Below are 72089 nucleotides of genomic sequence, written 5' to 3'. Positions count from 1 at the left end.
AATTTAAATGAATATTAACTATTGTTTCTTACTTGATTTTAGGTATGATAAGTGTTAGGGTTTGGAGGTGAGGTGTCCCCCAAAAGCTCACATGTGAGACAGTGCATGAAGGTGCAGAGGAGAAATGATTGGGTTGTGAGAGTCTTAACCCAATCAGTGGATTAATCCCTGATGGGATTAATTGAAGTGGTGGGGTGTGGCTGGAGGAGGTGGAATTGGGGTGTCACTTTGGGGTATACATTTTATATCTGGAGAGCAGAGTCTCTCTCCTTCCTGATCACCATGATGTGAGGGGCTTCCTTCTGCCATGCTCTTCCACCATGATGTTCTGCCTCACCTCCAGCCCTGAGTAATGGAGCTGGCCTTCTATGGACTAAGACCTCTGAAACTGTGAGCCCTCAAATAAAGCTTTGCTCCTCCATTATTGTGTTGGTTGGATCATTTAGTCACAACTGTGAAATAACTGACTAAAACAGCTAAGTCATGACCCTTAGATTCTTTTTGGTTGGGGAAGGAATATGTGTATGGTGACACATTGGAATCAGAAAAACCCTTCTTATGTCAATCAAACCTTGTCTGCTTGTGTTGTTAATAGTAGTCATTTGCCAAGAGGTGTGGGAGAAAGATTCTGATGAATACCAAGATTAAATGTTAGTATTTATAGCTATCATATATTGGATATCTTATTCTAGCATGTAGCCTAGCGCCCTACAAAAATTCCTTAATAGATGATTACACATTGAAAGCAATTTTTTTTAACCTTCTTTTCTCTCTGTTGACTGGCTACTTGATTTGATGGATTTTATTCAGTTTTGTTCAGCCAATTAATGTCACACAGGAGAATAAACCACTTAAATTTAGCATCTTCTCTCTTATGGAACCTTCAAAGAATAATGTTCTTCATCAAAAGATCCAGCTATGATGATTTCTGCATGAAAGCCAAACCGCACCGTGCATTAAGATGGAATGAAATAAAGTGTGTTCCACGAGGGAACACTGAACATTGTGTTCTATGAGATTGATGAACATACCGAAATTGGAATTGTGATTTAGATTTATGAATCAACAGTTCCCAGAGGGATGGCCTGTAGGAAAGCCACTTTTCTCAAGAGATACCAACATGTGTTTAGATTACTTTGTCTCAGTAGTCTATTGCTACTAAAAACTCTTCATGGGAGAAGATGACAGTTTACTTTGCCAAGCCTGTTTGTCCTGCGTATCATTTTTTAATGCATGATACCCTGACAGTTCCAGTTTTTCCATGATCACTAGTTCCCCCAACAACTGAGGGGACAAAGAAAATGCTTATGTAATTTGCTTCATATTTTAAATAGAGAATACTTAAGGGGCTCAAAGTCTTAATCGATGAATTTTAGTAATCATTTCAGAGTTATTTTGATCTTGAACTACACCGTTGAAATATTCATTTCACAGGTTGAAAACATAGGTTTCATAGTTTGTCCAAGAGCACCAAGGTAGGTATTATGAGCATTATTATTACCGGAAAGTTACTTTTCACGGTCTTACTTGCAAATGTTTGTCTGAGTAAGAATATTGTTGGTACCTGGAGATGAACCAATAAGTTCAGCTACTTTTTATTGAACAATTGTAATAACTTATAGTCATCAATATAACACAGTTTTGCATTCACATAAAAATTTATAAGAATTGCACAAAAAGTTCTAAAGCTATTGCTAAATGGGAGGAACTGGTCACACTAAATCAGTCTCTGATTCATGACCTCCAGGACTCCATTCACACTTCCCTCTTAAAGCTTTCTTCAGGATGTTGGGCATAGCTTGCTGGTGGAGTGCTCACCTGGCCTGCATTAGCCCCGGTTTCAGTTCCCAGCACTACAGTCACTTACAAAAGCAGAAACCCTCTGCCAGTGGTTGTAGAGTCAACTTTCTTTCTCAAAAATTATCATCAATAGGCTTTTGAAAACTCTCTTTAGTAATCTAACTGCCAATAAAAAGGGAAGAGGGATGGGATAAGGAAAGACGGTGGAGAGGATCTGCCCTAACTTTCCTATGTACCTAGATGAACAGACCATGCAAATCTCACCATCACCTGCATCCATGAGACACTTGTGAAAAGAAAAAAAAGCCCTATAAGTAAATAACAGAAAGATTAGTAGACTAGAGGGAAAGGAATGGGAGAGGAAGCAGGAGAGGAAAAGGGGAAGGAAATTCTGGGAACGTGTCAACTTGATTGCATTAAGAGATGCCAATGATTAAAAGGCTTCTGGGTGTGTCCATGAGGGCGTGTCTAGGAATGATTGGCATGTGGGATAGCCAACTGAAATGGAGCCCCTCCCTAGGCGTGGGCAGCACCGCCCAATAGGATGGAATAAAAGCTGGAAGAACAAGGAAGCAGATGTAGATGCAAGGTCTGTTCTCTTGACTGGGTTCTTGATTGCTGCCTCCATCCTATGAGGATATCCAACTCTGGCCTCTTCACTCTTCCAAAGCAGACTCTGCCAGTGATTCTCCAGGCAGTTTTCAGAAGCCTTGGTCTTGGACTAGGGTAGCACTGCTGATCCCTCTTGTTCTGGGACTTCTGTCTGCCTCTTGGACTGCACGGCTACTGGTTCTTCCAGCTCTCCAGCCTTCAGACAGTCATGGTGGACTATCCAGCTTCTGGTCATGGAAGCCCATCTAATACACCCCTCTTTTATAATCACACTTCCTGTGGGTTCTGCTCCTCTAGAGAACCCTGACTAATACAGGACCGAATTAGAATGAATTGTATTAGGATTATGTCACAATGAATCCTATTATTACACATAACTAAAAAGAACCAGTAAAAATTTTTTAAAAATTGAAATATAAATTTTAACAAAAAAATGTAAATTTTAGTGATAGAATTTGTCATAGAATGGAGAAGTCATGTGCTTGGGGATATTCAATAATTTTGAGAGGGATGTCCACCTTCTCCTGAAGAACGTTTATATACAGGTATATATTATACTCCCTGTCATGGCATGGCACTCAGTCTCTTGAGACATAACCTGTCTGGTTTGTCTTTTTTTTTTTTTTTATGTTTATGTCAGGAAAATCATCCACATATTTACAATGCCAATATTTCATAATCCAGGTTCTCACTGAATGTCCCCACCCTAGACCACATAATGAGATAGTATGAAATGGTAGATGTTTGGAGTCAGTTCAATTATGTAATGGATATTCTTTGTCCTTTGACAGACACTGATTGGAATCTATTAAAATTTTTATGATCATTAAACAATTATCAGTCAATACAAAATAATAAAACATCTGGGCAGGGTGGCACAGACCTGTAATTCTAGCAGCTCAGGAGGCTGAGGCAAGAGGATCGAGAGTTTTAAGCCAGCCTCAGTAACTTAGGGAGGCCCTGAGCAACTTATCAACACCCTGTCTCAAAATAAAAAATAAAAAGAACTGGGGATGTGGCTCAGGGGTTAAGCACTGAAAATAATAAAATACCATTATGTGTCCAGGTCCAAACTGACTTGTGGTAACTGTATTTTATTTCTTTGTCTTGTTTTTAAAGGAAAGTAACAAAATAGCTGCATTTGGATTCTCTTCTGGGTCTTATTACCAGTCATACTTTTCTCCATTTCTAGAAGGAATTCCTCTGATTGCTTTGCTGTGAATCCTTCTGGTCATTTAAACGTATTTCACTAAAAATATTACACATAAGTAAATTTGTAAGGACGGTGCCCCCGCTGGGGTGGGGGCTGTGCTTTCCAGACCTCCTCCTGTGGGGAGCACAGGTGATGTAGCTCTTGGAAACCCACCTACTGCAGCTCTTGGAAACCCACCTGCTGCTCTTGGAAACCCGCTGTGCGATTTGTGTGAAGGCCTCCTCTTCCACGGGTGCTTCCTGCTGGCGAAGGTGTCCTAGGAGGATCCTAAAGCAGACTCGTTCCTGAGAGGCATCTGCCCACCATGCCTCAAAGTCGCCCAGTAGCTCTTTTGACTCTTCCTTAAAGAGCAAGGTCATGCCTGGGTGCTGGTGGCACATGCCTGTCATCCCAGCAGCTGGGGAGGCTGAGGCAGGAGGCTCACGAGTTCAAAGTCAGTCTTGGCAATGGCGAGGTGCTAAACAACTCAGTGAGAGCCTGGCTCTGAATAAAACACAAAATAGGGCTGGGGCGTGGCTCAGAGGTCGAGTGCCCCTGCGCTCGATCCCTGGTACAAAGAGTGAGAACATTTCTGCTCACACTCCTCTTCTGGCCACCCAGTGTCGAAACACCTGTCAGGTCTCGTGATTTTTCCCAGCTTTTCCCAGATCCCTTCCTCTTTTCCTTTAATAAAATCCTGAGTGTCTTATCTACTCTTGGTGATGGCTTCTCACAGGACCAGGACTAACAGAGGGTCTCAAGCTATGAACCCTAACGCTCTCATCAGGTAGCGACAAGTTTTTCTGCCTAGCTATTTTTCTGTAGATCTGGTGCATCTTTTTAACTGACCTACAGGATTCAGCTTGATGACTACCTCACATCTTCTGAATCTACTCTCTTACTGATGAGCATTTATATTATTTTTATTTTTCAGTCATCAGAGAACATATTCCAGTGAACACAATCATATGTGCCATCTTGTACACCTATAATGAAAAGAAATCCAGTTTATAAACCCATAGCTGGAATCCTTGAATTGGAGTGTACATACATTGTCAACTTCCTTAGGTAACAACCATATTTCTTAACAAAAGAAATCTGGACAGAACTCATTGTATTTCCACCTGTGGGACACATTCTGTCCATATTCTTGCCAACACTTAATATTATGAGATTGTTCAGTTTCCTCATGTTCTTATTTAATGCTTTAGGAGACATTTTTATTATTCCAATAAGACGGAACATCCTTTCATCTGCTTATTGAAATCTTCCCACCCCAGGCACCATGCTCACTGTGAAGTTATTTTTAGAATCAGAATTTATGGACTTAATTGGGATCCGGTTCAGTCTCTTCTACAGAATGGGATCCATTTAGCGTAACCCCAGGAGAACCATCAGCCACCACCTATTTAAATACTTTCAATTAAATAATTTTTACTAGCACCCTGTGAATGTCTTTTAATATTGAAGCATTCTAAGCTCTAACAAATAACCCTGTAAATTGTTTCTTTCTATTTAGTAAATCCCCAATGTTCCAGACCCCTGAGCTCATCTTCATAATTACATGCTGCTAAGCTTTTTCACACTATTTGTTTTCTTCTTATAGTTTACATATATTTTCTCAATGTGCTTTCGGTTTGTATGTTTAATATCCCTATTCTAAATTTGAGGCCACCAAAGACTCATGTTGAGGAAGTTTCTATTTGTTCAAAAGCTGTGTTGCTACAGAGATGACCTTTTCTTATTTTTATTATGGCTTAGTTGTTCTTGTTATACCTTCCAAATAACACATTAAAGAAAGAAAGCCTTTTGGTGCTTAATTGCATCCAGATCACTCAATAGTGTATCATGTGGGAACTTTTTATTACAAAACCCACCTGAATTAATGTTAAGAAAAAAGGGGACATATAGTTTTGTGTGCCACATAAATAAAAGATAAGAATGCACCAGACATGGACAAATGTAGTGAAATGAATGATACAAAAGCTGAAAGGACACCCATTCTGTCATTCACATCTGCCCTGTTACTTGATTCTACCTTTGTTTTCTTCCTGGTGTCACATTGACCTCCTCTGTTCTCTGGGACGTCTGTTGGAAATGTAACTTTAAGGCATCCTGAATCTTCATGTTACTGGACCAATTGCTCTTGGCTCTTTTCATCTTTCAGGTCCCAGAGTAGAGATTTCATGAGCTCCTTTTGAGTTACCTGCCCACTCCAAGTCAGTGCCCTGGATTTGAGATGCTCCTGACTTTGACCTGACTACTTCAGATATATTCCCATGGTTTCAAGGGTGCTGGTCACAGACTAGAGGGTAGACTGTTCCCAGATACAAGTTGATACTCAGTGATCATCAGTGATGGATATTTAGTGAGCTGGTGGATGTGGGATTTTATTACACATCTACTTTTGCACTCAGCATTGGGCTTGATCTCTGGGTGGACAGGCTGAATCTTGGAGCTATTTATACTTGAGCACTGGGGTGAAAGTACCGTGTGCTTTCTCTGATGTGCTGTGCAGTATGGCGGGCTCATTGCATGGTGTCTTATTTAATAAGATAAGCCAAGGTCACATTTTTTACCTGGGGACAGCTGTGTTCATGCACTGCTTAGATGACCTTCAGGAGAACGAGCCCTTGCAAGTGTTGGTGATGGGCTGCTTTTAGCTGCCACCCCTTTGAATTCACCCCCATGTTAACACTAGACTCTCCTTTCTGTAGGGTGCTTGCTCCCAGTCACAGATGAAGCCTGGGAGATGCAGTGGAACTGGTCCTTCATGACCTCTCTCGAGTTCTTCCTGTGGACTGGGGCAGCTCAGCGAGGGCCATTGCACCAGAAGACTCTTCCAGGACTGTGCTGAGGCTGACCCTCTCATGTCCTTCCCTTTCTTCCCTTCTACCTCCCTTGCAGGCTCATGTGCTGCCTGCTCTCGCTCTCCCCCCGCCCCCCAGGATTTTCCCCCTCTAAATCCTTTGCACATTGAAACCCCATCTTGGTATCTGATTCATAGAGAACCCAAACTGACCTTTTCCCATTTTAAGGGTTGGAAAAACTATCCACGGACAAGCTAAAGAACTTTTAACTTTGACATACACATTGCTAATAAGCAGGAATTGCCAGAATCAAGCTTAGGTCTTTGTGAATTGGTAAAAAGCCCATTTTCTTTCTGCTCTATCATGAGACTTTCCACGACAGAATCCAAGTTTGGGGAGAGCTTAATAATCAGTGTGTGAGGTATTGGGAAAAAAATAGGTGCCTAAAAAACATGATGTAACTTTTAATTTCCTTCTGAGTTTTGCCATTTGCTCATGCTGTGCAAGAAATCTAGAAAGCAGCTCTACATCCTGATGCAGAAAAGAAATGCCCTTTGTCAAAACCCTTACAATGTGGCACTGCAGATTTTTTCATTAAGAAGTGAAGTCTGTTTGTTACCCTTTGAATCAGCCATCTGTATGGGACTTGCTTTGGTCAATGAGACATTAATAAACATGATGCAAATACAGAAAGCACTTGTATGCTGGGGATGGCCTTCGTATGGCCCTAGAAGCTGTTCATCACCTTATAAACCAGTTCAGGCTCCCCTGCTAGAGGGAGAAAACACTGGAACAGAACAAAGCTGTCTATGACAAGGAGCTCTAGAATAGGACCCCTCCTGGACCACACAGCTCCCAGCTTGCCTAGTAGAATCAGAGCAGATGCATGTGTGAAAATAGTCAAGTCCAGTAGAAAATCTACTCACCCAAGCCCAGGCCAAATAGCTCAATCACAGGATTAGGAGAAAATAAATGATGTTATTTTTAAGCCACTATGAGTGAATTTTTTAAATGCACAAAATTCCTACCTAAGTGTATATGCAGAAAGGAAAATATTTGTATTGCTGACTCTATTTATCTACATAATGGCTCATCATTCCTTTTTCCTGTGATAGTAATTTTCTTCAGGATACTTATAGCTTCATGGTACACTCCCTAGTGCCATCTGGGTAATTGTTCATTTGTGTTCGTCAATCGCAGTAATGTCATCTATTTTGCTAATGACTAGGGAGCAGGTTTAATGCTGTCAAATGAATCAACTGGAAACTCTTCCTGGAGGTACTTTGAGGAAAGTGGTCCTCATTTGTAGAAAAGGTCTCGAGGTGTCTGCCATGACCTATCTTATCTTGTGATGGTGTTGTGTGATAATGTCATCCTTGGAGCTTTGGCAGCTATCTTGAGGGCATGAGGAGACAGTGGAGTGAATCTCAGAAAAGTTGAGATGGATAACTGGTGTTAATAAGCCACAGAATTAACTAATCCTCTACTCAAGACGTTCTATTATGCGAGATAATGAACTTCTGACTATATGAGACTTATGAGTTTAAGTTTTTTTGTGTGTCTGCAGCTAATGGTATCCTTTTTGATACAGTGGTTACATTTAAGCTTCTTAGAAATTCAATACAAACTTTTGAGATGAACACATGAATATTCATGGTAGGAGATGAAGTGTAACCACTAATAAACTTCACCTTTCAGATCTTCCATTCCCTTCTCCAATCCTATGCAGAGATTTATATTAAAAAAAAAAAAAAACTAAGCAAGAAAAGTAGTACTTGGTTTCACACCAAGATAACATTCCCCCATTTTCCCAAGTATTGCCATGTATTTACATTTTAAAAACACAGCTGGTTCCTCTTAAAATAAATTGATTTTAGCTCTGAAGGCTTATGTGCCACAAAATCAAATTACTACAAGTGGACCTCACTTCATATATTTGATCTTTGGGAAGAATATTTGAGAAGACCAGAAAATGTGGACTGAAGTAGTGTTTTCAAAATTGCTCATGGTGTCAGCCATCAAGGTAGGGAAATTGTGTGTGTGTGTATGAAATCTCGATAGAGCAAGGCTCTCTCCTCTAGGATGCACAGTTGCCTAAAGTCTTCAATAAAACCTCTGTTTGCAGTGGGATCATGAACTGTCCCTGCCAAATCATGATGCCTCATTGCACTCTGTCCAAGCAAGCATGTGTGTTGTTGTTGCTGAGTTTCATTCACCACAACCTGGAAAGTGTTTTGCTGTGAGAGAAAAGAATGATGTTGAAAAGCAACTGACACACAGACCATTCTGGTGACTGGCAATCTTCTCACCTGGGGAGGGCACACTGTGGAATCTTCCAGGGCTAAATGATATCCAAGATGGCGCCCATCCATCCACTCAGGCACCCAGAGTGCCCAGGACTCTTCCTCTACCATGGATTTGAAGTGTGGCCATCTGAAGCAATGTTGAAGCAATGTTAGTGGAGTCTGTGCTCTGTCAAACAGGGACTCAGCTGTCTAGAACTCAGGCAGCTTCCTCTTTGGAAATTATTAGGTCAACTGTGGGCTTCTCAGGTCATCTCCCTTGGAAGAGAGGTGGACTCCGTGGGAGAAGATGCTGATGGAGAAGGGAGACCGTGTATGAGTCCACCAATGAGGAATCATTTGGTGCTCACAGTCTGCCAGCAAGGCAGGATCTGAATCTCTATCATCCCTGCCAAAGATAAGTGGGCAAAGTCTTTGATAAGGATCGAGAGGGGCATCTCTTCCATACACTTAGGTACCTCCAGTATCACTGAATACTGAATACCCCCTTTTTTTCTTTACCGTACATGATATTTATTTTCAGATATTTTATTTGCTCTGATTAGTTATACATGACAGTAGAATGCACTTTGATACATCATACATAAATGGAGTATAAGTTCTCATTCTTCTAGTTGTTCATGGTAAAGAGTTATACAGGTGCTGTAGTCCTATATGCACAAAGGATAATAATGTCTGATTCATTATACAATCCTTCCTAACCCCATACCCACTTCACTCCCCTCTACCTAATCTAAAGCAACTCCACTCCTGCCTAGGCATGCACCCTTTTTGTCAATAAGCAACCATATATCAGAGAAAACATTCGGGTTTTGGTTTTTTAGGATTGGCTTATTTCACTTAGCATATTCTACTTAATGTAAAGTGACTCTATTCTTCCCTAGTGACCCCCACCCCCTTATTGTGAATTAGCATCTGCATATCAGAGAAAACATTTGATCTTTGGTTTTTTGGGTTTGGCTTATTTTGCATAGCATGATATTCTCCAACTTCATCCATTTAGCAGCAAATGTTGTAATTCCATTCTTCTTTAAAGTTGAGTAATATTTCATCATATATATATATATGATGGAATATATATATGTTGACTGACACACGTGTGCGTGTGTGTGTGTGTGTGTGTGTGTGTGGTGTGTGTGTGTGTGTGTATAACATTTTCTTTATCCTTTCATCTGTCGAAGGGCACCTAGTTTGGTTCCATAGCTTAGCTATTTTGAGTTGAGCTGTATAAACATTGATGTGCCTGCGTCACTGTAATATGCTGATTTTAAGTCCTTTGGGTATAAACCGAGGAGTGGATAGCTGGGTCAAATGGTGGTTTCATTCCAAGTTTTCTGAGGAATCTCCACACTACTTTCCATAATGGTAGTAGTGGTAATTTCAAGTGTTTGATATCTGTATCAACATGTGTTTTCCCTTTCTGTTATTTTTCCTGTCCTCAGATATTTGCTCCATTGATTATTGCTACACAAATCAGGTGGTGAAGTCTATGCTGGATCTGTATTTCCATTTATGTAATAAGAATGACTTTAATATAACTTTAACAAAGACGGGAGCTTTAAAGTAAGTTCTTCAAACAATGGACCTGTAGAAGCTCTGTTAACATTCTCAAGAAGTCTTAAGTACCACTGACATGTCTAATCACCTTGTTTTTTTTTTTTTTTTTGGTGAGCGGGGGGACTGAGGATTGAACTCAGGGGCACTTCACCACTGAGTCACATCCCCAGCTCTATTTTGTATTTTATTTAGAGACAGGGTCTCACTGAGTTGCTTAGTGCCTCACCATTGCTGAGGCTGGTTTTGAACTTTTGATCCTCCTGCCTCAGTCACCCGAGCTGCTGGGATTACAGGCCTGCACCCACTGCCTGGAGTGTCTTATCATCTTAAACCTTAGATCAAGGCTCAAAAACTTAGGCTGAGGTAAAGCATTAATCTCTAGGATATATGAAGAACTCAAAAAACTTAACACAGAAAACAAGCAATCCAATCCTGTTCAGGCTAAGGAACTGAACAGACACCTCACAGAAGATACAGAATTTATCAACAAATATATGAAAAAATGTTCAACATCTCTAGCAATTAGAAAAATGCAAATCAAAACTACTCTAAGATTTCATCTCACTCCAGTCAGAATGGCGATTATTAAGAATACAAGCAACAATGAATGTTGGAGAGAATGTGGGGAAAAAGGTACACTCATGCATTGCTGGTGGGACTGAAAAATTGGTGCAACCATTAAGGAAAGTAGTATGGAGATTCCTCAGAAAATTTGGAATGGAACCACCATTTGACCCAGCTATCCCACTCCTCAGTTTATACCCAAAGGACTTATAATCAGCATACTACAGTGACACAGCCACATCAATGTTTATAGCAGCTCAATTCACAATAGCTAAACTATGGAACCAACCTAGTTGCCCTTCAAAAGATGAATGGATAAAGAAATATGTGGCATAAATATATGATGGACTATTATTAAGCTTTAAAGAAGAATGAAATTATGGCATTTGCTGGTAAGTGGATGGAGTTAGAGGATATCATGCTAAGTGAAATAAGCCAAACCCAAAAAAACCAAAGGCTGAATGTTTTCTCTGATATGCAGAAGCTAATTCCCAATAAGGGTTGGGTGGAACTAGGGAAGAATAGTTATTCTAGATTAGGTAGAAGGGAAGGGGTGTGGAGTAGAAAGGACAGTAGAGTGAAACAGACATTATTACCTCGTGTACATGTATGACTGCATGACCCATGTGATCCTGCAACATGTACCATCAGAAAAATGAGAGATGACACTCCATTTATGTATGATCTATCAAAATGCAAAAAATTTAAAAAACTGAGGCTGAGTGAATAAAATTGTTAGGACTACAATCTTATTTTAAAACTTTAAAATACCCTTTCTGCCCTCTCTTGAATTATGATGTTGGAGCCTTGTGATCTTTCGCAGGACTGCGTGTCCTCCTGAGGAGCTCATTCAGGTGCTCCTCACTGTTCCACGTGGTCTCAAGCTTCCTTTGACGTCATGCAGTCTATCTGCCCTCTCTCCTGTAACAATCATGCATAGAACTTAATATCAGATTTTATTTTATTTTTTTTTGCAAAATTAGTTTTCTTTCTTACATGATAAAAGGCAAAAATCAAAATTATATTATACCCAGTGAGTCTACCCGGTTTCCACTCTGAACCAAGCATCTTCTGATGGCAAGACGAGTGGGCTAGGGAAAAGATAACGAATCTGAAGATCTGTGGATTTCATAACCTTCATGACTGTGGGATTGTGGTGAGATCACCTCATTTCCTACCAAGGCACATGCTTCCTAGTACTGGAAAAGGTGTCCCTTCAGGAGAACCATCTTCCTATGGATCAGAAGGGTCCCCCAAAGGCTTATGTGTTAAAGACTTTGTCCCAAGAGGTAGCATTACTGGAGGTGCTGGAATCTTTAAGAGATGGGGCTTAGTGGAAGGAAGTCAGGTCATGGAAAAGAACCCCTCCTGGCTCCCTCTTTAATTCTGGTCACCATGAAGGCAGTAGACCCCTCTGTAACGTGCTCCCCAGAATGATGATATACCTCACCACAGGCCCCCAAGTAAAGGACCCAGTCAACTATAGACTCAAACCACTGAAACAGTGAGCTGGAATAAACCTTTCCTCCTTTTAAGTTGTTTATCTTCAGTAGTTTGTCACAGTCATGGAAAGTTGACTGACACATATCTCATAATAGTTCCTCAGGGTCCTCCTGTTCTACACCTCTAGGGTGAGAAGTGGCCACATTTCATTTCTTGGTCTTCAGTTTGCAGCCATAAAATGCGAGTGAGATGGAGCTGGATGGTTTCTGAGGTTTCTTCCATCTTTTTCAAAGGCAGTTTTTGGAGAACCAGTGTTCTGTTCTGGAAGGAGGAGACAGTCTCACACATACCTTGGTGGTTTACCCACTGACATGTGCATAGAGGAATCTATTCCCTTCCCTGAAATATTGGTTCTCCTCTCCCAATCTTCTCTTCACTTCCTCCCCATCCTCCTTTCTTCCTTCCTTCCTTTTTTTTTTTTTTTTTGATTTTCTTTTTTGTTATTATTTTTTGATTCATCGTACACATACAAAGTACAACTTTTCATTTCTCTGGTTGTACACGAAATAGAGTCCTTCCTTCTTAGTAAAAGTCAGTTTCATTTAAAACCAAATGCATTCTTTTCTCTTTTGCTTCTACCGTAGAAGGAATTGTCACTCTCCTGGTTTCTTGTAGCCTGCTGCACACAGCCTGGATTTTGGTTAAAACTGCACGCGTGCTCACCAAACATGAACGGGCACTAAAGTTCTTTGAGGGAAAGTAAGAGGGCATCAGTGAATGGTTTTTGGAAATGCAAGAAGCAGCTCTACCTTTCTCTGTATCATAAGGGAGTTCTCAAGAGAACAGGAGGGATTTGGAAGTCTGCTCATGCCCTGGGCAGTGGAATGATATGTCCTTGTCCAGGTTCATCCATTATGTCTTGGAGTAGGCAGCAACATCCACTGTGTATTTTGTATGTTCTTCAGAATATGAACCATGTTTCCAAACCTCTCATTTTTCTTTAGATTCTGTGAGCGAGTTCCTTGAAGCCAAAATGATGAGATGAGGACTTTTTATATATATATATTTTGAAACAATGAAGTATAAAGAAGAAAAGAAAAATACAATTTAAAAAAATGGATAAATGAAGCTAGTTGGAAAGGACATAAAAGTACGGCTGTATACGTTACAAAAAAAAGAAGAAGGTAGGAAGAACTTTATTTGGAAGCTGAAATCAGCAAAATGGACTCAAAGTGTGGACATTAAGGAAATCAAAAAAGGCTAATAATATGGGTCAAGACAGTTTGGTACAGAGTGAGGGTAATACGAAACAGGTGCTAAGGAAGGTCAAGTTTTCATACGTCTTTGCTCTGACAGTCTTCAATTCCAACATTCTCTGTACCTCTTCTTCTTGGAAAATAATTGAATAAAAATGTTTTTTTTTTTCCCTTTGCCACATCCTTTGTGTTAGCCTTTTCTCGTTAAAATCCATGCTTTTATTTATGAGAGATACTTGAAATGTTATTGCTAGAGTGGATACAGTTTCTCCTCTTTAGTAATTTGCACGTAACAAATCCCTTAACAGTATTTTTATGGAAAGGTCGGCAAGGCCACGAGACACACTTAACTAACAACACTGGCAACTTTCTCCTTTGAAAACAGGTTAAAAGTCCGTCCATTGCAGGTTCGTTTGGAATTATCTCTTGTGAGCTGTCTATGCCAAATCTTGTCCCCAAGGTCATAATAAGAACCCACTAAGGCTTCCTTACCCTCAACCAAACTTTGTTTGTTTTTTAATTTCAAGTACTAAGAGAATTATTTTAGAAGATTTTAGTATAAAAAAATGAAAAAGGTCCTAATTTAGAGGTTTTGCTTTCTTAAAAGTGTATTTCTATAATATTTGTACATCTTTTTGGGGTTCATTATGATAATTTAACATATGTCTATAATAGGTTTTAATCAAACCAGGTAATGAATACTTCCATCTCTTCAGACATTAATAATTTCTATGTACTGTGAATTTCATACTCTTGTAGTCATTCTGAGATAATTGAAGAAGATTTAACCAATATTTGCCCTGCCATGCTAGAGAAAGAACATAATCAACTTCTTCTTTAAAATTGCATTTCCGTGACCCGGATGTTCTTTCTTTCCATTCCCCTTCTGCTCTGTGCCCCTGGTCTCTAGTGACCACTAGCACATTTCATTCTTCTACAAGATCAGCATTTTTCAGTTTCCTCAAATGAGTGTGATCATACAGTATTTGTCTTCCTGTGTCTCGCTTATTTTGTTTTTAACCTCTAGATCTGTGCATGTTGCGGCAAGTGATAAAATGTCATTCTTTTTCATGGCCAAATTATATTCCATGGTGTATATAATGACCACATATCCTTTCTACATGTATCCACAAATGGGCATGTAGAATAATCTCATGCCTTAACTTTTGTGAAGTGTTAAAATAAATATGGGGCTTTAACATAATGGAATATTACTTAGCTTTAAAGAAGAATGTATTTCTGGCATTTTCTAGTAAATGGAGCATGCTAGTGAAATAAGACAAACTCAAAAAAACCACAGGCTTATTGTCTTCTCTGATATATGGATGCTAATTCACAATAAGCGGGGGATAGGGAAGAATAGAGTTACTTTATATTAGGTAGAGGGGAGTGAAGTGAGGGGAAGGGGTATGGGGTAGGAAGGAGAGTAGTGTGAAACAGACATCATGACCTCATGTACATTATGACTGCATGACCCATGTGATCCTGCAACATGTACAATCAGAAAAGTGAGAGGTTATACTCCATTTATGTATGATCTATCAAAATGTATAAATGTATTCTACTGTCACATACAACTAATTAGAACAAATACAATTAAACAATTAAAAAATACGAGGGTATAAGTATATCTTGGTAAAATGATTTCACCTCCTTTGGCCACATGCCCTGAAATGGAATTGCTGGGTCATATGTAGTAGTTCTGTTTTTAGTTTTTTGGAGAACTCTCTGTAGTATTTTTCATAACGGCTCTACTAATTTACATTTCCAGCAATAATGTGTTAAGAGTTCCCTTTTCTCTGTATCCTTATAAGCATTTGTTCTTTTTGGATTTGATTTATGGCCTAACCCATGATCTAACTTGGAAAATGTTCCATTTGCTGGTAAGAATGTGTATCCTTTTGTTGTTTGATGATTTGTTCTGTCAATATATGTCTGTGAGTCCATTTGTTCTGATGTGCTTCATGTCATGTTTCTATGTTCATTTTCTATCTGGATGATTTGTCCATTATGGAAAGTGAAGAGCTGACATCTTCAACTATTATTGTGCTGGAGTCTACATCTAATAATATTCGCTTTATATATTTGGTGGTCCCATGTTGAGTGTGTATATAATGAAAATTGTTACATTTTCATGTAGAGTTGATCCTTTTTTCTGTATGTAATGGCTTTCTTTGTCTCCTTGTACGGTATTGACATGCGCTCTGCTTTATCTGAAATGAATATAGCTACTTCTGTGCACTGTTACGTTTCCATTTGTGTGATATATCATTTGACAACACTTTACTTTCAGTCTACCTGTATTTTACCAGTGAAATCGTTTGTTACAGGCAAGATACATTTAGATCTTATTTTTTTTGTTTGTTTATGGAGTAACTTTTATTTTATAAATCACATTTCTATGCCATTTATTTCAGAGCTATGAAAAATATCCATGTTGACATGAACATCTGTATCAGCTCTTTTCAAATATGTATATGATGTATAATATATAATAGATATCATATTTTATTTTTTATTTGATTTTTATTTTTACAGGCTGCATTTTAATTCATTGTACACAAATGTGGTACAGCTTTTTGTTTCTATAGTTGTGCATGATGTAGATTAATGCCATTTATGTAATCATACATGTACATAGGTAATGATGTCTGTCTCATTACACCATCTTTCATACCCCCGTCCCCTCCTTACTTGGTTGGTAGAGTTGCAAGTTGGTGCAGCCACTCTGGAAAGCATTGTGGAGATTCCTCAGAAAACTTGGAATGGACCCACCATTTGACCCAGCTATGCCACTCCTCGGTTTATACCCAAAGGAGTTAAAATCAGTATACTACAGTGAAGCAGTCACATCGGTGTTTATAGCAGCTCAATTCACAATAGCTAGATTGTGGAACCAACCTAGATGCCCTTCAACAGATGAATGGATAGATCTTATTTTTTAAATCTATTCAGATAATCTATGTCTTTTGATTGGCACATTTAAGCCATTTACGTTTAAATGTTATTGACAGGTATAAACTTCCTCCTGTCCTTTTGCTATTGGTATTCTGTTTGTTTTCTATATTTTTCATTCTTTCCAACTTTTCTGTGTATTGTTTTGTTTTGTTTTTGGTGTGTGTGTGTGTGTGTGTGTGTGTGTGTGATAGAGAGTGAGAGAGAGTGGTGGAAGGAAATTTGGTAGTTTTCTATAATGCTAAGCTTGATTCTCTTCATCTCTTGTCTTTCTGTTCTAGTGAGCTTATATATTGATGTGTTTTCATGATGTTTATTACTCTTTTTTTTTCTAGTGTAGGACTCTCTTAAGTATTTCTTGTAGTACTGGTTTGCTGGAGATGGAATCTCTGTTTCTGCTTCTCTTAGAAAACATTGATTTCCCCTTCATTTCTTACTAATAGTCTTGCTGGGTATAGAATTCTTGCTTGGTAGCTAATTTTCCCTTAGTACTCTGAATACCTCATCTTATTCTCTTCAGGCCTGTGAGTTTTCTGCTGAGAAATCTGCTGTACATATTATAGAAATTCCTTTTTCTTGGCATGATGCTTTTCATTTGCTCTTTTTGGAATTCATTGTTTGCTTGTACATTTGGTGTTTGGGTTACAATATGCCTTGGTAGAGGACTTCTCGGTTGTCTCTCTGGGATCCTTTGAGCTTCTTGTAATAAGATGTCTATAGCTCTGATGATTTGGGAAGTTTTCAGCAATTACTTTGTGAAGTACATTTTCAATGCCTCCTATTTAAATATATATATTAGTTACAGGTGAACACAATACCTTTATATTATTTTTATGTGCTGCTGAGGATCGAACCCAGGGTCTCCCAAGTGCTAGGTGAATGCTCTACCACCGAGCCACAACTCCAGCCCATTGCCTCCTGTTTCATTCATGTTTCTTGTGTCCCTATGCACATGTCTGCACATCTGGTATAATAGTTGCCTTATTCAAGTTTGTGTATTAGTTTTTATAGGAATCTTTGTTGCTGTTCAGATGGGATCTAGTTATCAGTTGGGTAGGTGCTTTGACTTTGGGTACGGGTGAAGTCAAATGTACTCTCGGATTTCTTTGGCTTTGATTTCTATCAGCAGTGTCTGTGAGTGCCTCAGTTTCTGAACTTCAGAGTCCATAAAGGTAGTTGTTTAGCTTTGTGGTGGATATAGGCCTCCAACTTGCCTGTTCCCAGGAGTCTCAGAGTTGTTTACTCATGCACTAAGGTTCATGCTGGCAGCTGCTACAGTCTTACTGATGCAGAATGTGGAGTGGACTGTCCCCGTGTCCTCAGGGAAAGCACTAGTGACACCAGAGCTTGTGGCACAAGTACTCATGATCCCTGAGCCCCAGAATACCAAGGAGACCTTCCTCCAGCTTCTCAGGATGAATGTGGGAGATGCCTGGGTCTGTGGGAAAAGTATCCATGGTCCTGGAGACATGGCAGGTGATGAGACTTTCCCCTAGTCCAGTAGGTTAAACCCAAGTAATACTGGATTCTGGGGCACCATTAATGTTGGACTCCAAGTTTTGAGCCACAAAGGGGACCTTCCCGAGGTCCCATGGGACAATTGAAGATGGTTCTGGGGTTTGTAGAATAGAACTGCTTTCTGGATTGTGGGAGCTGTGGACTCAGATGATATCTTCTCCAGATCTTGAGGGGCAAGTGCAAGTGATGTCAAGTCTTTTGGGTTAGCAACTATAGTCCCAAATTCATAGTCTGCTTAAAATGCCTTTCCGAGGTCCCCCAGAGCATGTGATGTTAACGTTTAGTCGTGTGACACTGGTTATCAATGCTACAAGAGATTTAGGACATGGAGCAAACCTTCCTTAAGTCCCATGTCTCAAGCATGGATAGTGTCAGGACTTGCAAATCTCCCAAGGTCATTTGGGGCAAGTGCTGGTGGAATCAAGACTTGTGTCATTGTTGCCCATGATCCCAGACATGCAGGATATGTCTAGTGACAAGCTTAGATGATGCCAAGGCATTTCGTACTCAAAACTGACATCTCAAGGTTATGGGCTAGAAATGAGACCTTCTCTAGTTCTTTTTGGTGAGCAGAATTGGTGCAGACATTGGGGACACTGATATCTACATTCCCGGAGGTAAAGGCTGAGGATGGAACTTTCCACTGGTCCCACGAGAAAGGCATGGGTGAAATCAGGAGTTTTGCACTAGCCGCTGTCGGCTGAAGGCTGAGGTCTGGGGAGGAGACCTTCACTACTTACCATGGAATGAGCACAGATGGTGTCAGGTTTCTGTGTTGCTGATGGCTGTGTTTACAGAGCTGTGGAAAGCAGGGGGGACCTTCCTGAGGTCCTGAGCGACAGGCACCAAGTAATGCTAGCCTTCTGGCACCAGCATCCATACTCCCAGCACTGTGGGATGGGAAGGAGACGTTTTCCACTTCCCACCTGGTGAGTGCTGGTAGTGCCAGGTTTGAAGGCTGCTGATAGCCACATTTCTGGCTTGAAGACATGACTTTTACATCTTCCAATTAGTAGACATGGTTGAATCTAGGACTTGGCACCAGCAGACAGTGGCCCAATGCTGTTGGCTGGGAAGAAGACCTTCCCTAGTCTCTGCTGGGCAAGGGTGGTTGGGACTTAGGCCTGTGGCTATGGCAGCTGCTGGTCCTGAGGCTGCAGGATGCTGAGGGGCTGTTTTCCATTCTGTAAGGCACACAGGTCCAAGGCTTCAGGCAATATAATGGGGCTGGCTGCCGGGCCCTGAGGCAAGAGGGTCTCTAGCTGTGGGTTCTGGGGGTAAGGAAGGCCTCTATGAGTTCTTTCTTTGCAGCAGATCAGTCCATCTTAGTTCAGCCAGTTCTCCAAACTGGGTTTAAAAGCTCAGTAGACCATGTGAAATTCTGCAGTTGGCACTGCCCGTCTGCGGCCATGAGCAGGCTGTTGGCACTTTCTCTCCCACCTTCCCCAGACCGTGTGCATTTCCTCCTGGCCAGCTTGCTGGGGTTGAAATTGTAATTGTGTTTGTTTTTTTCTCTTGGTGGCTTTTCTGAATCTCCACTCTATTTAGGGCTCTTGTCACCTCTTTGCTGGTTTCCTGAGTTCTTTCTCAAACACTCTCCTGGAAATACAGCTTTTTCTTTGTGTCCTGGCTTCTCCCTGTGACAGAGTTGCTCACAGGGCAACCTCCATGGAGTCTCCTTGACTGAAAAAACTCTTGAGGTTTTGCTTTACTGCAAATCTAAAGGTCTTACTGCAAGAAGACTCTGCTTTTGCAGGGAGGTGCTTTAAGTTGCTTTGAAACAAATAATCCATCAAGAGCAACTAGCAACTAGCAGCCCCCTATCATGGCACCGTGTGGAGGTCTGGACCAACAGTCTACGCTGATGACTGATGCACAAGCACACAGGAGCCAGGTGTACAGATTCTTTTCCCAGTGGTGCTCCATACAGTCCAAAGCAGTTGCCTGCAGAGTGTATTCAAATTACATGTGCTATATATTGGAATACACGTGTGGGTGCATATTGATATTTACACACCCATATGCACAGATTCCCTTCTCTGGCTTCAAACTTCGGTGCTCTACTGCAGGGCAGGGGACACGGAGAAAGCAGGTTTCCGCTCACGCACTTCCTTTGCTTCTGCCGCCCCCGGCCAGCTGTCTTTGCACGGTGTCTCCTCTAGAGGCAAAGCCCTGCCATAGCTTTGGCTCCTGCATAGCGACCTGGAGTTCTCTGACCAGCCTCAGAAGTGATTTCTGTCTTCCAGGATGGCCTTGAGTGACCCCTCCCTGCATCCTAGTATGGACACATCCACCCTCTGTCATATGTGCATGTATATCCAACAGTATTAATTACCGTTTTGTTTTGCTATTACTGTTACAATGACAGGAAACGCAGAGTGCTTCCTCTGTGCAAGGCTCAGTGCTAAGTTGTGATTAAATGATCGTCACAGCTTCATAAAGTAAGTTCTAGAATTATCGTTTTCTTTATAGAGAGAAGGAAAACAGAGACCCGGAGACCTGGGAGCTTGTGACTGTCCTGTGATCACACAGCTGAGAAGTGCAATTTGAACTGGTAGCCTGGCTCCAGAGTCTGTGCTCTCAATCACTGCACACGGTGCCTGCCATGCAAGTACACACTCACACACACACACACACACACACAGCCACGCTCCTTCACGTAAAGGTAGGCGCAACTTTAGAACTCTGGGCCCTGTCCTTACTCAAGGAACCAGCAGCGGGCCATGTGTGCCTACCATCAGAAAAATCTCAGCAATTTATAATCTAATTTGGGAACTGTGGCTTTCATGGACGGCTGCTACAGTTCGTATCTAACTGTGAGGCAAAATTGGGAAAATCTTCACAGAGGGGATTTTCTAAATCCATCCACTTTCTTTTTCCCTGTTTTAGCCAGAGGCCAGCCTGATGTGGTATTATTTTTAATGCCCAAATTCTTTCTCTCCTGCTTTAGTTTCTAGAGTGCTTTCATCATGGAAAATGAACCCCTGCATCTTACAATCTCCTTCATCTATCTAACTACACCCACCCCCATAGTCAGGATGGGCAACTTTTTTTCCTGTTTAAAACACTCTAATTTTTCTAAAGAAAACTCTGGCTTAATTCAGGATTAATGGGTTAATTCCAGAATTTCAAGGCTGGCCCTTGGTCACCTGGGTTTGCTGAGGGCATGACAAATTCGAGACCCAGACATCTGCTATTTCTGTCACCTAACTAACGAGGAAAAAGCTCAAGAAAACAAAATGATTCTCAGTGTCTTCATGGGACAGGGATTGTTCTGGAAACTGAGGGAGAACAATGGGAGGAAACGTAGGTAAGCTTTTTATTTCACCTGCTTAGGCAAGATGCTTATGGGTGACAAAAAGGAAAAAGGACGTAAAACACCCTGAATTTTTTTTTTTTTTTTTTTTTTTTTTTTTTTTATGAGACCGAAAGACACGCTTCTGGCTTTGCCACATGTATGGACCCCAGGAAGGCTGAGGTACGACGTGGAGGATGTGTGATCTGGAGTCTGTTACAATGACAGGGAGCCTCTCGTTCTGATAAGGAAATGACACCCAAGTCAAGTCGCGTTGCAGTGGGGCCTTAAAGTCTCTCTTTTCACTTCCCTCTGCAGTCCCTCGGTTTTCTCAACTCTAAACTGGGGTGATGATCACACCACCTTCGTTGGTTGTGAGAAGCGATAAACCAGTTCACAGCTGTGTGATCCTGAGGGGTGCCAGCCACTGGAATGCCAGTCGGCGTGAGCTCTTAGAGCCGGTATCAGAACTGGTGTTAAGAAACCTACCTGCTGACTCACGGGAGCCTTCAAAGAGTTGAGGATTGACTTGTCTATCAACTATGCAAAGCTTAAGAACGGTAGAACACTTCGAGATCTGCTTTTTGGTTTTGAAACTGGAAATCATATTGTTTTCGCTATGGTACAACTGGATAAATAGGTGCCATTAATACTATTTTTGTATTTGAGAAATTGAACTTGCTGGAAGCTTGCTGGAAGGCACTTAGTTACCAAAAGCATAGTCCGCACTCAGACTCAGTCCTTCTGATAAAAAGCTATCCAGTAAAGCCAACGCTGGTAAATCCTACCAGAAGGGAACCTGGCTTCTATGTGGTTCAGATGAAGAAAGGGAGACATCTTACTAGAGCTGAGTCAGGGAAAGAGGTGTCAGATTCCCTCATCTGCTTCAGTTCTGTCTGGATGTTTCCACAGATTCCACTGGATTCATCAGCCTTCCCACTCTGAGGTCCTAAAGGGCCAGGGAAGTTGGCAGTAGAGCTCTTTCTTCCTAATTCAGTTACAACTGACCTTGCCCTTTCACTTACATGGGAGATCAGCACCTGGCCTTGAACTCTGCTTAGAAGGAGGGTGGACATGAGTTCTGATTCAGAAGACCATCTGCACCACATGTGGGCCATCCAAATGTGAGCGGCTCCAGATGTGGCTGCCAAACTCATTATGGATGTACTTAAGCTCATAACTTGTGGGGTTTAAATTCAACATTGGCCAAATGTGATCTTATGAAACTCTCTCTGCCTTCTCTTTGGAATCAGGAGACCTGTGTCAACAGGCAGAGGGAGGGGTGCTTGGGCATTTGGAGATTAGTTTCCCTGAGTGTCTTCTGCCAAGTCTTAGTCCTGTATGCTCCTTCAAGAGAGAAATTCTATGATCAATTGTTGCAGTGAAATGCTGCCATCTTGCTGACCTGTAACAGGCATTGCAGGACCTGGACCAGGGTCAGGCAAGTAAGGTCCTCACCTCCGACCCCAAACTTAATCAGGCACCAAAGAATTCAGTAATCAAGACAAAGTCCTAAAAGGCATATTAATTGAAAATCAAATATAATTGAAAAAGTCCATGATGAATGTAATAAAAGAAGACTTAAATATAGACAGGGTTCAATACTTACAGCACTTTTCCCCTCACATCACAGTAATTCTGGCCCTGGTTCCAATAAAACTTTATTTATAAAAATAACCTGTAGGACAGAGTTTACTCATACAATCTTTAAGAATTACATAAGGGCTGGGGAGATAGCTCAGCTGGTAGAGTGCTTGCCTTGCAAGCACAAGGCCCTGAGTTCAATCCCCAGTACCGCAAAAAAAAAAAAAAAAAAAAAAAAAAAAATATTTACCTTGACTACTGAGTTTTTAGGTACTATTTGAATATATATATATAATATATATACACATGTATATACATACACACACACACACTCAAAGGCTTACTAGCTTCACCATGATCCCAAATTAGCTTCCCAGCAAATTTTCAGTCAAGATGCCTAGTTAACTATGTTTAACCCACTGTCAACCAGATTCACCTATCAATACATTTTGCTTAGTATCTCATGTTCCAGAAATGAGGTGGTGAGGAAAACTCCAGAGAATGAAGATTAGTGGTGTTTATTCAATGAATGATCTCAGCATCCATATGAGGTAGGTAACTTTATTACCCTGAGTAACGGATGAGGAAGCTGAAACACTGATGATTAACTAATTTCCCCAGGATAAGATACTGAGCAAGGGATGCAGCTGAGATGGAGACTTGGGTGGCTGACTTTAGAGTCCACACCCTGAGCAACTGCACTAAGCTTCCTGTGTTTAGCAGGAAGTGGAATTGAGAGCCACGCAGTTGCTGAGACAGCAAGAGCCATGACGTGGGGTATGGGGGAGGAGTGATTCCCATGAGCATCGGACAGTTTTGTCCCCCTCGTTGTTTCTTATGGTGAATGCTTTTACACATGCAATACATTCTTTTTCTCAACTGAATGGTGCTTGGGTTATACTAGTTTTCTGATCTCAACTGGTATCCAGCTACATCATGTGGATAATCAAATAATAAATCTTTAAGAACAAATAAAATCCATCTAATGGTCATTTTTATTTTTGCCTCAATACAAGAAACAAATATTATCTCCAACACCTTTAATATTGTCACCATATATTTAAAACAAAGAAAGATATTCACCTGTGATGTTAACCTTGAAATACAGAAATCTGAATTAAGAGGCTGTAATTCCTTAGAGAGTTGTTGGTGATAATAGAAATCGCAAGTGCAAAATTCAAATGATTGTTCTATCCTCTACGCCCAGGAGCTGTGTGCCTGAGATCAAGGTCAGAGCTGAGAGGACTCTTGACAGAGCCTCCTCATGCAGGGCACTGCTACAGCAGCTGAGCCTCCTGTGCCCTTGCACAGGAACATTCCCTGGCACCCGGCATGCACAGCCATGAGGTCACCAGAGACCCCCGATCTCAGTAACTGTTCTCCCATCCCAACATCTTCACCACTCTCCACACTGGGTCATGCTGAGATTCTGTGTCCAGACTCCTCTGGAACTGCTTTGACCTGCCTCCGCAGCCTTCACTTTTCATTTGACTATGGTTTTTCTTTCACTATGAAATGCAAACATCAGCATTCTGGAAGAACACATTGGACCCTCTGACCCTCTCACAAAGGACGACTCTCCTTTTTGTCTAATGTTTACTCTGTGCTTTGCTGATCTTCCAACTAGACTCTGCACTCTCTGACCACTATCCAATCTGTATTCCTTGAGTCTATGTCCAGGTCTAGGTCATGTGAGACTGTTTAAATGTTTTGAGGGTATAAAAGAAAAAAATGTGCAAGAGAGGTAAGCATTTCAGTAGAGGGCTTCGTGTTCATAATCACCTGACTGCTATCTCCTTCATAATGGACCCTTTTAGAAGGATTCGTCCCACAGATATTTATCACTTTGTGACTCTCTTTACAAATGGAATTTTGGTTGCCTAAAAAAATTGAGTGCAAAACCCCAAGTTGTTAATGAAAGTCTCCTAGGCAATACAGGAACCAAGCCTGCCATTAATAATAAGAGCAACTATGGGAATTAGGTGTGAAAACAACTCTTTAATATTGTCACTTATTTATTACTGTCAGAAATAAGCAGAAGACAAAATCCTTCTAGGTGTTTATTGATTCTGTTTTGTTGTAAAGAGTTTGAATATGTTTCAAGTGGATATGTTCAGCAATTTAGTATATTGGCTAAATGTTATAATGACAGATAGCATGTGGATGGGTTTGATACACATTCTTATTTCAACCAGTAGCTATTCAGTGTATGTAAAAATACAGAAATTTTTTATCCCTTTGAGAGAATTCTATCAAAGCAAAATATAGCACATTAAATTGCAGAGTATGTAACGCACAAATATTTTTCTGGAGTCTCTTTTACCAACTTTTATTAGACATAGATCATACTGTCTAAAACAAATTAAAAACACAAAGGATATATTCATTGGAAATTCTGTTTTTATGTGCAATGAAAAAATATTATGTTAGACATTAACAAGCTAGAGGGAGCAGCCTTGTGTTTATTTCTAAGCTAATTTGTTGTATTTTCATGGTGATAACTCAAGCAAAAAAATTCATTAAAATAAAAAAAAGTGCAGATGCTGTTTAGTTCTAATGCTATTTAAGATCCATACTTCTGGATCAAATATAAGAGTTAACCATCATATAAGAAGTGAAAGAACTGTATTGATATTAATCACCTGAACCAAATGTCTCATAAATGACTGTACTAAATTTACAGAAATTTAAAAAAATGTTTTTGGAGCATAAGGAGGAAAAAAATAGTTTATAGCATGTTTTGTAATTGTCTAATTATGGATTCACTTATTTCTCCTGTTATTCACTAATCCACCAATGACCATCAGAAGTCTTCTTACCCAGTATATTTTTAAATATGTGATATTTATAATTCATTTAAATATATGTGGACATTGCTCTTGGACACTCTTCCATTTCTAAATTAATTTAAGGTATGTCTTTTTTTTTTTTTTTTTTTTTTTACTGGCTTATGTAACCTGTTACTATTGTGATTCTAGAGAAATGGTTTGCATTCTATTTTTAAAGTTTGAATAGTGGCAAAGCCCCTATTATTAGGTTATAGTGTTCATAACATTCTGTAACTGCCCTTGACCACAGCTACTCCATAGAGCACCAGACAGCAGAACATCAGGCCTGGAATAAAGGGGGTACTGCTCCCTCATTCATTATAACCATAGTTGCTACACTAGCTGGGGCATCAGGAGTTAACGCTCAGGTTTAGCAGCATGGAATAAATGTGGACTGTTTCCCAAATATCCCCATCAATAGGTTTGGGGACTGGAACTATTCTTCATGGCAGCCACAAACTGATCCCACGGATGCTGCTACTTGCACAGAACCCAGAACACACTCCAGGGGGAAGTTCCAATCAGCAACTCCCTTGGCATCAATAAGTACTTCTGGATCAGTATCTTAAAAGCAGAACCCTCACCCAGGGCATGACATTTCCATTGTCCATTGTAGTCTTCAATTTGCCAAAGTTATGGGATTCAGGTGTGAGCATTTATAGAGTCCAGAGAGGTATTTACATATTCTGGGGCTTATTTTGGCAGAACATTTCAGTGTTTCTCTAAAGATTATGTACACAGTCTTTAAGAGCATTTTGGAAAGTGCAGGGACCTGGAACTCACATGTATTTTTCATTACTTTCCAGCTGCTGTCTCTTAGATTGTCAGAATTGGGATAATAAACCTGCAGACTCTCACTTTGTGCTTTGCTGAAAGGGAAGATTGGGTAGCCACTAAATCCCTAATGGAGACGGAGTTAGAATAAATGGCTGTTAAGCTCTCCAGCCTAATTGTGAGTGGTGTGTGTTTGGCATTCTCTAAGATATAAATTAAAATAAAAAGAACATTTTCCGAGGCATGGCTCTGCCTTAAGGATGACCTCCCTGTACTGAGGAAGGTTCATAGTATTCATAATGTCATTATCAAGACTATTCAGTGCTGAATGATTTGTCCGCCCAGAAATTGCACGGCCTGACCAGATGAGTAATCTCTGTAGTTTGTATTTATTCTTCTAACTGCTTACTCGGGTCTGGCTGCTTTTATCTCTGTTGTGAGCTTACTTACTGCTGCTCAGCGGGATGTACCATCAGTGACATACGCTTTATTCATTTACAGATCCAGAGCGCTGCATCAAAGTATTAAATCCTGCAAACGTGGAGGAAAGTCAAAGGCTTTAATCCTCGGACTGGCAATTGTCATTGTACTGCTAGCACCTGTCAGAGCTGAAGTTAAGTTTCACGATGGTGTGCTGGAAGAAAGGCCTGTGGCCGCGTGCTGTCCGCTTGTTTGTTTAAGATAGACACTTCCCTGCCACTGCAATCACAGTGTCTCTCAAACCTCTTTCATCTGCAAGGAAGGAAGTAGGCAGTCGTAGGATGAAATTGCCACCGTGTCCTTTCAGGACTGATTGGTCTATTTCGTAATGCCTTTGTTATTCTAATTAAACCAGCTTAGTAGAGGACAGTGTTTCAGCATCTTGGACTTGGAAGGAGAGGATCAGAACATTCAGGAAACTGTCCGCTGCCAAAGCCTGGTTTAAAGGTCCAGAGGATCGCCTACCCCCGCCACTCAACCACGAGATCCTCCTTTGAAATCTTCTCCATCTTCTCCCGGTACACATACCAATTTCAGTTTTACGTTGCCCCTTGCTGTGCGTCTCTTGGCAGGAAACTTGCCCATCTTGCAGAGTCTTGCATGAATAATTCATGACGGTGTCATGCTGACTTTCAAAAGCCTGGATTACTACCTTGGAGGAAATATTTAATAGGATTCTTCCAAACAATCCAAAATAGAACTCCCCCAGTCTGCGGGTCATACCTCTTAGCAGACCTGAGTGCAGTAAAAGAAGGAAGGTCCAGCAGCCCTCTCACACCTGAGGCTAACACCTGTGTTGAGCTGCCCTGGAACCTCATTGCGGAAGTTAGTGTTTTCAATCAGGGTCATTGTTTGTCAGAGGGAGGCTTCTTGTATGTGGGGACTGAGTGTGCTTTTTGGTAGATCTTAGAGTTTGGGCCTTTCTTAGATAATATCAAAGGGTTTTAAAGAAGCAGTCAGACATGCATGGAGAGAGGAATTGAGTTTGATGTGGGCAAACAAATTCTGGGCATAGCAGGAGGTGGGGGCACCTGCTGGTCCTCACGACAGTGTTGCTCCAACTGGAGTCCCCCATCAGCCAAACCGGAGCATTCAAAGATCTTCTGTGGACTCAGAAACTTACCTCTTTTAATCCCTGTCTCCTTGATTTTATTATATCCTTTCACCTTTACCTCCTCTTCCATTATCCTTCCTTTGCTCTCTGATCAAAGACTGGCTTTAACAAAGTCTTTAAAATGTATTGATATTATCTGGTGAAGGACGGATGGCCTCGTGCTAACCCAGTCCAACTCTCCCAGGATGGTTAAGCGGAGCAGAGAGATGCAAAGGTAAAAGAATCTATTGATTCTATGGAAGCTTATTTTTTGTTTGTCTAATAACTTTTGAAAATGCCAAAAGGAAAACTTGCTCGATGCGGAAAACAAAGTGGATCCGTTAAAAGACAGAAACGTTTTAAAGTGATATCACCAATAATGTCTTGAGAGTACGACGTCCTCAGCCACATTCTCCCTGTGTATTTGATCTATGTAAAAGTCTATGTATCTGTATATGGATCTGTGTAAAGTCTCTTGGTCCATATGTCCATGCATATAACTTCCCAAAGACGGGATCATTTACAGCAGAATTTTAAATGGCAGTTGAATTCTGTAAGAGCAGCTACATGTCTTCCAGAGGTGTGCTCTGGGTAGGACAGAGGGTTTTAAATTATTTCACGGAGCTCTGAGGGTTACTTGAAGGAGTTTGGATTGGATGTTTTCATTTTTGCCCTCAGATCTCCAGGCACCCATTCCCACATTGCCCAGTGCGTCACAGGACTGTCTGGGATGGATTGATGGGCACCCCTTACTCTGTGGCATCCACCCGGGTTCCATCCATGGGAGAATCAGCAGGAGCCAATCAGGAAGGGGAACAGTGAGATTAGAGCATGATGCTCCCATTCTCTTCCCTTGGGAGAGGTAGTAACACATAACTCTTTCTGCTCCTGAGGTTTAGTAAATAATTCCTCCCTCTCACCTTTACGCTTCAAGGTAGTAAGTTCTCATTTATCATTGCTGCAACATACACTGTCTCAAAACGTAATAACCTAAAAATACAATAACTTATTTTAAATAAAGACCAGCGCTTTGGGGTAGGGAAGGTACATTTTTGCTTCTCACTCATCTCCTGGGGGCCTTGCTTTGGGTCCAGTGGAACCACACACCAACCATGGGAGGAAAGAAGTGTCAACTGTCTGCCTGGGGTTGAGGTTGACTGAGGGCCCTGGCTCTTTTTTACCTGGGCTTCTTACAGCGTGGACTTTTCCACTACCTGGGCTTCACAGCATGGCGGCCAGACTCCAAGACCAAACTGCCCGAAGACAGCCAGGTATTTAAACTATACCAGGTTTTATGATGTAGCCATGGAAGTCACCTGGAATCATTTCCTGCCACAGCCACACATGAGTCTAGATTCAAGAGCAGAGAACAGAGACAGCACCTTCAGTGGGAAGAACACCCAATAACACTGGACCAAGAACCCATGGGATGTGAAAGTTTCAAAAGAAAAGCCATCTGTGACAGTCCTTCAGATTTTTATCAACTGTAGAGTACCATACTATGTTCTGGGCTTCCTCATATCCTGTCTTCACTTTAATTGCTAAATTTAGTGGTGTCTTGTTTCCTGCAGGGAGATTGCTTCATGGCGGGCTGAGAGAGGATGTGGCGGGAGAAGGTAGGGGCAGCTGGTCCCACAATGCAAGGTGCGGCCCCCCTCCTCAACATCAACCGCTGCAGCACCATTGTTATCTTTTAATACATGTTTTGATACCACATTAGGTAGAGGGGAGTGAAGGGAGGGGAAGGGGTAGGAAGGATAGTACAGTGACACAGACATTATGACCTCATGTACATGTGTGACTGCATGACCCATGTGATCCTGCAACATGTACCATCAGAAAACTGAGATGACACTCCATTATGTATGATCTATCAAAACGTATAAATGCATTCTACCGTCACGTACAACCCATCAGAACAAATTAAAAAATTTTAAAAAGAAAGAGTTCATTTGAAGAAAGTGTCCTGCTGAACGAATGTTTTAACACCACTGTTAGAGTCCTTGAACATGATAACAGAAAAAATCCTAGAAATACGTGTTTCTTAACAGGGAAATTCATTTTTCCCTCTTGTTTAATTACTAGATATGTACAAAAGAATGCACAGCGTTCAATCTATTCTCAGGTGCTTTATCAGAATGCCACCCCTGTTGGGGCCCTTATTTGTATTGACTGTCAAAGTATCAATACTTGAATGGTGTGTTCAAACAGAGGCTTTGCCCCACATGTTTATTTTAAAAAGGATTTCAGCCTGATTTTTTTCTCTTTTGTCTACGCACATCTCTTCTCAGATGAAGTCCTTGAGATGCCCATTGAACCAGCACAAGAAAATAAGATGAGAAGGGTTTGGATATATTTTTTACTTAGCTAAACAAGTGAAATAGAAAGGTTGCTACACTGTCCAGCTGGCGGAACCGATTTTCCTTGGAAAATAAAAATAGGACAATTCAGTATTTTATCAATTGGAGTATAAATTGCAAGGTAATGCCTGTTTTCTCTATTTCCCTTCGGGCCTAGAGGAGATTTCCCCCATTTGAAACTGAGGGTGATAGAATTATGAAGGTAACATAGCAGAAATAGGTGAAGAGATGAAATCACAGGAATAAATCTTAAGGAATGATGCATGTATCTGTTTAATTATTTTAAACTGGGTAATAGATAAATAGTTGCAATGAACTATAATGCAGAAGAACAATCTACATAATTCTCACAATTAATAAGTCATGTACAACTAATTAGAACAAATAAAATTAAAAAAATAAATGAGACCTGGGCTGGGGATATGGCTCAGGGGTAGAGCACCTGCCTAGCAAGCCTGAAGCCCTGGGTTTCTACCCAGGACCATAAATGAATGAATGAATGAATGAATGAATGAATGAATGAATGAATGAATGAATGAATGAATAAATAAATAAATAAAAATAAATAGATTCTTTTAACTCAACTGTAAATATTCCAACTTGGAAATATCCAGTACTTTTCCCCCATTGCCTCTTGGAATGAGGCAACTTACAGTTTTGGTAACTGAGAGAACAAGATATAAAGAATTGTTAACTATGTATACTTTACTCTCTTGAAAAGGCAAAAAGGGAAATTAAGTCCCAGAGAACTGTCAAGTAGAAGAAGCGGCTCACCCCGCTGGAGCAGCCGATCGTCCAACTCATGCCTACAGAGAGAATTCATTTTGTTAAATCTAATCATTTAGGGAACTTCAAAAACACTAAACAACGAGAGCATAATTTTCCCTATTTTTCAAACATGAGACTAATTGCTGCTGGTTCTGATAGATTCATTATAAGAAGGCATTTGTTTTCCTTAGGAAAACTTTTCCTTTCCTATAGATTGTTTTGAGTCTCTTGGGGTATATTTAATACTGGTACAAAAATATTTCATTAATATTCTTAAATTATATAAAGTATTTTCCTTATTTGTTTTAGAAGAGGAAAGTCAATAATAAGACATCTAGAGGAAAGTGTGTATGCTGCCATTAATTGGGAATATATTACAATTATTATACAATAGATTATAGTACTATAGCTTAGTACTGCATATATTATCTGTATATACTCCAGATGTATTTTTTCATCTGTATATTTATCCATTTATCATCTCTCATTTACCTGTTATCTATCCCATTTCTGTGTTGCTCACAGGTAAATAGTTCAAGATTTTCTGCTGAGCTTTGGATTTAGGCTTCTCTCCTAATGATTGCTATAATAAGGAACATTACTGAGTTTTGACTCATTTGGCAAGCTTGCAATTTCTTCCCTAAAGAGCCCGTTTATTCTGCCTGAACTCAAACAGATGCAAAGGAGATAGGCATGCTACATGTATTGATCATCTATCCTGTGCTAACCCACTGAGCTTGGTGCTTTGCAAAAATCATCTTATGCAATTCCTGCATAATCCAATTATACAGATACTTTTGTTCTTATTTCTCATTTTCTAGTGAGACAACTGAAGCTGATCCAAAGATATACATAAAATAAATGAGGTAGGCAAGATTCAAAAATATTTAAATTCTCCTGTCCCCACCATCTTTGGAACCGCTGCTAGCCAGATGGTATCTCTGTGCTTATTGGGAAAAAAAAAATTCCTCCTCAGGGTGGACAAAACCTCTTGGGTACATGTCTTGGCAAGAGCATTAAGCATTTGCATGAGTTAGAAAGAAGCACTGCTATTTCTGGGTAGATACAGCTCTGAGCTAGGTCAGGCCACCTGGAGAGCAGAGCATGGATTTGATCTGAACGTCCCGCCTTTCATATCCATGGCTGGGCACCCTCGTGTGTAGTACCAACTATACAGCTAGTTTGATGCTGTCTCTTTAGAACCACATCTACCAGAAGAAAAAGACAGCCCTCTGAAGATCTCTCCTTTATTTGGATTTCTGCATTTAGAATTAGCACACACCCTTCTGCCCTAAAATGCTTTGCATTTCTCCCCATTTCTTTTTCGTATAATAGTTTAAATTAGTGAATTGGTGACCTATTTCAGTGTAACAGATTACCCCAAAACTCAGCAACCTACAATAACAAATATTTATTACATCACTTTTTTATAGTTTAGATATTGGTGTCCCCCAAAGGCTCGTGTGTGAGACAATGCAAGAAGGTTTAGAGGCGAAAGCATTGAGTTATGAGTCTTAACTCAATCGGTGTGTTAATCCCATGATTGGGATTCAATGGGTGGTTACTGTAGGTAGGTAAGGTGTGGCTGGAGGAGGTGGGTCCTTTGGGGAACTTATTTTGTCCCTGGCGAGGATCTCTCTCTCTCTCTCTCTCTCTCTCTCTCTCTCTCTCTTTTTCTCTCTCCTACCTAGTATGATCTCCTGAGCTATTTTCCTCCTCCATGCCCTTTTGCCATGATGTTCTGCTTCACCTCAGGCCCCAGAAAATGGAGCTGGCCATCTGTGTACTGAGACCTCTGAAACTGTGAGCCCCCCAGTAAGCTTTTCATCCTCTTATTAGGTCTTTTGGTCATAGTACAAAAACAGCTGTCTAAAGCAGTCACACAGATGCCAAGGTGAGGAGCCTAGGACCTGCTTTGCTGGGTGGTCCAGGCTCAGACTCCCTCCTGAGGTCACAGCTGAACTGTTGGCTGGGGCATAGGTCATCCCCAGCTCTACTTGGACTGGAGGTTCTGCCACACTCAGGTGCTTTTGGTAGGAGACTTCCGTTCTTCATGGGGTGGCTTTTGACATGGCTTCTGCCAGAGGGAGTGATCACAGAGAAGAAGAAAGACGTCCATAAGAATTGAAGCTGCAGACTTTGAGAACATAACCTCAAACATTGAGGGCCACCTCTTCTGTCTTTTATGGCTCACATGGACCAGGAAGGGTGCGATGTAGAGAGTCATTTTCGAAGATGGCTATCCTTTAGGGCAAGAAGACTCACGGTCTCATTAACAAGTGCCAACAATTTGATGAGGTAAAAATAGCTGCTGTTCAATTGACCCTCATCAGGATGTGTGTTGACTGGTGCTTATTTGGATCCAATGGGTGTTCTTTCTGGGTTTTATATGCTCATGCCCAACCAGGCATAAATATTTCTATTATAGTTACTGGAAATAGGCATTATTTTCAAGAGAGGGATGTTGAGGGTGAAGTCAATAGACCCCAATTCCTCCCCCCATAAATGCCATAACTGACCTTGGAACCCTAAAACCAGACTACCATACTAGTACCTCCTTTAATATATTCAATTTTAACTTTATTACTTCTGGAAGTGCCTGGCACCACACTCATATGAAACATATATCTACATGAATAAGTTTCAGTAACATTTTAAATATAAAAACCTCTTTGAAAGCTTACTTGAGGTTGAAAATCCAAGGGAGATATTTATTGTTAGGTTAGTGGTTCTTTGCACTGTTCTGTTCAAAGCACAGGGTCCCTGCTTCAGGTAAAGAGCTTATCACATTTTGAAGAGGATGTTCTACATTACTGTTTTCTTTCTGTCTTATGTAACCTTTAAATTTACATTTTAATGGGATAATACTCTTCCTGAATATTTACTTTATGAGTGTCAATCCTATAGGGGTGCATTTAAGGAGATGGCGGGTGAGAGGTCTATTGTTTGCATACCACAGTGCTCTGGTTTGAATAAGGTTGTCTCCACCAACCCTCCTGCTGAAGCTCAGCTCCCCAGTACAGCAGTGTTGGGGTGAGAACTAGTGGGAGATGTTTGGGTTATGGGGTAGAACTCTCACAGATAGATCACTGTTCTTCTCACTTGGGTTAGTTCTTGATCTTGAGGAACTGGATTAGTTGCCTTAAGAGTGGGTTGCTAGAAGGGGAATTTTGTTTCCTCACTTCCTATTGCTTCTTCTCTCACCATGTGATCCCTTCTGCACATGTCTGATTGATTTTCCACTTGCCCACCATCCTTGGTGTAGCTGTAGGCCCTCACTAGAAACCTGGCAGACACAGTGTTCTGACCTTGGACTTCCAGCTTCCAAAACTGAGTTAAATGACTCTCTTTTCTTTAGAAATTTTCCAGTCTCAGGTGTTCTGTTATAGCAACAGAAAACAGGCTAAGATACACTCTGTAAACAATAAGAATCAGCTCTGTTTTTTTGCGAAGATTATCAGTTAAAATTGGTTAATATAAAATATAAGCAACTTGGCCAAGCCTTTCCAATTTCTAATGAGTGCTCAGCATGTTATGTAAGTGCTGCCTAAAGAGTTTGGGTTCATTATTTATAAAATGACCAATAGTATCAAACATTTTATAAGAAAATAGTTAGTGGATCTGATTTATTTTTCAAAATATGATTTTATACCTAAGAAGAAAAAATCGCAAGTTATTAATAGCAACCAATTTACCTCTCTCTTATCTAGCCCTGAGTTTGGACAACATTTATAAAAGTGAAGTGAAATTGAAGGTAATGCAATTACCTTGTTATAAATTCTGGCCAGAACCCTGACACTTTACTATCATCTCTTAGAGTCAACCAGACACTGTTCCCCAATTAGAGATGTTGTGACTCCAGGGTAATGTAAACAAAGATGAGACCTTTTTGGTTTGCATAAGCTTCTGGATTTGATTAGCCCTGGGACATCCCTGAGTCTATGGAAATCAAGCTATGTCCAGGACCAAGTCTTACTAAGAAAAATAGACTGTCCCACAGTTTATAAGTTCACATGTTTCATATCATCTCAAATCCACTTTCATTTTTTTTCCCACTCCCACGCTGAAAAGTAGGGCTGAAACTTCTATCTTTTTCTCCCTATTGGGGAAATCTTATCTCACTCAAGACATATGTAAATACTATGACCCAGGCCCCACGCCCTACCTCAAACTGGAAAATCCTAAGCAGATCCTGAGAACACCCCTTGCGTTCCCTGTGCCTCTCTTTCTGCAGCTTCTCTTGTATCCATCCCCCAAGGCTTCCTCTGTGACCAAAGTCTCGTGATTCAGTGATCAGTGAAATCAAAGGAAATCCACCGTGGAGATGGCTGGTCTTTCAAAACCCTGTTGCCTTGAGGAGCCACGTCAGAAGTGGAGGAGCTGAAGTTTTCTGGCTGAATTTAATTTCAATTAGATTGAAATATCAGACCTCCCTCTGATGATTACTATTACACCACACAATTTTCAAAAAACTGAATTTGCCCTGCAGTCCCCTGGCCGGCCCTGTTTCCATTGTGACATTCTCTCCATCCCTTCCCTCTCCCCACCTTTGTGTGATGGCAGGAGTTCTCTGTCCAATTCTCATTTCAGTCTTGAAAGTGTGACATCACAGAAGTCAGTGTGGAAAAGCAGAACCCTCCTCGCTTCAGCGTTTGCCGGCTAGAATCTTCTTCACACTAGTGGTTCAAGGCCGACGTGTTCTCAGAATGAAAACCAAGGGGCCAGATGGCACCTGACAGTAACCTTCCCTTTGCTTCTCTTGGTGACAATTTACAACAGATGATATGCCCGGTAATGAGGCAGCTGTCCATCAAGACGTCACGTATGCACTGTTTTCCGGATGGCATATAAATATCACATATCATGATAGTCCTTGAGATGTAACTCATCCTGTGATGTTTTGAAAAATGAATTTGCAAAAGGCAGTTTGAATCAGGGCATGAGGTCTGCAGCTCCTTCTGAGGTCCGTGCTGTCTTTACAGCAATCTGATGGACTTGGTCTCTTTTTCCTTTGAAAGTCAATAGGATTCATTGATTAATTTTTTCACAGGCTGAAGTTGATCAAATGCTGTAATGAGGATCATGAGATGATGCAAAGTCACTGGGAAAGATGACCATGACCAAAGGGTGATGTGTTAGGGAGAAAGAGAGAGGAAGATGGTCCTGGGAGTCTGCTAGCTGTGATGCAGGTCTGGTCTCAGACTCAAAGAGCAAGACTGACGAAGCTCTTCTACTCTGTTGTACTTTGAGGGTTCCTCCTACTTTCAGAATGAGATATTCCAGGGCTGGAGTGTGGGAATGCTAATGTTCTAGAAGTTACTACCGTGATTCTAATGAGAAGTCAAATTTGGACGTCAGTGCCCTGGGGATCAGGCTCATCTCAGACACATACTTCAATGCAGGGATCAGTGGGAAATGGTGAGTAGGCCTGGGCCCAGCAGGTGGGAGGGCAGGACCTGACCGAAACAAGCTGTCCTTCAAAATAGAGGCAAAGCACTGTTATAGGGCTTTGCAATATATATAAATATATACATTCACACGTACATATGTCATGATCTAATGATTAAAATAACAATGTTTTGCAACATTTTTATATTTGTATTTTTAATTTTTATATTTATATTTTTATTTTTTTATTTGTTGATGGACACAGTACATTTATTTTATTTATTTTATGTGGTGCTGAGGATCAAATCCAGTGCCTCATACATGCCAGTCAAGTGCTCTACTACTGAGTCACAACTCCAGCCCCTATATGTGTGTGTGTGTGTGTGTGTATATATATATATATATATATATATTTTTTTTTTTTTTGTATATAGATTTTGTTACTCTGGAGACACCCCTCAGGGTAAATAGAGGATAGACACAGACTTGTCCAGAACAAAAGGGAGAAAGATGGCAGAGTGTAATTTCCATCTAAGGTCATAGGTATTTTTTTTCTCCCTAATTGATCTGCAAAATTTGATTCACCTGCCTTACATTTACATCAGTTACATCTCAGGAAAGGCAGGGAATTGTGGTGATTATTTGGAAATTCCTTGAATGACCTGATAATGGTTCTGAGTTTGATTTCAGTCATACTATGGAGACCTAATCATGGTTCACTTCCTGGTTGAGTGATCCTAACAAATTGTGCACTGATTTCTCCTAGAACTGTATTTTCCTGTCACAGGCTACACTGTCTGACAAACAAGGAAATGCATAAAAGAATGTCTATCTATACATGCTTATAGACACACAAATACACTCACACACAGGCTAGGTACTATGTAGGTTTTTATACTGAGGCATGTAAATAAAGGAGAACTTCGAAAAAAGCCCACACCAATTAAAGTTGCTCAAGATACATCACGATCTAATGATTAAAAATAACAATGTTTTGCAACATGCAAAATCACAACATATTGCAAAAGATAATTGAAATTCCTGCATATGGCTGGGATATTAATATTTTCCCTGCTTTTTTGTAATTAGATTGATGTGAGTATTTAAAAATCTGCTGCCCACATGTGTCTAAGGATGCCAGATTTTTCCTGAGTCATTTCATCAGGTCTTATCCTGGGTTTGAATTTGTCTTCAGTTCCAGTGGGATATATACACTGGTATTTTAGCATAACTGGGAAGTACTGATGTACTGGGACTATTAGCACAGATGTGAAAGCACACAATTATCCTGAAAAAAAATAATGAATTTATGGGACACTTTCAGTTCCTGTTGATGACAGAAGTCTGCACAATCCAATCTGATTTATATCCTCAGCGTTTATCTCTCAAAACATATAGGCTTCTGGACCATGGGGTGTTTCTGAACTTCAGACATTATTTTAGGTCTGCTTCTCTAGATAGAGAAACTGAGACAGATTTGGAGGCACTTAATGTTCTGAAGGAGTGTGCTATGGAGAAAAGAAGCAAAGGAACAAGGGAAGGAGATGGTCCACTTGGAGACCAGAGGGGTGGCATTTTGTATCTCCAATGCACTACTTCTGGGGTGTGGGGTCAGGGTACCACACACTGGGTGGCCTGAACATGGGACCTATGGTCTCACAGTCCTGGGTATCTCTGAGGAAATCCTTGGACTGGTGGTGGTGGGATAGAGATGCTTGGCTGGGAAAGACAATTGGGCAGAACACCCCACAGCGTCTGCTGCAGAAATTGCCATACATAGGAACAGCAATTACTTCTGAGCCCTTAATAATGTATTTTATCCAATGTAGGACCTCACTGATTATAAAACATATTATTATTCTAAGTACCACAGAGAAAGGAAAGGGTGCCCAAGATGGCGGTCTAATAGGAAGCCTCTGTGGAAAGTTGAACACCAAAGAACTAAATTCTCAGCCTTAGAGTAAATGAGCCATAGAACCACCGGGCAGGAAGGGCACTAACAAAGTGTTGTGCTTAGAACTTGGCCATTGAAAAAAGGAAAAAAAATGCCTCCCTTAAGAATTTGAATCACATGTTCTTACTAACATGGATTTTTAGCTTGAAATCATATTACTAGATTGTTCCAAAAACCTTAAGCAGATATTATAATTTCAAGGGCTCTCAGATGGTGCCCCCAAATAACTGGCAGCAGCAAACACAAATTTGATAAATAGAATACCACTGGTTATAAAACCTTTTCTATACAAATGTAATGATAATAAGAATAGACAGAATTTGGTATGTTCTAGGGCTTTTTCTCTAGGTATTGGCAAACTACAGTCTGTTGTCCAAATTTGATCGTCACCATTTATTATAAATAAAGTTTTATTAAAACACAGTCTCACACTTTCAGGTATGCCTGTTCAGTCAGTTGGTTGCCTATATACAGTAACAATATAATTGGATAGTGCCAGAGACCACATGAGCTACAAAACTGCAAAGAGTTATCTGTATAACCCTTTACAGAAAATGTTTATTGACCTCTAATGAATTTCCACATATTGATTAATTTAATTTTCACCAGAATCTTATGTGGTCAAAAATATTATATTCCCATTTTATAGGCAGACCGAGGAGTCATCAAGAGGTTAAATGACTCAGTGTCAGATAACTAGCAGGTAGTATCGGAGAGATTGGAAAAGGTGTGCCATTTTAGTCTTCCAGCAGATAACTGTGCAGAAGTCGAGATGTGTGAAGTAAGGTGACTGGCTGATCATATGGAGTTCAATGCATAATTTGTGGCATGAATAAATGCATAAGAGAGTGGATTCACCTGAGAAATGGCAGAACCAAGATTTTAATCCTGGGAACTCTGAATCCATATTGTAACATGTCTTGGAAACTAGATATAAAAATGTAATTAACAACAGACTCCCTGACCCTCTCCACTTAACTGACTTCTCAGGGAAACCCACACACTTCACTGGAAGAAATCGTGCTGAATCGTGTATCTAGGAGGCTTCTCTCCAGGACTTTCACTCTGAGTAGTAGAACTCTATGAACCCCCCTTCAATCAGGACTTTGATAAATGGACTTGCTGTGGTCCTGATGACATTGAGAAAAAGACCATCCATTGTACTAGACACAGAACTCTTTGAAATAATGCATGAGAGAAGGCCAGGAGTTATTTTTCCATGACAAATTATCCATTTGTTTCCTAATGTCTACAAGAAGAGTCATTATTCTCTTTAACAATTAAAATGAAATTAATTAAAAGTTCTCTCTTTGAATTTAATACCCAGTATAAATTTAAAAGTCATTAAAAGGCAGATATTTACCTCTGCTCTTCTGAATGTTCCTATGAAGTATTCCATTTAAAATCTTTTTTAAAAGATTTTCTTTAAATAATAGGAAATCATATTAGGAAATATTGAGAAAACAATAGGAAAACAGTTTTTTAATTATTAAAAATGTTTAAAAATATGAACAAGTCTGTTAATTTGCAGATAATAGGAGCAAGAAGATGGAGGGACCTTTCTGAAGAAGAGCTCACTCTCCAGTTGGAGAGTTAACATGAAACCCAGCTGAAGTCTGACTCCAGAGTCCCTACTTTGAATCATTGCATTTGACACCTTTTCCATGGAAATACCATTCTGCCCAAAGATTCATGCAAAGTGCAGAAGGAGCTTTCTAAATGGAACCAAGGGGAGGAGACTATTGAACTGAGTGTTGGTGGCTCACAGGAGCTTAGCAAGTGAATAAAGAGGAAAGGAAGAAGAAGAGGGGAGACCCAAGAGAAAGGTGCAGAGACCAGAGACTTGAGCAGCTTACCAAAACGCTCAACATCTCTAGTAATAAGAGGAATGCAAATCAAAACCACCCTAAGATTCCATCTCACCCCAATTAGAATGGCGATTATCAAGAACACAAGCAACAACAGGTGTTGGCGAGGATGTGGGGAGAAAGGTACACTCATACATTGCTGGTGGGGCTGCAAATTAGTGCAGCCACTCTGGAAAGCAGTGTGAAGATTCCTTAGAAAACTTGGAATGGAACCACCATTTGACCCAGCTATCCCACTCCTTGGCCTATACCCAAAGGACTTAAAATCAGCATACTACAGAGATACAGCCACATCAATGTTCATAGCTGCTCAATTCACAATAGCCAGACTGTGGAACCAACCTAGATGTCCTTCAATTGATGAGTGGATAAAGAAACTGTGGTATATATATACAATGGAATATTACTCAGCCATGAAGAATGATAAAATTATGGCATTTGCAGGCAAATGGATGAAATTGGAGAATATCATGCTAAGTGAGATAAGCCAATCTCAAAAAGCCAAAGGACAAGTGATATCGCTCATAAGTGGATGATGACACATAATGGGGGGAGGGAAGGGTTAGTGTTAGGGTTAGAGTTAGGGTTAGGGAGGGGGCAAGTATGGAGGAAGGAAGGACTGTATAGAGGGAAAAGAGGGGTGGGAGGGGTGGGGGGAAGGGAAAAAATAACAGAATGAATCAAACAACATTACTCTATGTAAATTTATGATTACACAAATCGTATGCCTTTACGCCATGTACAAACAGAGAAACAACATGTATCCCATTTGTTTACAATAAAAAAAATACATTATAAAAAAAAAAAAAAAGAAAGGTTAAAGAGATTCAGAGTTAGTAGAAAGTTACAAGCATGATGGGATATGAGTGAAGCCAGAGGGGAAAAAATACTACACACCGTTAATGGGAAAAGCTTTATCTACCCAATTGGTTTTTGACCAATGAGCAGTGGAGAGCCATTGAAGAATTTAAACAGTGGAGTACAGAGCTCACTGTCATTACCGAATGCTGCCCTTCTGACTGTGGTATATAAGATGACTTGGAACAGGAAGGATGGAGCTTCTTGTTCTTTGCCGAGGACTCTCCTGTCTACTCTTCACTCTTGCCCTGACCCCAGAGGTAGTCCTTGGTCTCTTCTCTCTCTATATCCCTTGGTCAATATTATCCATTCCCATCTCTCAAAATCTCTACAAGCTAAAAGCCGAAAACACTGGAGTTTCCTCTTGAAACATAGTATAAACCTTTGCATTAAAAGCATCTTGGAGGGCTGGGGAGATAGCTCAGTCGGTAGAATGCTTGCCTCGTAAGCACAAGGCCCTGGGTTCGATCCCCAGCACCCCCCTCCCCCCCAAAAAAAATGCATCTTGGGGCAGAGGGTTCTCAAAGTCCATATGTGCAAAGGAAATGAAGAATCTCGACTTCATGTATCCGGATCAGACTGACAATCCACTAACCCATATCCTGAACTCAAATGAGGAATTGATCTTACCATCCCATCAATTGGAGGTCTTCCTGAATTCTCTTCTATCACCTCTTTCATTTGCCCCTTCCATTTGGAGTTGGCACTTCTATTAACTCAACATGTAGTACAGTCATGTGTCACTTTAGAGGATCATTCTGATGAACTCCTTTTTAAGCAGCTTCATCATCGTGTGAACTGACATATACTAATGCACACGTAGGTGGTGCGACCTGCCACACACCTGGGCTGTATAGAGTACAGCCTGTCACTCCTAGGGTACAAACACATACAGCATATTACTGTACCAAATTCAGCATACAGTACTAAATACTGTAAACAATCAGGACATATATATATATGTGTGCATCTGAACTTCTCTGAACATAGACAAATTACACTAAATACAAGACAAGACAATAGGGATTTTCCAGCACCACTGTAATCTTATGTGACCACTCCTGTATATGAGGTCCACCCTTGAACATCACCTGGCCCGTGATTATCATCCGCTCCTTCATCTTAGCATAAGACCTCGTATAGGTCTCTGTCTAGATTTTCCCCTCTCCCATCCACCTTGGACAATCTGACTAAACACTTCCCCAAAATTCACGCTACCCTTGCTTCTAACTCTTCCATGATCCTTCCCAGCCTGTAAGATCAACTCAGCATGATTATCAACTCCAACTATAAATTGAAATCAACCGAGGAGCTTCTAAAATATGTAGCTGTCAGAATCCCAATGCTCAGAGAGTCTGAGTTCAGTGGTCTGGCGTGACACTCCGAGCTGGACTCTGTTTTCTAAGTTCCCCAGATGCTGCTGATGTGCAGCTGAGTGAGGCTGTCTGCCATGCCGCAGAAGCTGTCAGGATTAGTCCACAGCTCACTCACCCATTCTCACCGGGTCCTCCTCTCCTGGCTTGTCTGCCGCCACGTGAAGAGGACAGTAAATTCTGGAATATGCCAATCTGTGTCAAGACCTCCTGTTCTGACACATCTTATTCTCTGTGTCTGGCTTACCACTCCTCTTCCCCCTGTGCCAACTCTTCTCCCTTTCAGTAGAGCCGTTTCCTTCTTCCGCTCCTAACTCATCAGGTTCTTCTCCATATTTCAGAACATCAGTCCCTTGGTTACACTTGTTCAGTCTTCCTCCACCAGAATGAGTCCCTGAATGGAGAGATCAAGTGTGATCTTGTCCCTAGACCTATTCCAGAACTTTACATGTAGAACAGTTTCTCACTCTCTGTACTGTTGAGATCTCGGGCTAGATAATCCTCAGCTGTGGAGGGCTCTTCTGTCCATTTTGGAGGCTTAGCAGTGTTAGGTAGGAGACTGGGCATGGAGAAGAGACCATCCCTGAGAACTCTCAGCTCCACCCAGGGCCCTCAGCCCTCAGCCCTCCACCCCACACACCTCCTGAAGCTTCCTTCTTCCTGTGAGGGCGACCTGGGATATCTGTGTTTCAGGGAGGAAGCTAGAAGACCCCAGGGGAATTCAAGACCATGAAAGGAGAGTCCTCAGTCTTAGGCCTGCACAATCGCCTGAGGAGCTGACTGAATTTAATTGTTGCTAATTAACATATCATTAGCATTACAGTTAGCTCCCCCTCTCTGCATTTTCTGGGGGGAAAAGAAACTTAAGCAGGGGAAGCAGAGAAGAAATAACATCAAACTGAGCTGTCAACCAAGGTGCCTGTGGACCCCAGATCCCCCAGGGGAGAAGAGGGAAGCACTCACAAAAGCAAGCTCCACTGTGTAGATGTGGCCTTGGGCTACTTCACAGCTTGCTCACTTGGCTCTTCCAGATTGCTCTCTTTTGCTTTTAATAAAGGTCTGCCCTGCCTGCCAACCTCTCACGTCTTGCTCAGTTATTTGCTTTGGATGCCAAGAACCTGGACCCAGGGCCTCCTGGGGACCCCTGTCCTATCAGCAGCATCCCTGGTCTGTTCTTACTGGATTTCAGTAGCATCTCTACCCACTTGTGACAATCACAAGTGCTCTAGAAAACCACCCCCATCAGAGTGAGGGCCAAATCAGCCTGGACCAAGGACAACAGAGATGCCAAAATATACTGGAAGGAGGAGATGATGTAGAAAGGGGTGGCAGAGGCCCTGTGATGTACCCATGAACCAAGCCTCTTAGTATTCATCCCTTACGTCTGTCCCCCACTTCTGTGACTCAGTCCTTAGTCATGTGACTGGATTTGGCCAGTAGATCCTCAGCAGGAGCAAAGCCTGTGGGGCTCGAGGAAAGCTTGTTGTAGGGGACCCATCCCTGTGGACTTGTCTCCCATGTATGATGCACAGGCTGCCCTCCTCCAGGATGAGGCCACAGAGGAAGAGATTCTCCTTCAGCAGAAGGAAACCTCCAGCTGCCAACATGCCAGCTAAGCCCAGCTGCCTGAGCTTGCCAAGATGAGACTAGCAATAGAACCTTTCAGCCAAACTGCAGGATCCTGAGAAGTAGCCCCTCATTGCCTCAGGCCCCTAAGTTGTGTGTGGGCAGGGGTCTGTCATGCAATGATACAGCAGGTGGAAGATACTTCCAAGTCTCGCTGAAGTAACTGAGTCTAAAGAGGGCAGCGGCCATAGAAAATGAAAGCAGTATGGATATTACTTTGAGGTTCTCTGTGTTTTTTTCCCTGGCAATCTACCAAGTACCTTGGAAGGTTCTTATTTATGTAACCGATGATTTATATCTGTATACCTCTTTAGAGGTTTGTAACCCTTAACCTCCTTGTTAATAGTTTTCTCAAGTGTTTGGTCTTTCATGAGGCCCTTTGCAAGCCTTGGTTCATTTTATCTTCATAATGATGCTATCAAGTGAGTCACGCTATCATCCCATTTTATAGATGAGAAAACCAAGGCTCATAAAGTCAAGTACTTGGCTTTATGAACCAGCAAGTAAGTGAAAGAGCCAGTGTTGAGACTGAACTCTGTCTCCTGAGGCATTTCTTTTAAATAGTCTTCTACATTTCTCAGAAGCAGTACTTGATCAGCTTCTGGAATTGAGGTTTGTGGCAGTAGGAAAAAGCTAGTGATCACTCCCTTCATTCCCAGCAACCCCTTTCCCAGGGTGAGGTTTCACTTTGACACGGGACATCTCTCCTGTGAATGCTGCCCATTCAATTTCAGGTCCATGTCTGTTTCCTGAAGGATACCTGCCACCAGAGAATGGTTGTGGAGCTGGGTTCCAGCCACTGAAGATAATTCACCTTCCAAGGATGGATCCTTCAACGCTCTTCCCTCCTTCAGAATCTAAGGGGCGTAGGTCTTTACCTGTTGACTCCAGAGAGTTTTGTGATGCAGAGTTGGAAGCTTGGGATAGAGCAGAAGTCAGCAGGATTGGACTGAGGCAGAGGGATGCTTCTGCTGGAGGTAGAATAGGGAAGAAGGGAAGCAGCTCCAAAGGGGGCAAGTTCATTTGTGGCTGCTATAAATCCCTTTGCTGGTTGTGTTTTCAGCCTTTCTAATTGTTGCTCACTTCTCCTGTAGCCACATAACCAAGGGCCATTAGCTTGCTTGGGAAAACATTGCTGAACTTGTCTGCCTACTTGGCAAACCATTGTTTATTCATCCTTCTGGTGTACCTAGAGATAATGGAGCTGCCTGCTAGACTCTTTCCTCCCCTGCACCAAAAGCAGAATCAGGAAATTGCACATGAGTAGCAGCCGTTTGAAAGCCATCATTTGAAACATGGCTCTTGGGATTTTCAAATTACATTAACAGCAGCCTCTGGTCCTGACTGGGAGAAAATGGCATATAAAAGACCAGGCATCTTTTGATCTGAAGTTTCTTATCATGTTTAACTTTGCTCCTGTCACCGTGATGTTAGGAATGCCAGTCTGGATTTGCTAAACGAGGTATAATTGTGTATCTGTTTATTTTCTTCCAGTGTTGAGTTTACATCAGTAGCTCAAGATGAAAGGGTCTTTCAGCAAGGTAAGAGGGGAATGACGTTCTCTAACGGGGCAACTTGTGGCCCTGTCAAGCGCCGGTTAATTGACTGCTTTCTTCTGAGATGCTATTTATTTGAAAAGAAAATAAATGTGATTTGGTGCTTGAATCTGGGGCCAATGTCCATTGGGATGGAAATTTCTTTTCTGTGCAATGCAGCACATGAACGGTAGGGGGCACCCTCTGAACATGAGTGGTTTAGCATTGAGAAGCTTGGCTCACTGGATAGTTGATCAGTGACATTAGATGATCTTTTTCTTTAAGCAGTTTTCTAACTGGAAGCAAACTTTTGAGAATGATGTGTACGTTGGTCTTGGTAAATGGTTTATAGATTTAAAACAACGATGTTCAACACGACTGTGTTCTTTACACTTGTGCTGTCTCATACAATAGTCACTGGCTATGTATGGTGGCTATTGAGTACTTGAAACATAGCTCATTCACACTGAGATGTCCCGTTAAGGGTCCAATACATGTTGGATTTTACGGGCTTAGCACCAAAAAAATGAATGCAAGATGTCTGCATAATTTTTAGATTAATTTTCATTTAAAAAAATGCAAAAATGTTTCAATATTTTTTAAAGTTTTTGTTTTTTTATTTTTACAGAACTACATTTTGATTCACTGTACACAAATGGGGTACATTTCTTCATTTCTGTGGTTGTGCACGATATAGATTCATACCATTTGTGTAATCATACATGAATAATTTTTATATCGATTATAATTTCAAACTGTATTTTGGATATGTTGTGTTAAATAACATATTATGAAGTACTTCAGCTGTTTCTTTTCCCTTTTAAAAAAATGTGGTATTACCTAAAATCCCAATCATTTGTGTGGACTGCATTACATTTCTATTGGGTAGTTCTGATCTATACTTTTCTAAAACTCTTCTGCATGACAAAGAGCTTTCCTATATACTGCCTGGTGTTGGGGTCCAAATCTTTATTTCCCCCAAAAGTTCTTTGCTTTCCCAGATGAATCCAGAAACTCCAAGTGACAAATGGCACCTCTGGAATTACCAGAGAATTGCTTATTGCTTTTCCAAAGCCTAATATGACTTCCAAACTCTTGCCCTCTCCCTGGGGGAGTCTTGAACTTAGAGGAGTTATCTGATCCCAAGAGCATATGACAACCAACAGGAAAGGTTTGTTTGACTCTAAGAAAAATAATCGTCCTTAGTCAAACACTGAAGTTTCGGAAGCACAGCACGACCACAAACATATCATCTCTGAGCCCCTGGTTTATGCCACAGGCTTTGACTTAATTATCTCGTTTAATTCTCACAAAAACCCAGCAAGTGTCATAATTATCTTCGTGCTTCTGATAAAAAAAAAAAAAATTGAACCTTGGAGAAGTGGAGCAACTTTGCAGAGACCACTGAGCTGGTTAGTGGCAGGCGTGACCTCTAGGCAGCCAGCTCTGCAGAGCCTGCCTGAATGCAGCTGGCAGATCAAGAGCCTGTGGGTCTGGGAGGGGGCAGGCAGGCAGGTGGAGAGGGACTCTGCTTTCCATCAGGTGGTCATTAGCTGTATCAATGAGTCAAGGCGGGGCACTGGGGGGTTGGCCTGTGGGACCCCACCCCTGACAAAGTGGGTGGTGGAATGAATCAGTCATTGCAGGAGAGAGGGAGAGAGCCCACCACACACAAGAGAAGATAGTCTCCTCTTGTGTGATCTTAACACACAAGATCATGTTAATGATAAATGTTTCATTGTTCCCACCTCTGGTCGGGGTTTATTTTCAGCAACCAAAGATCTGCTTGAGAACTATAAATATTCTGCTGATTAGACAATCTGGGTTCATTAGAAAGATTAGGCAGAAAAGAAAAGTTAGAGAATTTATCAGCCTATGTCAGATTCCAGGGCTCCCTGCCCTGTTAACTTCTTTCTCTACCACTGGATTCCAAAAAGCAGAGCTGTCTTTTCTGTTATCACCCTTACTGTTCTCTAGTATAGAAATCAGGGAAAGTGTTGCCATAATTGTGTTTGGGGTGTCTTTGTGATTTTTCCAGATTTTCCATGAGCCAGCCCCAGAGCTATACAGGTCAAACTGGTTTCGGCACAACGAAACAGATCCTATCAAGAATACCTATTTCCTAAACACTGAGCTGGTCTTAATAACCAGTCTCTGCTGAGTTCTGATTTGACAGATGGTTACAGGCACAAATTATTTCACTGAATCCTAATTCATTTTAAAAGTGTAACACTGTCATTATTTTCCCAGAAAAAAAGAAAACCAAGGCTCAGAAACTTTGTCATTTATTGCAATTCCTAGAAACTCCCCAAAGTTTGGGTTTGACCCTCTGACTCTCAACTCAAGAGCTTTGACTCATAAACATTACACCACTGTCTTCCTTTGAGAATATCTTACTGTCATAAGAAAAGTTATTTCCCTTCTCTGGCACATTTTTGAAAAATAAAAAAAATACAGAAGTCTGTATTGAAGATACCTGCCATGCACTGGATGCTTTTATCCAGTTTCATTCTTGCACTGACAAAAAATTGATACCAAACGAGGTCCATGCATTTATAAAGCCAGCACCTCCACCTCACCTCATTTTGCCGTTTGCTTTCACTTGAAGAAAAGAATAACTGAGAGCAAACGTTTTTGCTATAATTGGATTTTTGCCATCAGGCATGGCTTGGTATCCTAAGAGAAATAATACACATTTTGGGTTTAGGTTTATAGAATCTATTTTTTATAACCTTAGAGGTCTTACATTTTATCTAGGAATGTATTATATTCAACACTTCCAATTTGCATGTAACCTGCTAGGAGAGAGAGAGGGAAAAAAAAAAAAAAAGGCTAATTTAAGAAGATCTTTCTAATCTTGTCTTCCGACCTTCACAGTGAACATACCTGCCTGAAATTTACATTTTTTAGTCATCTTGAACTTTGCATAAAACTTCTAAAAATGTTCTTATCTATAAACTGCAGGAACCTGAAGGATAATTTGTTCTCCAAAAATTATGACTGAAGCATTTTTGTGTCCTTTATATTGTTTGGAGATTTTTGCCATTTCTTTTAGCACGGGGCTTTTTGAAAATTATTTGTTTAAGACCTTAAATATCATGCAAATGATAGAAAATGGCAAGGAAACTATTTATTATTATTAATTTATTATCAGCATGGAACTTGCATCTTAAGGAATCTACTGAGCTGGTCACTCACCGTGGTGGACCCGAGTTTCCCAGCTTGTTTTGGGAAACAAAATGTGTGTTCAGTACGGTTTGGGAGTAAATCAAGGAAGGGTGATAGGACATGGTGGCCTACTCGTTTTGAGAGATAATAAAACCCATCTCCCAGCAATGGAAATTCAAAATAGTTACCTGGGGCCTCATAAAATTATACTGTACTCAACTAGCAAGAACCCTAAGCAGAAAATGCAATTCGAGAAAGACATGCTGAATATTTTTTTAAAAGGAAAAACTAAATTCTTTAAAAAGTGAGTAACAAATAATCCCAAAGATAATGGATGGTAGAATCTTCTAGTAATAGACAATGGTGTTTTATTAATAGGTATTGAACAGGAACTGTGGAGTTCTATTACTTATCTCTGGAATTTAGTTCAAAGCCTCTTTTTCTTTATGACTCCTCCTCCTCCTCCTCCTCCTCCTCCTCCTCCTCCTCCTTTGCCTCTTCTTTTCAGTGTTCTGTCCTGATTGACCCTCTTGGGTCAGACTCCACTGATACATTTCCAGTGTTAAAAACAATGTTTTTCAGTCTTTAATCTGCATATGGCTCACAGAGCTTATTATTGAAATGCAAATTCTGATTTAATGAGTTTGGGGTGCTTACCTGGGGTTCAGTGTTTCTCACAAGCTCTCCTGAGGTGCCCCTGCTACTTTTTTAGACCACACTCTGTGGTCTTCACTCTCATTCTGATGCGGGACAGATGAGGCTGGAAACCCAAGGAATTTTCAGGAAGCAGGTTTATTTAGCCACAGTGATCCAGCATGAGCTACAAACCACAGTACCCTCTGCAGAAAGTTTTTGCTGATATCTTGTTGACACCCTTTGCAAAAATCTTCCTGACAAGAGGAGAAGCTTAATTATGGGCGAGGGTCTTTGGGGTGAGGGGTACCTGGTCTGTTTCAATTCAGTCCATCAATCAATCATTTCATTCATTCAGTTCATCTGCAAACCAGCTGGACCTACCCTCAAACTCTATCCCCAGTAAGGTCGCATCCCACACAACTGCACAGAGGAGACCCCACACCGAGCCACCCTCAGGTCCTTCCCAGGCACTGCCCTCACTTCCTAAATGACATTTCTCCTGGACATGTTTTCTTGCAGTCTATTCTTTCACAGATGGTAGAGAAAGCATGTTTTTCAAATATAATTAAATCACATTAGATTTATTCTAATTATTCTCCACTCGTTTCTCAACCCATTAGTAAACAAATTCTGAACTCTTGGCCAACTGTAAGATCTGTCATATATGACTCTATTGCCCATTGCACCTTATTTGCTACTTTACCTTTTACAGATCTCAGCTGTGCTGACTGACATGATATTTCTTCAAAATGGCCAGTGCATTCTAACCTCAGGGCCTTTGCATTGGCCATTTCCTCTCACTGGGGGATTTTAGGTCTTTGCTTGGCTCATCACCTGCCATCATTCATATCTCTATTTCAATATCTGCCTTTCAAAAGATCCTCCTCAAACCCTCTGTTTCAGTTATTATGGATGCATAACTAACCACTGGAAAATGGACCGGCTTAAAACCAAAATATTTGTTTTTATCCTGATTTTGCAGTCTGGGCAGGGCTTGGTGGTGGAAACAGTTCTTCCCCATTCCCTTTGATTTTGGCAGAGGAGAGTGGCCAAATGGCTGGGGCTGGATCACCTGCAGGCTTGCTCACTCATGTGTCTGACATCTGGACTGAGAAGCCTCAACAGCTGGGGTCCTTGGGCATGTGTCTCTATCTGTAGGTGGAAGCAACACATGGTCTCTTTATCATTGCTGCTCAGGTTAGCCAGACTCCAAAGGCACAGGTGGAGAGGGAGAGGGAGAGAGAGAGAGAGAGGGAAAGAGGGAGAGAGGGAGAGAGGGGGAGAGGGGGAGGGGGATGGGGAGGGAGAACCAGGTAGAAGCAAAGGACCATTTGCGACGGAGCTTCAGAAGTTGCTCATGTAGCCTCGCTTCTGCCTTCTTCATGTCCGCCAAATTCTCTTTATGGGAAGCAAATCCCTAGGGATGGCTCCTATTCATGGGCAGGGAAATTAAATCCCACCTTTTGGAGGAAGGATGGCCAACATTAGTGAGCTATGTATAAAAACCATCCCATCGTCCAGCTGCCAATCCAGTATCCCGCCTTATTTTCCTTCGCAGCACGTTGGCTGGATGAAGTTCCAAGGATCTCCTGCCTCTTCCTTTTCTAGATGCGAGTCTGTGAAAGAGGGGCTCAGCGCTCTTGACTGCTGTGTCACTAGTGACTCAGACGCCGCTGCACAGAGTGGGTCGTCTCAAGCACCCGCTGCATGCATGTTTATTCAACGTACCTGTTTTCTCTGCAGAGTTCCCTTTGATTTCCAGCTAATGCCCTAACTAATGCATTGAGCAAATGAATGGAACCTTCTTAGAATACTGCAGGCCAGCTGACAGCGATGGTGAGCGTCAAAGCACACTGACATCTCCTGGGAGGACTTGACTTCATCTCCCAGGAAACGTATGGGATGGAAATGTTGTCACACCCGGTTTCACACAGCTACCTCCTGGTGCAAATGGAATTCTGTCTGATTCCAAAAAGCATGGGTGCTGGTTAATGTTTGACCATGTAACAAGGAAGATGGATTTCACCTTAAGACACAGAGCCTAATCCGGGCACCTCTGTTTTACCTGTCTGGTTAAACAGGAGCATAATATTAATGGAACATAATGTTAAAACAAGTCCTTGAGTGGTCATCAGACAGCTCCAGTGACCTGGCTTTTATGTGAGCAAACGGAAACACAACCTGGTGTAAATGGTGAGAAACACCATTTAAACTTGACCATTCAAACCCTTTCAAATCTATTCGAAGTGGAAACTTTACAATGGAGTGATAGACATAAGGCTATGCTCCATTTAACCAATCAAACATTTGGTATTTGCTTTGTCTCCACATTCACCCTGCAAGAACCTCACCCCTGGGCCCTTTCCCTGGGCCGCAGACAGCTTGCAGAAAGGAGCTGTTCAGCTTACACATTGCTATTTGCTCATAGCTCTTCATATTTCAGTACACCCCAATTTATCTTTGAACAATAATATATTTGCCAGTGTTTCTCTATGTGCTCTGATGAGTGCTAAATGCATTTGTGTGCACATTTTATCTTAATTTATGTTTTTGTTCTCCAGGGCAAAAGTGGCCGTACTTGCCAATCCCATGATGGCAAGGTTTGGTAAACACTGGAGAATTAATGAATGAGCCCAACAATCACGGCGGAAGGAGTTGTTAAAATAAAAAGGATTCATCTTCTTTTTATTTATTTTTTTCATGTATTCTTTATATTTATTTAGAATTCAAATGCCTGGATGTCTTTCTCTCACTAAAGTAAACACACTTTGCTCATTTTCCATGGAATCATGAAATGGAAAGACGAACATGCAGAGAGGCTTGGTTGAAATTCTGATGGCCTCTGAGTAGAATATGGAGATTTGCAAACGTTTTTACCAGAAGCTTCTATTTCCTCGTCTGTATGATGGAGGTGACAGGCTGACCTCATGAAACCAACTAAATGGTGTAATGTACACAGTGGTGCTTGGAGCTGTAATACCTTATGTAAACATAAGGCATTATCATCCGTTCTCTACCCATCTTAGAGAATGAACATGATCTTGGTGATTTTTTAGAAGTCACTAAAAGTTGGAGACTTTAGGAAATATGTATGATAAAGTTACAGAAATGAGGGTCTGGGATGCAGCTCAGTGGTACAGTATGAGCTTAGCATGTGCAAGGTTCTGGGCTACATCCCCAACTCAAAAAAAAGAGAAAATTTTTATTGTGAAACAATATTTTAAAGAAAACTTGTTCTGATGTGAGGATACTACCTATGGCTACTGTGATGGAGGGATTATAAATCCCTGATAACTCATATCTTCTTTTGGTTTCCAATAGATGTAGGGCACATCCCACGATGTCTCCTGCATTATCACCCAAGTGTCACCTTCCAGCTGCTTCTCCGAAGATAAAGAAACTGTGGTATATATGTACAATGGAATATTATTCACCTATAAAGAAGAATAAAATTATGGCATTTGTAGGTAAATGGATGGAGTTGGAGAATATCATGCTAAGCAGTGAGATAAGCCAATCCCCAAAAATCAAAGGCTGAATGTTTTCTCTGATAAGTGGATGATGATACATAATGGTGGTGGGGTAGAAGGGGTGAAGGAAGAATGGAGGAAGGATGGATTATGTAGAGGGAAATGAGGGGTGGGGAGGGGGCAGGGGGAAGGAAAGATAATGGAATGAGAGAAATATCATTACCCTCTGTACATGTATGATTACACAAATGGTGTGACGCTACTTTGTGTACATCCAGGAAAAGTCGTACCTCATTTGTGTACAGTGAACACCACCTGTTGAGGGTGGTGGCTGTAGTCAGTTCAGGCTAGCAGAACACATTTCTGTGGACCAGGGGGCTTAAACAAAAGGTATTTGTTTCTCCCAGGTCTGGAGGCTGGGAAGTCCTACATCCAGGTGCTGGCAGATCCCAGGTCTGGGGAGGGTGCTTCCTTCTCTGTAGATGGCCATCTTCTCTCTTTGCGTTCTCATGTGGTGGAGAAGAGAGAGCAAGGTTCTGTCCCTCTTCCTGTACTTGTCCTATTTGTGAAGGCTCCACCCTTATGATCTAAGTAATTCCCCCAAATCTCATCTCCTAGTACAGAATTTTAACATATGGATTTGGGAAAGACACAGACATTCAGTCCATAACATGACGGGTTCCAAGTGGGAAATTTAGTCCATGAATGCCATTCAATTTTCCTTTGCTAAATACAAGCTTTCCAACCATAAGAAGCCAGAATCAACCTGGGAACATCATTATCAGATTTCTGGGGAGGAGGTGCATTCTGGTTACGGCCATACTGAAGAGGAAATCTCTCAGGCTGTTTTTAGTCAGCTTTTTTTATTGTTATGCCCCAAAGCCCTGACAAGAACAATGTAGAGAAGGAAGAGTTAATTTGGCTCCTGGTTCCAGAGGTTCTGTCCATGGTTGGCTGACTTCATCGCTCTGGGCCCAAGGTGAGGCAGAACATCATAGCATGGAGGAGGGAAGCAGCTCAGCACATGGCACCAGGAAGCAGAGAGAGAGAGAGAGCTGGGCTCATCAGGGACTAAGTATGATCCCCACAGGCATGTTCCCCAGTGACCTACTTCCTCCAGTCACACGGCACCTGCCTTTGGTTACCTTCCAATTAATCCACAGCACTGAATTAATGCATCGATTAGTTTTCAGCTCTCATAATCTCACCCTGTCACTCTGACTATTGTTTATCTCACACATGAACTTTTGAGGGAACACCACCTATCTGAACCATAACACGGACTATACCCTTTTCCATCTCCTCCAAAGTGAAAAGCAAGAGTACAATCATAATAATCCAATTTAGAGAGTGTATTCTCTGTCTCTGTCACAGAGCAAGAGTGACTGCCAGATCTTATTCAGGGAAAGACCCACTCAGATGTACATTTGAAGGGAACCACTCGGACTGCATCCTAAGAGTAAGTTAAATGGCTCTTGGGGATATTTGAGTGAGATTTTTTTTTTTTTTTTTGTACTCTTGTAACTTCTTTGTGAATTGAAAATTATTTCGATGTTATTTTTTTTTAAATTAACCTCAGCAATTCTTTTCTTTTTTATTTTTAAAAGAAGATAGAGCTAAGTTGGAGAAAGTGATGGGTCTACTGGACATAATAATTTAGGCAAAGAGAAGGGTAACATAAAGGGGGTACTGGGAAGTAACCTGGAGGTGAGTGTGGCTGTAGGCATATACAAACTGGGGTCTGTCCTGGATTTGTATGGACCCAGAGCAGTTAGTTACAATGACACAAATGCTTGGATTTCTGGGTTAAGACAATCAGGACACAGAGGGACAGTTCACTGGGATTGGTCAGCTCAGCTAAAGCAGAAGAGAAATGACACTAAAAGAGGAAGAAACAGTACAGAAGCTCCCAGGTCAAGGTAGGAATATGGTCTATGTGGGGGAGGCAGATGGTGTGGTTGAAGGAGTGGAAGCTGATTGACAGACAGTGAAGGCAGATGAATCATAAAGGAACAGAGAAAGAAGGGAAAAGAGAAATTCAGGCTGGGTGGAATTTTTCTTTGAAATGGAGAGAGCCAAGGATCCATGGATCTACCCCAAACAGCCGGTCACCTTCCTTCTCTTCTCTTCCAAATCATATGCCACAACACACAGCAAATACACCTTCTATTGTTTGCTTTTAGACTCACTCTGTGGCACGCTAGTGAATACAAGGAAAGATTATTTTTAAAAATGAGGAGAATTTGAATCCCACAGGCAGTATTCTGACACAGAAACCCAAATGGACCATTCATAAATTGAAAATGGCACCCAGGAACCCCACTGGCACAACAGTGCTTCCACCCAGCCCATCCTGGGTTCACGTTTCACCAGGCCCCTTGCTGCTTACCTGGGTGCCTTCCCCATTGACCACTCACATCTTCCCACAGAGAAGATGACTCTCCCGTGCACCTTTCCTTCTCCAGGGATCCCTGTGCCTTCTCTCCTCTCACAGAAAACCACTTCCCTTTTTGTCCAACTTGCTCTTGTGGAAGATAGATGCATTTCTACAAATAAGATCTCCATTACGGATGGGCACAGTGACACGCACTTGTAATCCCAGCGCCTTGGAAGACTGAGGCAGGAGGATCACAAGTTCAAAGGCAGCCTCAGCAACAAGTAGTGAGACCCTCAGCCACTCGGCAAGACTCTGTCTCAAAATAAAATTTAAAAAAGGCAGGGGAGGTAGTTCAGTTATGAAGCACCCCTGAGTTCAATCTCAGGTTCCAAAGAAATTAAAAATAGATAAATTAATTAATTAAAAAATAAACTCCATCATTACATATAGAGGAAGGTAGATCTTCTTTGGAAAACTGATTATGTTTGTGGAATAGCTCTGTGTTTCTGTGTTCACAGAAAGCTGTTTCCTCTTTCTCTTGGGTGATCAGCTGCTGGATCATTTTCCCTAGACTTCCTTGTGGTTCAGTGAGATCACATGTACTGTGTACTGTGGGCTGAAAAGCCAGGAGCCACTTCACATCTTCAAGTGTTTTCTGTATTCTTCTTCAAGCTGACTGAAATGGCTGTAACCTCTGGGGGAAATTTAGAAGCCACTTGACCATTCTGGAACCACAGGATAGAAAGAGTTCTTATCTCTCCATCACTATCTGGTGGAGAGCCATTTGACATTGAAGCACTTTTATTAGCAAGAAATAAACTTCTAGTGTGTTAAACCTCAAAGACTCTAGGGCTTATTTATAAAAACAGTCCCCCAACATCAGTAAGTATATTATCCATTCATGGTAGTAATATTGACAATATATTGACTTACCAAATACCATGCACTATATAATTATTACAATCTTTGTCTTATTTGCTGCGACAAGTAGCTCCTGTCGTCCCATTTTTACGGGGGAAGGAGTCTCAGTTTCAGAGCAGTTAATGAACTGGTCTTATCAACCTCTGCAAAGACCATTTAGGGATCTTAGAGTCTTTACCTAAAAGATGATTAAATAACAAAGCCCTAATTAGACTATTCCAAGCATAGGCCCCAAAGAAAAAGCAAGTTCCTTATTCATTTTATTTTATTTTACTTTTTGTATATTATTTCAGTTGTAGGTGGACACAATACCTATATTTGATTTATTTATTTTTATGTGGTGCTGAGGATCAAACCCAGTGCCTCATCTGCTAGCTAAGTACTCTATCACAGAGCTACAACCCCAGTCCTTCTTACTCATTTTAAATCTCTATGATAAAATATTTGGGGAAGACATAGTCAATATATAATAATTTACGGTATGCTAATTCATGGTGGTACTGTCATTACCTGAAAAATGAGATTTTCTAACATGCATGTTTGAGGTCAAGTTCTTGAGTATCTTTTAAAACAGGAAGGGATTGATTCCTTCTCCTTGAAATAAGTTTGAGACACAGGAGTATGTCATCTGATAGAAACTTCCTTGGCACACCTTTTATCCCATGTAACCTATTGAAAATGAACTGTTGAAAACCAACCCAGCTTGACCTAAGTATATATGCTCAAGTGTTGTATAATCTCAAAGATTCACAGCATGGTTCATTGAAAAGGCAATGGGTTCTGCAAGGAGATTGACAACAAAAAGGAAAAATGAGGAGGAAAATTGCCTTACTTATCTGCTATGGCCCTCTTGATTGCCAAGTGTAATTTTACGGTTCATTATAAGAGGGGGAAAAGTTTGACCATTAACTTGAGGATTCAGAGATCGTATTGATAGAACAAGTTGTGTGAAACATGCTTTGTTTTTAATGAAGCTGCTATAATTGTGTGTTTTGAAAGCATCATCAATTTTCACCAGTTCTACCCCTGTTGGAATTACATGCAGGTAAAAATATTTAAAGGTCATCAGACACCCCGGGACGTGAGTCAACTGCAGAAGAGTGAAGAGGTTCAAATTATACGGGAGTGACCCAAGTCTTTTTCTGAGTTATTGCTTGACATAGCATGAGATTTGACTGGGTAATTGAGGTAAATAGCTCTGCTGTTATAGATGTCATGGTAGATCAGATAGGGGTCAAAAAACACAACAACTTTAATCTTCCTTAACCCAGGGGAACACTGCTCTAAAGCATTATTGAGAATGCCCCCCATTTAAAATCATTATTTCACTACTCTACTAATGGTCCTGAACTTCAGTTCCAACAAATGACATGACTCTGCTCAAAATGGTTTAATTGCTTCCCATTTTCCAGAACTCTGTTGCTCGAAACGAAAGCCAGTAACGCATGCGGCTATTTAAGTTCAAATAAGTTGAATAAAATTTAAAATTGAACTTCTCAGTCACAATATCCATGTTTCAAGTGTTAAGCAACTTCAGGGGGCTGGGGATGACTCTATTAGACAATGCCACACCCTACAATGTTTCCAACAACTCAAAAGTTCTACTCAAGAACCTAGCGGAATAATTAGACTTTCCAATATGGCATCCAAGTGCCACAAATGGATATTGAGCTCTTGAAAACGTGGCTGTTGAAACTGCAATGGACTATCATTATAAAATATACACCAGATTGGGAAGACATAGTTAAGAAATAATACTGGGAAATGTCTCATTAATAATTTTGTATGCTGATGACATGTTGAAACCATTCTTTGCATATGCTGTTAAATAAAACATATTGCTCCAATTAATTCCCTCCATTACTTTTTTAAATGTGACAACTAGAAAGTTTAAATTTGCATATGTGGCTCACTACATAGTTCTTTGGACAGTGCTGATCTTCACTGATGAACTCTAATCTGCTAAAAGCCACAAGGGCTGTATCTGTGGTCCAGCAAAGTTGGGCTTGTTGACTTCCTGCCACAGGAAGTCTTTGTACTGAAGGAACCATGTGGATTTGGAGGGGGATGAGTGCTAGGTAGTCAAAGAGAGGAGGAGTCTCATTAGAGAAGGAATCTGAAGAAGAGTAGACTTTGATGGTTGAATATCTGGGGGGTAAGGGAGCACTCATGGACAAGGGTTAGATTTAGGCTGAGAAGCAGACATTTATTGTAGTTTTGGAAACTATGGAGGCAGGATAAATGTGGACATGAATTTGAAATCCCTGTAACAGATATTCTGCAAGTAGGTTAGACATTGAGGCTGCTGCTTTGTTGGCAAGGCTATTCAGATACTCCAGGAAAGAATGCAATGCATCCTTTTTATGCATACAATTCTTCAATATGATGTCTTTTGTTAATTATCAGAAGCATGTTATAGAAGCTCATCCTAAAATAGTGTTTATGTTCTTGCCTGACAGTCAAAATTGTGCATGGTGTAACTGTCATTTCTAACAATCTCTCTGACTCTCCTTCTTGATATACACTGTGATTGTACAAAGATGCTCTAAAATGTGCCCTGTTCTTGACCCCACTTTGATTTGCCCATATCTGTCCCTCAATGTACGCCTTCCCCACCCCTTCTGTTGAAATTCTTCAAGGCTTAGTTCAAATACCACAGTTCCTTCCAAAGACTTCCCAGACTACCTCCTCTGCATCCAAGCAAACATCAAACACAAATCTCAGAACACCTGGTCTTGACCCTCCATGGCCAAGTGACGGGCACACCTTCTGCTTTATGTCCTGCTGATTTGGACATGTGCCCCCTATTCTGCCCTTCACCCAGCTCCTGGAAAGGAGAGGATGTATTCTGTATGAGTTTTCACTCCTGCCTCCTTCAAACAACTCATTTCACATGGTAAGTTTGTAAAACATAAAGTGATGCTTGGATATTCTTCTCCAAAGAAAGAATGTAATTATGTTAGGAATGAAGGAAAATACTGTGTGTGGGTTAGGTTTAGAGATGAGTTGTGATATCCACATCGCTTTCTCCATGAACACAGACCTACATGACTAAGTGGTTATACACAGACTGAAAAAGTGATGTACTCAAACCCAGCTTTGCCTTTAGGTCCTTGTTTGTGTAGAACACCCACACCCACACCCACACACACCCACACACATGCGTGCGCGCGTGTGCGCACGCGCGCACACACACACACACACACACACACACACTCAAATACAGACATTCTAAATCTGTGCATGATGGGGAGAGGGAGAGATAGAAAAGCATGACCCTTCATTTAGAGGCTGAGTTACTCAGTTGAGGCACCTGCTATGTGACCCTGCCTGTGTCTTAATGGTGACAGCAATTGATATCCATTCCAGCATCAGATGGACTTGGAAGAAGTCTCTCCTCCATTCCTTCCATTATTTATCAATGACTTTCTACCTATCTAATTCATATCAGACATTGCTAATCAATGTAGCTATATAATGGAAAAGTATTCTAAACATAAATTTTGCAGGTGATATATAAGCATAGATGCAGCAGGTAGAGAACTAGGTAGTGTAAGTACGTACGTATGTTTATACATATGTATACACACACATACATATATATACATGTGTGTGTGTTTGGTACTGTTGATTGAACCTAGGGGCACTTTTCCACTGAGCTACATCACCAGCCCTTTTTATCTATTTATTTGTTTATTTTTGTTTTGAGACAGGATCTTGCTAAGTTGCTGAGGTTGGCCTCGAACTTACAATCCTCCTGCCTCAGCCTCCTTAGTCATCGAGATTACAGGTATGTGCCACTGTGTCTGGTACTAGGTAGTATTTTTGAGGAGCTGCTGTGGAATTATCTATCTTACCACTCCCTGCTATAGTGTCAGCAGCCCTGATTTTTCTCTCCAATTATAAAGTATATCTTAGGTAAGGAAATATTACTACAATACTGAGAAGTTCAGTGATTCAGAAAACCAATGAGTGGTGTGCAACCTGACTTACTAGATATGTGATTGGGAGCCATTACTTTCTCTCTCTCTCTCTCTCTCTCTCTCTCTCTCTCTCAATACCTGGGTAATGGAGGACTTAAGATGTCTTCTGATTATCTGCTCTTCAGACACACAGATAGAAATGAGCATTATTCTTCGATCTTAATGTCAAGAACCATCACAAAGAGATGGTCATGACTGATCTTTGAAGATAACGTTTTGGTGGGTTTTGGTGTGGAAATCTACCATGTTTTGTTTCTAAGTATCCCCATGGTGAAAGGAAATTTTGAAAAATTCTCTGATTTAGACCAGGGATCATACTTCAAAGTATATAAAAATCACCAGGAGGCTTGTTAAAAAATGCAAATTGTTGGGTCTCCCCTGTAATAATTCTGAATCAGCATATCTGGGGGCAGGGGCACAAATCTGAAAATTTGATGAGCTTCTCCACATAATTCTGATGCAGGTCCATAGACCATAATTGAAGAAGCACCAATCTCAAATGTGAAGTTTGGGACGTTAGGAATTTTGTAGTTCCTGGCTATCATTTTTTCAGAGACCTGAGCAGAGTAGATGCTTGTTATGGTTTGGATATGAGGTGTCCCCCAAAAGTTCACGTGTAAGACAAAGCAAGAGGTTTAGAGGAGAAAAGTTTGAGTTGTGAGAGTCTTAACTCATTCGGTGGATGACTTCCCTGGTGGGATTAATCGAGTGGTAACTGAAGGCAGGCAGGGTGTGGCTGGAGGAGGTGGGCATTGGGGGCGTGAATTTGTGGTATATATTTTGTATCTGGCAAGTGGAGTCTCTCTCTGTTTCCTGATCAGCATATGGGCCATTTCCCTCTGCCACATTCTTCCTCCATGATGTCCTGTCTCCACCTGGAGCCGTGATGAACGGAGCCAGCTGACCATGGACTGAGGCCTCTGAAACTGTGAGCCCTTAAATTACCTTTTCGTCCTCTAAAATTGTTCTGGTCAGATCTTTTAGTCACAGCAATGAAAAAGTTGACTAAACAATGTTCAATAACTTGTGCCAAATTGAAAGAAATCACCCTACCATGTGGTATTTCTCTTGTGTCTAGGTAAATGAATCAATACTTGGGGATGTTAAAGAATCGGTTTACTATTAGGGTCACACTGATTGTGTTTCTCAACCTTATCTCAGTTTCTTTATACTTTGATATTTCCAGTGTACACGTTCATCTGACAAAAACTCAGGGAACTCCCACTGAAGGCCAGCGCCATGTATGGCGCTGACGATAAAGCAGTAACCCATCGCCATGATCCCTGACCTCAGAGAACTCACACCAGAGGTGAGTTTTCTGGTTGTCCATTGCTGGGTGATGGACCACCCAAAGATACATTGGTGTAGGACCACAGCAGTCATTGATTTTGCTCCCTGATTCGGGGCAATGGAAGAGTCTGTCTTTATTCCATTGGTTTTTGGTTTGAGTAGGCAACTAGGACTGGAAGATCCAGTTGCTAAAGGCTGGCTGGCCACCTGGTATTGACTGTCACCTGGGAACTAGTCTAGGGTAGTTCCCTGGGCCTTTGTTTCCTTTTCTTGTGTCCTTCCTGGTGGCCCCATGGGGAGGTTTCTGGCTGGTTGGACTTCTTACATGGAGACTGGCTTTCCTCAGAGAGTTTCTTGCAGAACACAGTGCAGGATCCAGAGAAGTTCTTCTGAGTTAGGCCTCTGAAGTCACAGGACATCACTTCCCTTAAATCCTGTTGGTCACTGAAGTCACAAAGGCTGCCAGATACATAGGACAGGAATTTATCCTTTATCTCTCTCAGTGGGAGGAGTAGAAAAGTCGGGCCACCACAGGGTGAGGAGAATATTTAACATCCACCAAATCCCCTTACAGGAAATATTCCTAAGGAAAAGTATCTGGTGCTATGGAAACATAAAGCAGAGGGAGGTAATTAGGAAAGGACCCCCTGAGGAAGTAATATTAAAGAGCAGACAGACTCCAAGTCAAATTGCGACAATAAAATGGAAGGAGACAGTCATTAGGAAACAGGTAGAATAATTAGGGGAAAAGAAATGAGGATAGAAATGATAAAAGCTAGTCTTAATTACTTTCTTCTTGGCGAAGTATTTCTTCCTGACTTTATATGCATTATCTCATTTAACTTCCATGGAAATCTCAGGTGATGAGAATTTCCATATTACACCCACAAACAAATAATGAGATCACACAGTCGGTGAGTGGCAGAGCCAGGATTTTAGGGACTTGCTTTATGCAAGAAATTTTAAACTTGGACGGACCACAGACAGTCACTGTGAGGGGCCAAGAATAGCCCGGAAATTCCAACAGCAGAGCAGGCACCTGAGGAGAAAGTTATGCACAAACGAAGACTGAAAAAACACCAGAGATAAACTTCATCTCCTGCACCTCTGGTTCTGGTGGAGGGTTGTAATTTCTCTCACAGCAGAGTTTTAAAAGGAGATTGAAAAATAACAGCTGGACATCCATTTTTAAGTAGGAAATGGAAGGCTGTCCCTTTGATTTGGCTTCATTTTTTCAAAATCACACACACACACACACACACACACACATATTTAAAGCTTAGAATTTTAGAAAAATCCTAAAGGCCTCTCTCTCCAGGTTCAGCGAATATGGATTCTCTTCTCCAGAGCCAGGCAGGCTTTGCTAAATAAATAATATTCCTTCAAATAAACCTTGAAAGGTCTCTGTCACCTGTGTTGTTTCCACGGGTCTGGTGACAGGTCAGTGAATGGATTACCTAAGTGACGCGGGTCTTATGATCTGCAGATGTAATGCTTCAACCAGACCAGCATGATAGACCATCAGGCTGTGTTGCTTTGATGATGTATTACTTGATAAAATAAGGTGAGCTGTCAAAAACTCATTCTAGGGGACCGAAAGTTTGGCGGGGGGAAAAATTCATTTCAGGCCTTAAAAAAATACATTTTTCATTTGAGTGGCATGAGAGACGACAGGGCCTGAGCCAAAAGGCTCCAGGGCCCAGTGAACCCTAGTGAAAATTACATCTCTCCATACAGCCGCCTCGGGGAAAAGGCCAGGGTCAAATCAATGAAGCCAGCGCCCTTTCCATTTGGGGTTTTTGTAGGAACCAATTGCATATAATTGTCGGATCCTAAATCCTAAAGTTATGGGTGACTTTGTAACTTTTCACTGCTGTGTCCTTGAGTCAAGCAGAGACTGTGAAAGTTTTCTAAATAGGTGTTTCACGCACCCAAGTTTGTATCATAAACATCTGGAATTAGGATTTCATATATGGGCTAGAAAATATCTTGTTATTATTTTGCATATCCCTATTTATGGATGCTTTAACAACTGTTATTTTACAGAGGGTGATAATGTATTCTCAAATGATCTTTAATACTGATATTTCAAAATCTGTTCTTAAATATGTGTGTGTCATCTGAAATATTTTTAAAAAAACTGTCTTCTAATGTTTCACTTGCTTTTTGATGTGCTGACTAATCCTGGAACTTGATTTACATTTATCACTGCATTCAGATGTTTGGATCCACCTGTTTTCAATTTCTACCTGAAATTTATGATAATATGATAGTTCAATAATAGATTTGCAGAACAAATAAGTACCGAAAATACAAAGCAAAAGCTATAAACATAAATAAAAAAAATTTTTTTGAAGGAAAAAGTGAAGAACTGTTTCTTTTAGGAAAAATATTACTGGCAAGTACTTAGCAAATCCTAAAGTTTTAGGGTTGGTGACAGTTGAAAGGTAGAGGGCAGGAAACCCCATCTTTTCCTCCCTGAGATGAATTTCAGCGTATGCAACCAAGAAAAACCAAAAGTCATTCAACAGAAGATAGGTAGGCTTGAATAGTGACAGTGACATCAAAACTTTTATATTGCTTTTTGTTCTTGTTTTGCAAAAGTATGATAGAGGTAGAGAGAGACCATAAAGCATTTCATTTTCCAAATTTAGAGAATGATCCAAAATAGATTCAAATTTTATCCATGACAACTCATCCTAATTACTGTAATTATATCTGTAAGACTCTGATGAATGTTGATGTTGGGATGAAGGTGTGGTCAGGGGATTGGTCCCAGTAATTATTTGATGATGACGGACACAAAGAACAGTCACATAAACTCAATAAGAGTTCTTAAATAAGTTCCTCTATGGGCATTAATTTAGGCCTTAAAATAACATTTCAATGTATAAGCACAAAAACAGTAATTTTATTGTCAAACAAAAGTCATGATTGCTTATGGAGTCCCTCCCTACATCTTTGCCAGAAGAAAACACTGTCTCAGGAAATGAAGACTTTTAAATGCATTGACTGGTATTAATATTTTTTATTTCCATTTTTCTTTAAATATACTTTTACTTTATTTAAAATGCCTAGGATGTTATTTCTTAACTGTTGAGGAAAAGATGCAAAAGAACTTCTTTTTTTTTTTGTGGTGCTGGGGATTGAACCCAGGACCTTATGCTTGCAGGGCAAGCACTCTACCAACTAAGCTATATCCCCAGCCTGCAAAAGAGCTTCTGATAGTGTATTAGGAACATCTTTTCATTGAGATGACAGATATCTCAATTATTTAGTATTGATTTCTTTGAAGGGCATAGAACCAGTAATTCGATGCTTGAGAAATTTGGAATAATGGTTTGAACCTGATTTACTTAAGAATAAGAATAATGTAAATAAAGAGAATGACTAAAAATAATCAGGCATTATTTTTAAAAGAAAATTAGACAAAATTTGTTTGTGTTTAAATGCCCAGAGCAAATCCACAGAACATAGTTAAGATAAAGGAAATGCAAGAGACAGATACACACATACACATGCACAAAAAGAACATATAATATACACAATATGTATGTATAAATCCCTGCATTTTTTTCAAAGTAAGAAATAAAACGAAATGGGAATGATCAGAAGTATCGTAATGAACATTTACAGGCTGTCAGGAAATACTTTTAAATTGTGGGAATAATATTCCATTGTGTATATCTACCACAGTTTCTTTCTCCATTCCTCTGTTGAAGGGCACCTAGGTTGGTTCCACAATCTAGCTATTGTGAATTGAGCTGCTATAAACTATATTGATGTGGCTGTGTTACTGTAGTTTGCTGATTTTAGGTCTTTTGGGTATAAATAGAGGAGTGGGCTAGCTGGATCAAAAGCTGGGTCCATTCCAAGTTTTCTGAGGAATCTCCATACTGCTTTCCAGAGTGACTACACCAATTCGCAACTCCATCAGCAAAGTAAAAGTGTGCCTTTTTCCCCACATTCACGCCAAAAAGAAGAATAATATTATGGCATTTGCAAATAAATGGATGGAATTGGAGAATATCATGCTAAGTGAAATAAGCCAAATCCAAACACCAGAGGTCGAATGTTTTCCCTGATAAATGGATGATGATATATACTGGGGGTGGGGAGTGAGTGAAGAATGGACGAGCTTTAGATTATGTAAATGGAAATGTTGGGGGGGTATGAAAGGTGGTGGAATGAGACAGACATCATCACCCTGTGCACAGGTATGATTACACGAATGGTATGAATCTACATCGTGCACAACCATAGAAACGAAATGATGTGCCCCATTTGTGTACAGTGAATCAAAATGCAGTCTGTAAAAATTAAAAAAATAAAATAAAATAAATTGCGTGAAGCTCCAAACGTGTCCAGGAGTGTGGTGAACAAATTGGAGTCCCCCGTGCATGGAGACACAGTGGTCTGGGAAGAGGCTGGAGTGGAGGGTGTGGGAAAGTCCGGGGCACCTTCTCACCTAGGAGAGGAATTTTGAGCGACAGGAGAAAGGAATACCTAAGTCAGAGAGTGGCTTAGGTATTATTTGAGTGGAATATGCAATAAAGGAATACAGTAAAAATAGATGGAATCTCAGGTCCCTAAGTGGGGCTGTCTTCTGCCTAACAGAGCATAGTATTCACATCTTGAGCTCTTCAGTTAGGAGTAATGAAACCAGCTGTGTGGGACTCTACCTGACCTGGATGGATGAGTGCTGTCAACGTACCCAACACCTGGAAAAGGAGGAGGGGGAAGGTGAGCATGCATTCAATGAAGATGGTGCAGAAACTTACAGGGGCTCCGTGATCAAACAACGTAGAATCTGTCCAAGAAACAATCACAACGTGCCTCTAGGTACCTACTACGTTCTCCTTTGGGAAATGTGACAATTCTCCTGTGGGGGAGGGGAGGTGACACCTTCTCCTCCTGTGGGTCATGGCTGACGTCTCTGTGGCGAAAGGCAGGTTAGCAAGAGAAAAGGCACAGGCATCGCACGCGTGGCAGCTTTCAAAATGAGGATCCTGAGAACCAGGGTGAGCTGCCTGCTTTTCCATTTGGGTTCCATGAAGCGTGGACGGCATTGTAGAAATCTGACAGGCCGAAAAGGCGTGGCCTAATGCTGACAGACGAGGGGGAAGCCCCGTGTGGCCTGTCTATTCAGAGGCTTCCTGGCCTCTCTGGGTGGTACCCCTTCTCCCTGGGAATGGCTCAGGAGGATCCCTTCTAAAATTAGTGGCTTAAGATCCACTATGAAATACAGCATGTTGTGGTTTAGATAAAAGTTGTCCCCCAAAAGCTCATATGTAAGACAATGCAAGGTGATTCAGAGGTTAAATGATTAGCTAATAAGAACTGTAGTCCAATCGGTGGATTAAAGTCAAGATAGGGATTCACTGGGCATTAACTATAGGCAGGTAAGGTGTAACTGGAGGAAGGAGGCCACTGGGGGCTGCCTGTGGGGTTATTTAGTCCCTGATGAGTGGGGTTCTGTCTATGCTTCCTGATTGCCATGTCCTGAGCTGCTTTCCTCCTGCACGCGCTTCTACCATGATGTTCTGCCTCCTATGGGGCCCAGAGCAACGGAGTCAACTCTGTATGGACTGAGACCTCTGAAACTGTGAACCCCCAATTCTTTCTCCTCTTATTGTTTTTGTCAGGTCTTGTTGGTCACCGTGATGAAAAGCTGACTTAAATAGTCTGTAAGAATTTCTTCCCAGCCAACTTCAAGAGAGCAAGATGGGGGAGATTGGAATAATATTTTTAGCCTTTGTGACTGACTTTGGGGAGAAAGTGTTCTAGTTTCTATGACACACCTTTGGGAAGAAAAATTCTGGTTTCCAAGGTGTAATGGTTAACTTGAATGGTCAACTTGGTTGGATTAAGAGAGGTGGATGAGTAGAGGCCTCTGGGTGTGTCCATGAGGGCGTGTCTAGGAATGATTGGCATGTGGGATAGCGAACTGGAGTGGAGCCCCTCCTTCAGCGTGGGCAGCACTGCCCAATAGGATGGAATAAAAGCTGGAAGTACAAGGAAGCTGGTGCAGACGCAGCTTGGTTCTTCTTGAACGAGTTCTTGGTTGCTGCTTCCATCCTCTGAGGACATTGGAGTGTCACTTCTTCACTCTTCCAAAGTGGACTCTGCCAGGGATTGTCCAGGGAGTTTCCAGAAGCCTTGGTCTCGGAATAGGTAGCACTGCTGATCCCTCTTGTTCTGGGGCTTCCTCCTCTTGGACTGCGCAGCTGCTGGTTCTTCCAACTCTCCAGCTGCAGAGGCCACTGTGGACCATCCAGCTTCTGGTCGTGGAAGCCCATCTAATAAATCCCCTTTGATAATCCTACCTCCTGTGGATTCTGCTCCTCTCGAGAACCCTGACTGGTACACATGGCTTGCTTTGAAGAGAGGAGTGGGAGCCAACAGGATAGCAGGTCAGGGAGTGTTTGCATCTGAGGCCTTCAGGTGGGGGTGGTTTTCAGAATTATTATTATTATTATTATTATTTTCATGAGATGTCTCAGTGTGTCCCAGCGTGTGATAAGCCTGCTCCAAGAGTATTCAGAACAACTTTAGGGGGTGTGCCAGAGATATATATTTTTCATGTTATTTGTTCCAAAAAATATTCGAAATATATGATTTCACAAATACCATTTCTTGAGGCCAAGTCAGTGATTCAGTAATTTTTTTGTAAAGTAAGTTGAATGTGTGAGATCCTCGGTTCAATCTGTAGCACTGCAAAACCAAAACCCAAACCAAAACAAAATAAAACAAAAAAGCAGTTGATAGTAAAAATGTTTAGGGAGCACAGAAGTAGAGCAGAAGTAGTCAAGAAATCAAAGAAAAGGTCTTATTCACTACCTGTTTGATTCTGTGTTCTTTTCCCCTTATAGGATTGATGACATAATTTGTGGGGTTCAGTGCAACAGGAAAATGCAGGGACCCCTTAGTTGAAAAACAATTGAGGATTTCAAGATTGTGCCCACAGAGCATTAAATCCAGGGCGGAGTGATTTTGAGCAGAGAGCAAGCTTAAACCACATTAAGACCACCCCAGGAAGCTGGCCTTACTTCCTCTGCATAGGAGGAGGTAGGTAAGTTGGGGTCTGTCAAAGATAGATATTAGTTTTTGCTCCAGGAAATCTGAGAAGAGAGGTTATTATTTCTATTTTTATTTTTATTTTTTTAGGAGGACAGTTGGAGTTGGGTTGCTGCTATTTTTTTGTTTCTCTTGGAAAATCAGACAGAATATAAGATAGTCCTGGCAAGGACAAACATCAAAGCTTTTCCTTGTTCCATAGGTGGGAGAAGATGCAGTTCTGTGAATTACAGAAACCTGGGTCCAGAGAAGCTGTTTTGAACATTCTTACGATTGCATATTGAACTCTCCTGTGGAATCTCCTTTTTAAATTTTTTACAAAATCATTTTGCACCAGGTGTCAAAATCAGGGCCTCTCACCTGCTGGGCAAGTGATCTACCAATGAACTACAATGCCAACACCTGGAATCTTCTGTTTTCCATGGATAATAAGATTTCCCAAGTGCCTTGTCTGGGGTCCTGTGGGACACGTGCCCATGAAGCAGTATTTCAGTGTCCCGTGCAAAAACCACCAGCATCTGCTCTCCTGCTAGGTGCTTTGTATCCCCAGCCTCATGAAAGCTACAAAAATAAGGATGCCTGTCCTTTCTCTGGTTGCCATTGGGCCCTCTCTCTCCCTGTAGCTTTCAAGTCTCAGCATGGAGGACCTCTCTCTGGGACCTGTTTCTGAAGCCCAGGCTTGCTGGTCCTACCCAGTCTTCTGGTAAATTTAGGTCTGTTTTGTTCTTTCCTTGGAAGAGAACTTCTAAGGTCCCCTGAAGTTGCCTGCTTGTCTGTCTTCCCTCCAGATCCTGAGATGGGTGCAGGCAGGTGGAATCCCATTAACATTTGCTTCTTCACGTTGGAAGATCTTGGCATGGAATAAACACCCGTCCAGATTTGGTGAGTGACGATTCAAGAACTGAAAGCAGCAATTAAAATACATGTGAGAGGTAAGAGTGTTGAGGTTGTGCTCAAGAAGACACAAATGATTCCATCAAAAACACCTTTTTTTATGATCTGTGATTTATCCTTTGAAGTTTTATTAATTTTTTTAGGCATTTATTAGTACCTTGATCTTGATATTTTGGGTTCAGAATGCACTTGTCTTGTAAATAATTGCCTTTGAAAAATGTTCTCTATATTGTAAGTCTAATTTCAAAGTTGATTTCATACTGACAGTATATCTCCCAGCAATAATATCGAAAAATATTCCTAATAAACATGGATTTATTTCAGGTACTAAATAATATTTTTAAAAATCACCAATATTTATCTTCTAAATATATGAACCATGCTCCTGGTTTTATTTTGAGGTTTTGGTGGGGTAGTTTTTATAAATTAGCCTACTTTTCTACTCCAAATGTAAACAGTTTTATTTGGTGTTACATTTTCTTACAATTATGTGTTGCCATTCATATGGTAAATCCAATGACGTAAATATAAATCACAGTGAAGTTCAAAAACGCAATATTCGTGGCTTTCTTTAGTTTGGGAGTCATTGGCTCTGATATTAGATGCTTCTTGTTGTTTCAAAACTCTCTATTGCTGTTACTGATAAAGCTCTAAACTCTGAACTTGGATTCAAGTGTCACAGATGAACCAATTGGTGGTTGGGTGGTTTTACCTACCGTAGATATGCAGCTTGGGAATTGCCTACAATTCCCTTATTGCACTCAAGTGAAAGACTCTGTCTAATTTCCAGCTGTCCTAGAGAAGTGTTCTGTCATTAAGACATTTTGAATAATAATGTATGATGACTTAATAAGTCTTTGAACGGTTTGCAAATGAAGTAGATAAATTAAGCTTTGGAGAAAGCTGTTTCTTTCTGTAGAAAGTCCTCAGATGATGACAGGGGATGGAAACTTGGTAGGAAAGAAAGCCATTAAGACGCCTGACAGTCCTCATAAGTGTGAATGCGGTTTGTTTTTTGCATTTCTCCTTGGAAGCAGTGGACTTGATTTGGTGTAATAAGCATGAGATCTATTCTAAAGTGCAAGTAAATAGCAGCTCAGAGGAAGTGATGTCTGAATACCCTTTGATTGTTAGGATTCATTTTTCACTTTTTTCTACATCAATAGTCAAACGTTGGAGACAAATGCTAGAGTTCAGTTATCATATTCTTTGCCATTTTATATTTGGTGAAGCTATTGGACAAAATAGCATCAGCATTGCTTCAGAAGCTATTCCTTATATAATAAGGGCAAATACAAGGACCTTTGGACTTTGAACAAAAAGTATTGTGTTAAAAATCAAGAAAGTGCCTTAGCATCAGAATACCTTTTCTGTCTGGCTAGTACCATCACTACCAACAGTGAGATGTTTAATGGTAACTTAATCTCTGCACAATGACAATATTGCCCTTATAAGATTATGAATATTAAATAACTTGCATAAGAAAAATAAGTTTCCATGAGGTCTTTTAGATATTAATCATTAAAATTATTTTTTGCTATTTTGCTATTTTGGATAAATAGAAGAAATGGACTATGAAAGGATATTAATAACTTTGTGACTTTATAAAGGGCATTGGATTTTATCAAAGACTCTTCTGTTCCTACTGAGAAGATAATTTGGTTCTTGTCCTTGATTTTGTTGATCTGGCTTACGAGGCTAATTTTCTCCCCCATGTTAAATCACTCTTGCAGTCTTGGAATAGACCTCACTTGACCCACGGTGTATCATGCTTTTTATGTGTTGCTTGACATAATTTGCTTACATTTTGTTGAGGTGTTGTGTATTCACGTTCAAGGAGAAGAACCTTGCTTGTCTGTGTCTGGTTTTGGTGTCAGGACAAAAATGGTCTCAGAATGAGTTGGAAGCTTTCCTATTCTAATTTTTCTTCTTTTTATTTTATTTTATTTTTAGAAAAAAATGTGAATAGTTCAGTCATACAGGCATTTGGACTTGTTGTTTTTCCTGAGTAAAAAGTTTTAAAATTGCTAAGGATACAATTGTTAGAGATCGGTGAATTATTTCTTCTTTAAATTTTAGTAGTTTGGGTCTTCCTAGGAATTTACCCATTTCATATAAATCCTCTAATTGGTTGGCATGCACATAGTTGTGCTATAGAAGTCTTTTTCTTCCCCTTGGTCTGTCTAGGTAACGGTTTGTCAATTCTGTATCTTTATTAAGAGTAAACATTTCTTTCATATTCTATTCTTTTACTGACTTCTTGAATCTCTCATTTCCTTCGTTTTCTTTAGTTTGCACTCTGTTCCTTAGGGTCTTCTGGTAGACCATTACATTATAGACTGGAGGGGTTTTTCTTTCTTTTTTTTTTTTTTCTTTTTGACATTTTGAGACCCGGTCTTGCTAATTTGCTGAGGGCCTCAATATTTGCTGAGGCTGGCTTTGAACCTCAGATTCTCCTGCCTTGGCCCCCTGAGCTGTG

The 72089-nt window shown here is 40.9% G+C and overlaps 3 long non-coding RNA genes across 5 annotated transcripts; all 3 read left to right on the top strand.

The window, feature by feature from the left end:
* The first annotated feature begins 30044 nt into the window (after positions 1 to 30044).
* LOC306650316 lies at positions 30045 to 36736 on the top strand. Its single transcript, XR_013760860.1, has 3 exons — positions 30045 to 30408; positions 32884 to 32995; positions 36443 to 36736. It is a non-coding gene; the product is annotated as an uncharacterized lncRNA (long non-coding RNA).
* An 8650-nt stretch (positions 36737 to 45386) lies between these two features.
* On the top strand, positions 45387 to 68912 carry LOC306650315. 3 transcript variants are annotated; one of them, XR_013760857.1, is made up of 5 exons: positions 45387 to 45800; positions 46796 to 46965; positions 57412 to 57554; positions 61536 to 61658; positions 68512 to 68912. It is a non-coding gene; the product is annotated as an uncharacterized lncRNA (long non-coding RNA). The 3 variants fall into 3 exon arrangements; XR_013760858.1 differs by lacking the exon at positions 46796 to 46965 and having other exon boundaries at positions 45441 to 45800; XR_013760859.1 differs by lacking the exon at positions 57412 to 57554 and having other exon boundaries at positions 45442 to 45800.
* On the top strand, positions 49965 to 52286 carry LOC306650320. The gene is made up of 3 exons (XR_013760868.1): positions 49965 to 50795; positions 51342 to 51434; positions 52160 to 52286. It is a non-coding gene; the product is annotated as an uncharacterized lncRNA (long non-coding RNA).
* Positions 68913 to 72089: the final 3177 nt, after the last annotated feature.

Source organism: Sciurus vulgaris (genome assembly GCF_902686455.1).
Source record: "Sciurus vulgaris genome assembly, chromosome: 19".
Lineage (NCBI taxonomy): Eukaryota > Metazoa > Chordata > Mammalia > Rodentia > Sciuridae > Sciurus > Sciurus vulgaris.
The sequence above is the reverse complement of the archived record's forward strand: the minus strand, read 5'-3'. Positions and strand labels throughout refer to the sequence as shown.